Below are 72,089 nucleotides of genomic sequence, written 5' to 3'. Positions count from 1 at the left end.
ATATAGGTAATGCATAACGTATTTGTCATTTGCACCCCAATGACAATAAATCATCAATTTAATAAAAAATTAGATATTCAAAGAGACAAAAGATGTAAATTGATACAGTTTCAAAATTTCATGGTGCATTGTGAAAGAATTAGAATTTCGTGTAAAATGTAGTTAGTTTAAAAGTTAATATATATGCTTGTTCAATAAAATTTAATGGGATAGGATCAAGGGACAAATATATTTACACTCCTTTTTAGCCATTAGATTTTATAACATTCAATGGTCTTGATTAAGAGTAATGTTGAAAATTTTAAGCGTTAATGACATGGAGGATGACGTGGATTGTAATTAATAAATAAACAATTATATTTTATGAATAAGAATCAACTAATAGATTTAAATTCAAAAGGAAAAAAAAATCAAAACAACGTTGAAATCCAAAAATCAAAACAGCGTTGAAATCCAGGAATAGGGACTGGCCATGAACGTAAGAAGGAGAAGAGAAATCTATAGTCTTCACTCCATGTTGATTTGATTTGATTGATACAAAATTAAGAATCACACAAAGCGTATCAAGCTATCACTTGATCCTTTGAATCATTTTGTTTGGTAAACAAAACTAAACTCGAAAGCCTAATTCTTCATTTCTGATATCTTTGAGTGATAAATTAGATTGTGGAAAACAATTTTTTCGCCAAGCGTAAGAACAATTTGAACGGGAAAACATATCTCCTGATAAATGGTAATAACACATGGATTTCTAGAGTAAAGAAATCAGTAAGGGTTGTTTTTTTACCAAAGATCAGGAAAAAAAGACTAGGAGAAGATCCATATGCGGCAAAGCAATGGAGGTCTCTTACCCTCCCCCTAACTTTGAATTTCGAACACTTACAGTTCTTTCTTATTTTTTTCTTCCAGTTTTTTTTTTTATTTTTAGTTTTATTTATTATTTATATTATTAATTATAATCTACGTCATTTAATGTTCAAAACCCTTCACATCACTCTTAATCAAGACCTAAGAATGTTATAAAATTTAATGGTTAAAAAGAAGTGTAAAAATATTTGTCCCTTGATCCTATCCCAAATTTAATATATATATGTATATAAGGTCCTATGTTTTATAATGTCCTTTGTAGAATAAAAATAAAAATATCCTATGTTTTAAGGTTGACCCCTTTTTGATAAAATTTCTGCTATCTAGTACTACGGTCTAGTGGTTTTTTTCTTCACTTGTAAGTCAGAGGTCTTAGGTTCGATTCTCGTTAAATGTGAATTTGAACTACATTATTGCTAGTCCATTGTGAAGCTAAACCTTCCCTTCCTCTTAGAGCAACTCCACCATTGGAGCCCTCCCCCCAGGCAATCCACTATTCAATCCATCATGTGAACAGTAACTGCCTTTTGCATCTCCACCCATGCAATTGAATAGCCCTGGCAATAGGCAATAAAATATTATTAATTTTTTTTACAAAATAAATTTATATGTAATTTCGGATAAGATATTTTAAATCGTTCTCGTTGCGCCATGTGTCATTTACCCAAAACGACTATTATCAGTCATAGATTTCGACAAAGACTCGAACTTTCAAAACATGTAAAATCAAAATAACAAACTTTATTAACTGGAAATTCACACCCAAAAGCACACAGAAAAAATCCAAGCAAGATCCATAAGGCAGCATGAATTACTTACACAATGAATTGGGTAGAACTCAACTTATCATCAAAACCATTTCTTGTTTCATTTGTGCCATCATATAAAACCATTTCTTTAAATCAGCTTCAACATCCAAATCCCACAAATTTTTTAAACAGAAAGCAACAAAATTCACAATTTAACGCATATTCCAAATCCCAATCACAAAATGCATGAGAGAGAGAGAAAGAGAGAGAGAAGAAACTGACCTGTTGTGACAAAACCCAACTCTCAAACCTAGTGAAGTACTCATAGGAGGCTCGGAGAACACTAGAATGGAGATGGGATTTTCTCAGTCAGTGGATTTGAAGTGAAAAAAAATGGATATTTTAATGGCAGAAAATATGATCTGAGGGTGAAATATTGGAAACCCAGATCAAAAAGTTAAGAGATTTAAAGAGATTGGGGATTGGCATGTGAGACTGGGCAAGCTGCTGCAAACCCAAGAAACTGGTTCGACTGAAACGGGTTCGACTGGACCGACGCCAGGCATGGCATCAGCCTGACGTCACACCCCTTGGGCTGAAGGGCTGCCAATCCCTCACGAGCCTAGCCCTTGGGTTCCCACCCTCACTCGGGCTGCCCAATGCTGGAGCCGAACCCACCGGCCCTTGGTCTCTTTCCTCTCGCCTGTCCCCCGAGCAAGGTCCAACGGTGGACTTGCTCTTAGTGTAGATAATATCGTTTGTGGAAAAAAAAAAAAAAAAAAAAAAAAAAAAAAAAAAAAAAAAAAAAAACTTCCCTATAGATCGGTCAATAGTTTACCAAAATTGTCACTCTTACTAAAAGCACATAGCTTTGTAACTATACATACATAGATAGAACTCGGAAGTAAACTGTAAAAGTGAGTGATTGAGAGAACACGACACAACTATTGAATAGATTAGGAATAAAAAATGAATCTAGTCACATTTAAAAGCGGATAAAGCATCACACTGCTAGCTGTACTCGGATTTTGTATATAATATTGCGGAAGCCGAGAGGAAGTTCAACAATCCTCGTAAGAATTAAAAAAGTAGATTCCTTAATCATCTTTCTAGTGCCAAAAATATAAGGAAAACCAATGAAAAGGGCTTGAAAACTTTAAGTTTTAATGATAAGGACAAAATAAAGGGTAAAGTGAATAGTACCAGATTTGACTTTTTAGTGTAAAAATGTGGTTTTTCATTAAAGTGAACACTACCGTGGGGTTTTCGTTAAAACTCCCAAAAATATATGTACAAGGTATTTACCATTTCCTTTGCTGCAAATAATATGAGGAAAAGTCTTAATCTAAATAATACAATCATCTGATGTACAAAAATTTAGGGATGTATTGCATACTTTTATAGTTTTATTTGTAATTGTGGTCAGGTTATGAATTCAGACTACACAATAACATTTAGATAAGAAGATGAAATATTGCAAATAATCTCTTTACCGCTCATTTGCAGATTATCACTTCAATGAGATAGTCTTCTCACTGCTATGGGAGATAAGAACGTCAACGTTCATGAAGAACGGCATGAATTGGCGTGAATATTGCCTCTGTATCTCATCTCGATTCCAGTACCATACAAGTATGATGACCAAGTGCTATGTATTCTAGCCTTCAGAATGTTACTCCAAATGCATTTCTCTTATCTAGCTAAAGTGACAAGATTATCTACTAGTTGTAAACATGCCTGCAAGGATAGACATACCTAACGGATGTCAAGTTAACATCTCCAAAGGGTGTGCCGCTTCTATTGGACGACCCAGTACACCGCTAGCCAATCAATTTGTCCTTCACCTGAAGCATGACTGTAATACCTTGATTATTTTTAATATGTTATTTAGTTATGAAATTTCAAATTAATTGATTTAGTTATGAAATTCAGATGAAGGGAAATGTGAAACCCTGTTCCTGGACATTATTGTTAAATTACGTATTTTATAGTTGTATTCGGAGTTACCACGTATTTATATTGACAGCGTGTGTTTGTTTGATAAGTGAAAAAGATGAAAGTACCCTTAGTTGGCTAAACAGAATTATACGAGGACATATTTTATCCTTATTTGTTTCACCATATTTCCTGGCATATTTGGATAAAAGTCGATCCCATGAGCACGTAAGCGAAAACCGTTCGTGAATTTGAGTTATAATGAAAGAGATATAAACGAGCAAATGTAAGGGCAAAATGGTCATTTGACCATTAATCTGGAAGGCTCCAGCAAATCTGGGGTGCCACGTGTGTGGTTGTGATGGGGAGAGGAGAAGAGAAAATAGAGAAAATAGGGATTGGGGCTGCCCAATCAGGGAGAGAAGAAAGGAGGGAAACGTGAATCATAGTTATAACGAAGGAGATATAAACGAGTAAAGGTAAAGGCAAAATGGTCATTTGACCATTAATCTAGAAGGCTCTAGAAAATCTGGGGTGCCACGTGTGTGGCTGTGATGGGGAAGAGGAGAAGAGAAAGGAGAGAAATGAGAGAAATGAGGGATTGGGGCTGCCCAATCAGGGAGAAGAAGAAATGAGGGAAATGAGGGAACCAGATCCACCTCGACCCGTTTCCTGCGCGACTCGACCAGTCGGTAGTCATGAAATTCGATGATTTCTCTGGCCATTTTCTGACGAATTGGACCGAGCCACCACTTGGAACCAACTCCACGACCTTCCCTCTTCCATTTCCACCTAAACCCGACGAGTTTTGGCTTCCATTTCACAAAGAACGGCACCAGTGGGTACGATGGCTCCTCGGCTGTGATTCGCCATTCATGCAACCTTCAATGTTGATCACCACCACCAAATAAATCCCCTTGAACCTAGAAGCAAGGCCCAAACACTAGTTGGGGTGTTGGTGCATCAATGGAGACAAACCGACAACCACCCAATTCTATGGTTTTCGGTGATCCATGACTGATTTCAATCATTTCCCGGTTGAATTGGACTTCGGCCCAAATATGAAAATTACTCCCCTTGACTTGTTCTACAATCATGTGAAATTTGGTAATTTTTGGAGTTAGTCGAAAAATTGGGTATCCGTTCACCAAAAACCGCCACCTGCGGCGATGTGTGGCTAGTGGGTCGACATTGCATTTTTTTTTTGGTTAAATTTGATATCCTAATTTCATAGTTGATATTCGTTTTATGTGATTTGATTGTTTGAATTTAGTATCGTAAATGTCCGCCACTTGATTATTAAAGTAAAAGGTTTAAATAAGACGATGAACTACGAATGGCATAATCCCTTTTAAGGGTACGTAGGTAATCTAACGAAGAGGCTAGATGCAGCCAGAAAATAGCCAAAATTAAATTTTGTGAATAATTATCAAGTAAGGAAATTCATTATGGTTAATAGTGTAAGGGTTAACCATGACTTTATTTTGGCCTATCACCGTGATTAGCTTACGAATAATTTTTGGGTCGTTACAGCGACAGACCACTTAGGTCATTGGATTCATTTCCTTAGAATAGGAAGATAAGGCACAAAACCAATCCACATTCGATCGTTGTCTCACTCATTTCCAAATGATTAATCTTGATTACTCCTTACACTTAAAGTTCTTGATCCAATATACTAGTTTGGGTGAGATATGGAATTAGAATGAGATTATCATCGATGATCTTTCAATTAAATGGTAGTTACCGACATAAATGAAAAGCGACGATATTAAAGCATGTTCCGTTGGACAACTAAAATTAAATCCATGTTAAATTAGATTCAATATCAAAATGTGTTTGGACCTGTCGTCCCTATTTTGCCTAAGGTAACCTTGTTGTGTTACTACTGGAAAAAAAAGTGTAATCAGATGAATGAAATCGTGCAATGAAAAGCACACGCCTTAAGGTGCAAGGCTTCTCTCAAACATCATGTGATTGATGCAACGTTATGAATGTGATTACCTTTTCTCCATGGAGATAATGATACAAAGATTTACATGTACCTTCCCGAAGAAGCACATGTACTAGTTCAAATAGTTCTAAACCATGAGACACTCTCTCAACTCATTTACTATGCTTGTAGTTCTTATTTGAAAGTTTTGTCAAACTCTAGGAAAGTATCCAGAAGTATATTCGCTTGACCTTAATGTATTTTTTTGCTTACAATAGGAGATTTTTTTTCCACTGGGTTTCTGCTACATGACGAGGTTTTCACGAGGTACTCATTCTGGATCGGTCATACCACTAGTACAAAAAACACTTTGCGCGACACAAGTCCTTCATCGCGCAAAGTCAAAAAAACGTCGCGCAAAACTTAGCCCAACGAACCTTCGTCGTGCGTTAACCGTTGCGGCAAGGCAGTGATAGAAGACTTTGTGCGACGAAGAAGAAGCTACGTCGCGCAGAGCCTCTTTGCGCGACCCAGGGACATTCGTCGGGCAAAGCCTCTTTGCGCGACTTAGGCTGCGTCGCGCAAATCCACTTTGCATGACGTAGCTTGCGTCGCACAAAGAGTCTTTGCGCGACGCATGTCCCTTAGGTGCGCAAAGCCTCTTTACACGACGCAACCTACGTCGCGCAAAGTGGATTATATATATATATCCTTTTTTTGGTTGGTCAAAAATATTATTTTTTTTAATTTTTAATAATATTGTAATTAAATTCTAAACAATAATTAATTAACCAAAGAAAAGTATTTAATTATATAATATATAAAAATGTACATACAAGATATCCGAACAATAATTAATTATATAATATTTGAAAGTCTTCTAGGTGAAGTGGCTGCTGGGCATCGGCAAGGTGAAATGGTCAAAGGTGTAGCAAGATCAGGTACTGGTAACGAGATTTGGAGGTCAAACATCTGTATAGCTCATACAAGGTCTCTCATGTGCCCGGCATAGGCCTTCATCTCCTCGCCCTAGGCCCTCATCTGCTTGCTCTGGACTGCAAGCTGACCCTTTAGGCCGCCGTGCATTGAGTGGCTGAACCAACACTGATGACGTCAATGAGATGGGCACCTGGGACGTCGTAAGAGTATCCTCAGTAAGGGGTGTAGGCTCCCCAATCAATGGAGCACTCGCACCTGGAGCAGTAGATGCTAATAATGCGGGAGGCGAATTGGTCACACTCCGACGACGAGTGATCAACCGCAACATTTATACACTTTGAACCATAAAATTATAACATTAGAAACTAATCCTTTCTTGCATTTGAAACTAATCAATTATAGGGTGATATTACTTTCATAGCTTTTATTTATGTGGCTGTTGTAGATCTTTGTTAATTTACTTATGCTATGTTAAGACAAGGGACTTTCAATGTCTCGAAGAACTTCAGACTTTATTCTTAAAGAAGCACTACAAGAAGTGAAATACTCAAACACTACAATGCACTACAAAGAGACTAAACAAATGAATTTCAAAATGACACCTTCTCTCAAATGTTTAGCATTTAGTCATTTTCAATTCCCTTACACATAATTTTTTAGCACATTCTTAACTACTTTAGCCTAGGTTCAATGGAACTTCAAAGTCTCTCATCCAAATGCCCCCTTATTGTAACTGGATTCCGATGGACTTATTGTTCACTGGTTGCATTTTTTTTTTAATAATTGTTTCTTTTCCAAAGGAAGAAAAAAAAAAGTTGTAGTAAAAGATGATAGCATTCCAGTCAAAGAAAATAGCATGAAAAGACCAATCCCTTAACTCAGAGAAAACTGAAGCGAACTCATGTGCAAAAGCTCCACCTATAAACATTGTTCTATTGCTTTCCAGACAAACTACCATGACAATTTCTGAAACAGCATGCCCCAAGCACCAAACCCTTCCCCTACCTCCAAAAACCTTTTAACTTTTCACATAAGAGGCATGACAAAAGGTTGGAATCGGACAATCTGATGTTTCATGAATTATGATGCCATTATCGGACAATCTGAGTACATGCATATACACATGATAGTTCTGAGATCATTTGGTTTCACTAATAGCATAAACTGCTAAATTCCGAAGTCCAATATCTCTATTATTCACAAAGTTGCAGATGTTTCATGATTTATGATGCCATTATCGGACAATCTGAGTACATGCATATACACATGATAGTTCTGAGATCAGTTGGTTTCACTAATAGCATAAACTGCTAAATGCAATTGTAATTATGACAAACAACGGCTAATGTTATACTTTGAATTCTCAAGTGGCAACAGTTGATGGGTAGAGAGTAGAGAGCTAAACATTGAATGCTTTGAGAAGCAAAAGTTTGCTACTAATTGAGATAATTAGATACCTTCTTCAGTTGTTGAGTTGGTGCTCCCACACCAAATAGCCTGTCTAATCATTTAAGGAGCAAAGGCCGGCCTTTGAAGAAACGACGAGTTATGTCCAAGAGGAACTCCAATAAGAGATGTGGATGCCACAACTCCTAAAGCACGCACAAGCTATCCCTGCACAAAACCAAATAAAACCCAATTCACTAAAACCAATTCCAAAGTCCAAGAATCTACCTACACCATCCCATAAACTAAAAAAACCCAATTCCGGGGTAGAAGAGGGCCTCGACTGCAGTAACAGGAAGGATTTCATTTGCAATCAGCTGAGAAGATGTGACATGCAACAGTGTGGTACACATGCCAGATCTACATGGAACTCTGTAACAATAGAAAAGGAAGAGATAGAAAATTATTAAGAAGAACACAGAGAGTTTTAAATTTTCCTTTTTCTCACCAAATGCATACGAAAAGGTACTTAAAGGTCACCACCCATGCAAATGCAATGAGAGAAGAGATGCATGGAGGAGATAAATTCAAAACAAAGAAAAAACAACTTATAAGCAAGTGTATGTACTAAACAAGAAAGCAAAAAAAAGATGCATAATCCTTCAGTAAATAATGGAGGTTCAAAGAACAAAATAGATATCGTATTACATAAATACCAAAACTTAACAGCTTAATACCAATACAATACCTCAGTTCAAATAAATAAACTGCGGAACAAAAACCTGATAATGTGATACTACAGATGATACACATTGGCTAGTAATAGGTTCGAAAAATCGAAAACCCAAAAAAATCGAACCGAAGCCAAAGAAAAACGGAATACCAAACCCACCCTATTGGCTAGCAGCTAGTAATTTATCCCAAATTAAAACCCTAAATCGGATTTTAACAAAAATCAAGCAAAATAACATTCAAACACAAAATTAATTAAATATATACTCTCTTTTTTTCATTTTTTCACAGTTATTGAAGGGAAACGTTACCTTGGTCGGAGAGGGAATGGAATCGCCAAATTGAGTGGACTGAGAAGCCATGAAATTTCCACCAGAGAAGGCGTTCGTGGCATCGAATTGGGAGCCTGAGAACATCTTTTAAACCCTAAAATCCATCCCGTGCCCTAGTAATTTATCCCAAATTAAAACCCTAAATTCTAAAATTCATCTCAAATCACAATCAAAATCTTTAATTTCATAATTCCATAATTTGTAATTAGACTTACTTTCAAGGAGAGAGAAAAGCACGACGAAGGGGGTGGTGGATGCCCGTCGTTTAGAACGAGATAGAGAGAGACAATCGACAGTGGGGTTCGAGATTGGGGCGATTTGGGGTTCAAGATTTGGGATTCGAGAGTGATGAGCGAAAATGAGGAAGCCTACGGGAGACAGAGGGCGTGATGAGCGAAGAGGAGGAAGGCTATGGAAGAGAAAGACCGAGAGAGAGAGAGAGAGAGATAGCTAAGGGGTCTGGGAAGAGGAGGGCGTGATGAGCGAAGGGGTTTGTCCAAAATTATCAAAACTGGCGCTTATTTTTTACGCTTGCGCCAAAATTATCAAAACTTGCGCGATGTAGGTTTACAATTCGACGTCGCGCAAAGTATTTTGTTTTTTTTTTTAATTTATTTTAAAAATGATTAAAAATGTGATTTTACTCATTTTCAAATTTAATTTCTTTTACATAAAACCCACAATAATATATTTTTTTAACAAAAACCTGACTAATAAATTGGTAGCTACTTAATAAATATACATATCATTTAATTTCTTAAGTGTTATACGTAAAAAATAAATAAATTTAAATCTACTTAATAAATATATATACCATTGAACTTGATGCAATATGCATTGTACGAAACTAGTTTCAACGATCCAACCGTCAAACTTGTTTGTATATGCGTTGAGATCGCATACGCCAAAAATCGCAAAAAACAAATCTTCAGAGATCAAGTAACGGGACAAAAATTTTCGATGATTATAAACGAAAAAAATCACGATTTAACGGTTATTGTAACTCCGATTTTGATGATTTTTTACAGTTACACTCCTTAACCCTATATGAATACAATGAACTAATTTCATCATTCATTTAAAACATTTACACAAGTGGACACCACAAAATCTTATGTTATACTTAATGGAAGTATAAATAAACTCCAAGTGTTAGTGAATCTATTGTTTTGATGGGATATGCATTGTACGAAACTAGTTTTAATGATCCAACTGTCAAACTTGTTTGTATATGCTTCGAGATCGCATACACCAAAAATCACAAAAAAAACCCTTCAAAGATAAAGTAATGAGACAAAACTTTTCAACGGTTATAAACGAAAAAATCACGATTTAACGGTTATTTTAACTCCGATTTTGATGATTTTTTACAACTACACTCCTTGACCCTATATGAATACAATGAACTAATTCGATCTTCAATTTAATATATTTACACTAATCTTATGTTATACTTAATGAAAGTATAAATAAACTTTAAATGTTAGGGAATCTATCATTTTGATGGGATACGCATTCTACGAAACTAATTTCAACGATCCAACCGTCAAACTTGTTTGTATATGCTTCGAGATCGCATACGCCAAAAATTGAAACAAAACAAACCTTCAGAGATTAAGTACGGTACAAACCTTTTCGACGGCTATAAACGAAAAATAACGATTTAACGGTTATTTTAACTCCGATTTTGATGATGTTTTACAGCTACACTCTTTAAACCCGTATGAATACAATGAACTAATTCGATCATCAATTTAAAACATTTACACAAGTGGAGACCACAAAATCTTATGTTATACTTGATGAAAGTATTAATAAAGTCAAGTGTTGGGGAATAGACCGTTTTGATGGGATAGGCATTGTATGAAACTAATTTCAACGATCCAACCGTTAAACTTATTTATATATACTTTGAGATCACATAGGCCAAAAATCACAAAAAAACAAACATTCAGATATCAAGTAACATGACAAACCTTTTCGACGGCTAGAAATGAAAAATCACGCTTTAACGGTTATTTTAACTCTGATTTTGATGATTTTTTACGGCTACATTCTTTAACCCTATATGAATATAATGAACTAATTCGATCATCAATTTAAAACATTTACACAAGTGGATACCACAACAAACATTCATATATCAAGTAATGGGACAAACCTTTTTGATGACTACAAACGAAAAATCACGATTTAACGGTTATTTTAACTCTGATTTTGATGATTTTTTACAGCTACCCTCTTTAAAACTATATGAATACAATGAACTAATTCGATCATCAATTTAAAATATTTACAAAAGTGGATACCATAAAAGAAAAAGGCAATGCAAGAACACCAAAAGAAAAGTAAAAGGACAAAAAAAAAGACTTAGCGCGACGTAGGTATTAAAGAATGAACTTAGGCTAATTTTTTTCTTAAATCAATTTTTTTTTAAAAAATATGTAGATTATTGTAAATTAATTTTATGAACATTTTAATCTAAAAAAAATTAAATTCCGATAAATATTGAAAAATCATTAAATTTTTCACAAGGCAAGCTACTTTCACCAACCTTTCAACTTTCACCAACCGTTCATCTTTCATCAACCGTTCAACTCCAAACTTTCAACTTTCACCAACCGTTCAACCGTTCAACACCAAACTTTCAACTTTCACCAACCGTTCAACACCAAACTTTCAACTTTCACCAACCATTCATCAATCATCCTCTATATAAACACAGGTCCAATATTTGTGTGGATGTTTGAACAAATACATAGGTATTTATAGAGTTTTTGGGTAAATTTTGTGTTAAATAAATTTATTTAATTATTTTAGCCGTTGGATTTTAATTTGGGCCGTTAGATCTTTTTTTTTACCGTTAGATTTGAGTATATTCAATCTCAACCGTTGGATTCAATGTATTTTAAAATAACATATTTTTTAAAAATGAAATTTGAATATGGACCGTTGGTTAACGGTCCTTAAACGATGGCCATCAGATGCGGAAAAGAGCCGTTGGGCTCGGGCAAGTGGCCGACATGGCCCTGACGCTGGGTCCCATACTGTCGAGAAAGAAACTCAGGCGCTCCGCGTGGGCGCGCGTTGGAGCGTGAACGGGCCGAGAGTGGCCCAAAGGCCAACGAGTCCAGTCGCGCTTGGGAGGAAAGCTGGGGGGTATTTGGCCCAGAAATAACATTTGGCATTTAGCCCAAAATTTTAACATGGTTTGGAGAGTGTTTGTGGGGAGGGGGGGTAATTTGGCTTTTAGCCCAGGTTTGGAGTTGGTCTTATGGGTACAAAATAAATAAATTAAAATCTACTTAGTAAATACATATACCATTAAATTTGATGGGAAACACATTATACGCAATTAGTTTCAACGATCTAACCATCAAACTTATTTGTATATGCTTCGAGATCACATACGCCAAAAATCTTTAAAAAAAAAGATGCAGAGATCAAGTAACGGGATAAAACGTTTCAACGGATATAAACAAAAAAACATGATTTAACGGTTATTTTAACTCCGATTTTGATGATTTTATACAGTTACACTCCTTGATTCTATATGAATACAATAAACTCATTCGATCGTCAATTTAAAATATTTACACAAGTGGATACCACAAAATCTTATATTATACTTAATGAAAGTATAAATAAACTCCAAGTGTTAGTGAATCTAACGTTTTGATGGGATACGCATTGTACAAACCTAATTTCAAAGATCCAACCATCAAACTTGTTTGTATATACTTCGAGATCACATAAGCCAAAAATCGCAATAAACAAACATGCAAAGATCAAGTAACGGGACAAACCTTTTTTACGGCTATAAACGAAAAATCATGATTTAATGTATTTTAACTCCGATTTTGATGATTTTTTACAGCTATACTCTTTAACCCTATATGAATACAATGAATTAATTTGATCATCAATTTAAAACATTTACACAAGTGGATACCATAAAAGAAAAAGGCAATGCAAGAACCCCAACAGAAAAGCAAAAGAAAAAAAAAGGACTTTGTGATTTTTTACGGTTGGATTGTTGAAACTAATTTCGTACAATGCGTTTCCCATCAAATTCAATGGTATATGTATTTACTAAGTAGATTTAAATTTATTTATTTTGTACTTATAAGCAAAAGGGCAAAAAAAAAAGAAAAAAAAGAAAAAAGGGACTTTGCGCGACGTAGGTACAACTGCATTGCGCAAAACATCTTTGCGCGATGCAAGTGCACCTGCGTCATGCAAAATTGGAACAAAAGTGGTAAAGTATTCTCTGTTTGGCGCCAAGATCTTGCGTGACGCACAAAACATCGCGCAAACAACTTTTGCGCGACGTAGGCTGGCTTCGCGTGAAAAATCTTTGCGTGATGCAGAAACTGCGGCGTCGTGCAAAGCTATTTTGCGCGACGCCAGCCTACATCGCGCAAACAACTTTTGCGCGACGTAGGCTGGCGTCGCGTAAAAAATCTTTGCGTGATGCAAAAATTGCGGCGTCATGCAAAGCTATTTTGCGCGACGCCAGCCTACGTTGCGCAAAGGCCGTTTGCGCGATGTTTTGTGTTTTGGGTCACGCAAACATACTTTGAGTGACGAAATTTGCTCCGTCGCGCAAACATGTTTTTCTACTAGTGTACACTTATGGGCGTTCTACTTGCATCCTAAAGACGTTTAGTTTTTACTAAATGAAACTTCTCACTTTTCTCCTTAGACTATGAGATTTTATCCCATCTTGGGTTTTACTATAGCGAGGTTTTGTGAGTTTTACTACTTATGCATTCTTTCGTATGTTTTGAGACTCGCATTCACTCATTGTGCTGACAAGACAAGATGACTTAAAAGGTGAACTTATCTCATTGCTAAAGACTTGATGCGTCATTTACTTGAGTATTGACACACTCAAGGGGGAGTTTTGCAATCCTAGTTTAGTTAGAAATGTGATTGTGTAAATCCTAGTAAATTCTTATACGATTCTACAATATCTTTTACATAGTTTCCTAATTGTATTAGATTACTTAAAGGGTAAGGATATTCCTTCTTTGCTACTATAAATAAAGACACAATTGGTTGAGAAAACACCACAAAATTCACCTAATTCTCTTTTTTTTTTCTCTACTTGCCGCATCTGTCATTCTTTCTATAATTCTTCAATTAAATAGGTTTACAACAAGAATAACTATATTTTTTTTACTTCTTGTGCTTGAGATATTGGAGAAAGTACATGGGAGAAGGAAGGTGTGGGACCATGGCTTTTTAGGGTTGGAGTAAGGCCAATTGAAATACGAATACCTCAAAAGTCAGGTTAAGGACTCAACAACCTTCGATATGGAGTTGAAAAAAAAGAGCAGTGAAGCCACCATCATCCTGTTCTGGAGCAATGGGCGAAGTCTGACGACTTTGTTGAGGTTGGCCATGATTGTTACGTAAGATATAGAAACCTAATCTAGCAAGAAATCAACATGTTTTCTATAATCTTGGAGTCATTACAATCTAAGGATTAGCGTGCGCCTTAAGTAATCATATTCCTAAAGGTCTTATTTTCAATTGGTATAAATACACTATTCTAAGGTCCATCCTTGGTAACACAAAAATCACATACTTATTATCTTTCCTACTTCTTAAGTCTTATACTGCTCATTAACTTGACTGTCAGATAGCCTTTGATTAGCACACACTCCCCTTCCCCCATCTGCGGTCTTTGGCCACTTATAGTTTTTTTTTTTTTTCCTTCTGTTTTGAAGGTAAACGAATTTGTGCATCTCCACCCACTTATTGCGTTACGTGAATTTGATTCCAACAATTGATCATTTCATTCAAAGTGAACTTATATTCCTCCTAACCAGATCACTATACCGTAGACATAACTGCAGGAGAAAGCTTTGTTAACGTCAATGTTAACAGGATGGCGGGAGACAGTTCAACTCCAAGCGCCTCTGCCGCACCCATCGGGGATAGCTTTATTCCCAACACCTCCACCATTCTAGGGCGAGCAACCAAATTCCTAATGTTGCAACCACTATAAGGAATGATGAAGCTTCAATCATCGAATTATCTCACACCATGGAACAAGTTTGGGAGACTTTTCTAAAGATCAACACCTTTATTAATAAGTTGCAGAAAGCCTACACTGCTTCTTAGCCAGAGAATCATACAAACTTCGTGGACATTTAAAGAAGAATGAAGGCTTTGAAAAACTCAAGTGAGACCACTCTGCATGCCCAAATCACTGTCTTCAATTATGGTAGCATGAATACCATAATTCCAGAAGGATAACCCATTGTGCCGACTTCTAATCTGACCCAGCAAACATCACTGATCTGAGTACAAACCTTTTACGAGGTGGACAGGCCAATCACCACACCACTGCAGGCAGGATGCAGGTCCGACACGACCTTGATTCCTTGGACATTGTACGGGTGCCCTAGATGGAACCCTGTCATCTGAGCTTCAATAATCCAAAGATGAATAAGAAGAAGTATGACTAAGAAAGCCTTTTCATCAAAATTACAAATGGTTTGATTCTTTGATGACTTGAGAAGATATGTAAATCATCCTTTTAGGATCCAACCACAAATAATTTCAATGTCGTAGTTTGTGCGAAGACAAGTCCACCTCAACACGGGCTATTTATAAAGATGATCCCCAATGTAAAACTTCTGTTGTATCATCTTTTAATTAAAACTACATATCTGATTTAATTCTCTTTTCCGAAGACGTATAGGCAATCCTATCTGGATTCAATCACCTCTTATCAAATTCATCGTTCTTCTATAAATAATAATTTTAAACGCTTGATTAAGCAACAACTTTCGTCTCGTTTGTTTGTTCTTTTCTTTTTATGGTAATGGGGATACCCTAAAATCTCAAATAACACAGAACTTTGAACCTTCGCATAATTGCAAGTCAAAAAACTCAAAGTGATATTGCCAAAGGAGTCTCACTTAGCCTAGTCCATAGTGTTTAATTAGCAGCTTGGGAGGTTCGAACCGTATTAAGTGCGATTACGATAGGCGGGCTACGGATACGTGGACATGGCCCCCTGACCCAGAAGTCTAATGCACTATCAAGCCTCTGGAAAGTTTACGCAATCCAAAGATTTTAGAATATAACGTTCAAACTTGGGCTTTGCATCATTCAAGGGAATAATCGAAAGGGCGGTTTGAAAATTGTTCGAGGGGTAGCTCTGAATTCTGACCTTAAGTACGATTACTTTTATCCCAGACTAGCATACTAAGTCAAGTACGTTTTGCAACACTAAATGTCTAAGCAAGTCCTGAAGAGGCATCCAAGCTAGGAAATCCTCAAGAGGAATTTAATTCGAAAGGGGATATGATACATGGAAGTGACTTAGCCAAGTCAGCTAAGTGTAGTTTGATCGGAAACGCTCAGATCCAACACATAGTTTGACAAAAGGATTCCAAAGGTGTTTCCAACCCCACATCTAAGCAACCAAGTTTTTGACGAACTTTTCTCTAAGATTCACTAGAGACAAACATGTAATTCAAACTAGAAAAGAAGCCCCTTCTTGGTAGCACATTGCAATCTCTAAAATCCTCATACCCAAAATGGGGCAAGGTGAATGAACATATAGACATAAGGTCATGATTTAACAAATCTAACGGAAGAATCAAGAAATCTGGAAGACATTCCAGGTATGATTAGATGATTTCTCATTCTTAGTCTGATCAATGCAACATTAAAAGCATGGGGCAAAAGATTTTTCATGGGCTTAATACCTGGTGTTGGAGTAAGGTCGTACTAAGACTATTGCACTGAAAATCTTTATAGACACTAAGAATGGGAGGTGATGTCTTTTCAAATCAACATCACCTAGGAGTACTCGAGCTCTATCCCGAGCCTGAAAACTTATCCATGTTTTGCTTCAGTACTCATCACTCCGAAGTTAGCTTACTTCAAAAAGATTGACGGACTAAAGTATATTCCAAAACGTGAAGCAAATGATGAAAAATCCTAAGTAGTACCCTAACAAGCTTAAAGATCTGAGTAGAACTAGTTCATCAGAAGCACACTCAACATGTAAAAGTATTAATTCGTTCTGAAGGAAAAACCAAGAAAACCCAAGTCCACAACCGGGGCAAATTGTTCAGAGTATAGAAGTAACAAGTCCCCTTCCTGGCCAAATGGATCAAAAAAGTAAATCTACAATTACATCAGAAGTGGTTATGACATCAGCAAACTTACCTTCTTCTGCAGCGCACGAACCTTCACGGGGAGCCTCAGAGTCCACAAGAGCAATCTCTTCCCGTGTCGCTTCCTCAGACACTTCCATCTCTGCAGCTTGCCCTGCCAACTAAGAAGGAACTAACAAGTTTACCTTCTGAATCTCCACTAATTTGCGATAGGCATCCCATCCGTTACGATGATCATGTCTAGCAAAACCCACGATGTAGCCCCGATTATGGCCTTCATAATACCTCAACGCCGATTCGACCTCGAACATTGCGCAGATCTCGACCAACTCCACCTCATTATCGTCCATAGCTTGCTAAATGGCTTCAATGTGAAATCCTTCCCTCAGGTCTGCCTCCTGCCGGATTCTATCCAGCTCAAACTGAAGAATGGCTCGATAGGCGTCCCATGTGTTCCGCTTTACCGCTAGCGTTTGGTCTGCATCTTCCTTAGCCTTTAGCACCTACACAGACTCCGCTTGGAGTTTAGACATCCTTCCTTTTCTCCTCATTGTGCATATGCTCGACCTTTTGGTTTCTTACAACACCCCATGAGTGTTCCGTCTCTCTCTTCTTAGCCAAAAGCTTCTCCAACTGTGTACTTTTCTCATGGAACTGTCTATCTAGCTTGATTTTGCTGCCTAGCTCATTCTTATAAGCTGCCTCCAACTTATAGATATTTTTTGTCTGGCTCTAGAATGCAGCCTCCGTCCAATCATTTGTCTGATTGGACATGTTCGTGAAAAATTAAGACCAAACAAAGGAATGCCAAATCGTTGAAACAATGAGAATGACTTACCGCATATCGACCCTGGTAATAATTCCACACCAAGTGGTTAGAATCTACAATCACCTCCTCAAAATTAGTGGGAGAAATAGTCAACGAATCAAAGCCCGAGCATGATTCACACTGTGGCGACCACGTGCATTAAAAGGAAGCACTTCACAATTGTAGACATGCTTGATTACCAGTGGAGAATGAGTTCCCCTCGCGGCTATGTCAGAAGAGCCCGACGCTCCGACAGACGATGGTAGTATAATATAAAGTTGCCCTTTGGTCTTCTCATCAAATACCCTCTACATACATGTAAATTAAGAGTCCGACCTTTTAATTTCCTTCGTTGTACTGTAACCATAATTATAATTATGTGAACATAATTCCACTAATTAGACATGATAATAGAGTGTTAAATTATCAAAGACGTGAGATATGAAAGAGCATAAACCTCTTCATATTCCTTCAGTTTATTTCATTAAAATAATTTTCTTTCTAGTGAAATAATCAAGTATGCAACTATAAATATAAACCATTGTGCACCAAACAATAATACGGAAAAATTCAAGCACTTGGTTGCTCTTCTCTTACAGGTTAATTAATCTTTCTTGTTATACCTTAGTTATTCGATTTGCATGGCATATATCCCACATGAAAAAATGAGTCCATGTTTAACAAATGCTCTTCAATTCATGCTGCTTATACTAGTTGTTCTAACAACATCAGTTGAGGCTGGTCTACTTTCTAAAGTAACTATTCAAATCACAAACGCATTGGGACCGAACACAGACCTCACACTTCATTGCAAGTCCAAGGACGATGATCTCGGCTATCACAGACTTCATCCCGGAGATAGTTTTGCGTTTAAGTTTAAGCCAAACATTTGGGGGACTACACTGTTTTTTTGCAGCTTTGAGTGGCCAGGAGAATTTCATTACTATGATGTCTTCAGAGCAGATAGGGATGGTTGTGGAAAATGTTATTGGACTGTCTATTTTCTTGGCATTTGTTCTCATGATCACAAGTGTCTTCAATGGCAGGATCGGGCCGGTTCTAACCCTAGGCCGTTAATGCCATAGCTTGCTTATAAATGTGTGTTTTTTTTTTTTTTTTATTTATAAATTCTTATTTTTGCCATATAATGAATTTGGTTTTGATGTAAAAGCAATTAAATTGTGAGATGGCTTCTATTTTCTGTATTGCATGTAACTCCTTAAACCCCCAACAATTGGCGGAGCCAAGAAAGTTAACATGATAAAGAAGCGTTTGTGTGTCGAGGTTCGAATTTACAGGAATGGAGTTGTGAAATTTGATGCCAAGAGGCGGACTCACTACTTTTGTCAACTGGTATAACCGCACAGTTGCAATAGATCAGTTCAATTTACTCGAGTTCAGATTTTGATTTCAATTCACATTGAGATGCTGGATGGTTGACTGCATATTACAAATTTTACATAACTTGTGCTTTTTCTTTTATTTCTCCACAAGCAATATTTGGACAAGCAACACGACCTTCACTTAAACAGTTAAGTTATAAGTCCCTTATAGATTTCCGATCAAAAACATGTAAAATGTATACTCATTGCTAAAACCAAAATTATCGTGTCAATTATTTTTCCTTTCTATATAGAGAATAAATCTTCCCTCCTACTTCACATTTTCGAACAACTCTAAAGTTGGTGCAGATTAAAGTTAAATTATTTGAGTTACTAAATTCTAAGAATGTGTCACATACTTTCATATCTAGGCGTGAATAGATTATAAACTCAAATTACACACTTAGATAAGAAAATGAAGGATTAATTTCATGCGTTTACTACTTTTCGATATCCGTAAGTAAGGCATTCCGCAGTGGTTTACATGACTTGCATTCTCATCTATAAGAATCAGGTTTCATAATTGTATTCATAAAAGTGTTGTTGTATTGATGTGAATTTAATAGTTGTAGCTCAATATTATAGTCATACAATTGGACTCATAGTCCATTGTCCATACATTACGCTCTACAATCGGACTTCTCTTATTTAAGCTCAAATTTTTTGGCTTACTATGTGGGTTTGCTACTATTTTATAAGGGTTAAACTCAAAATTTCGTTCACAAAAAAAAAAAATATATATATATATATATATATATATATATATATATATATATATATCAAAATCAAAATTTCTGGTCAAATGTGGATGGCCTAATAAAATATGGATAATACTTGTATCCTCTGTGTAATGTTCATACCCCACTTTTTGTAAATAAGGTATCTTCACCCTATAAACTTCATAATCGAAATAGTTCAATTTCTTAATCTTCATTTGGTAATTATCCTTTACTGTCACACCTCAATCTGGAATGTCCACCTGGACTCCGAATCGAGCTATGTTGGCCTACACTAGGAGAGTGACGAAGCCATAAAGTGTAGTGATGTGGAAAATGTGGGTGAGTTTAAACCTTAAAGAGCCTAAATACAAGAGTGCGCATGTGAGCGGGAATGAACCAATTTCACACGTGATGTCAAAGCATAAGTAAAGTATAGTAAAAGTAGAATGAGAATTATACCATCGAAGGTACACTCCTATACCAACATTTGCCAAGAATCCTCATCAATACGAAAGCTCTGCTACTAAAACCTAGAGGGGCGAAAAATAAAGGTGAGTGGACCTAAAAATAAAGCTTTGTAAATAATCTTTTCGAAAATGTAATAACCCCTCGCTGTAAAATAAGTATAGTTTCCACATATAACATATTACATATAGTATGAAAATCTCAATAATGCAATATGTCACGACATTTTGTAAATAAACACATAACGTATGGTAATCACATAATTTCACATAAACAAACATATCACATCGAGTGCTCATTGACATATGTTGACACACGAGTTCATGCAGAGATATTCTGACATGAACATGACTTGATGCAATAATGATTTACGCTCTAGTACTACAATCACGTGAAGACTGGCAGTATGTGCATCACATATGAGTCCTAACTGCCTATAGCAATCTAGGACATGACTGTCACATACAATTGATCCAAAGTGAGCGTACAATGTGATGTGAATATACACGTGAAAGACTGGCCCTGGCCCCAGGCGAGTACTAACACCATTGCAACACACGATGAGTAGATAACGTAAATACGATCATGCAACGGTAAATCGATAATTCTAGTGAACATAACACTATTCATGGCCTCAAGTATAATTAAGGCATCCCATAATAGTACGCATACCTATGTATCCTGCAGGATTCAGAAAAATTTCATAATTCTTAACATTACGACATTTCTTATAAACGTTAATTTAATTATGGTAATCACGTAGGAAATTTATTATTAAATACATATGTAAAAACTAAGCAAATATATATACTATATAAAAGAAAAGACCCACTCATAGATACTTGTGAGGTCGTAGCCATTCGAACTAGGAAAGCCAGAGTCTCCGATAGTAATCACACCTAAGGATAATATTGGGACCCATTAGTAAAACTCCACTAAAACAATTAAATTTGGAAAAGCGGAATGCGGATTTGGAATTTGGGTGTCGAAATGCGCTAAGGAGGGTCCCAGATAAATTTTGTAAAAGTCAACGAAAAGTCAACCGAGCCTTCGAGTTGGCCAACTACGTTAAAACTTTGGAATTTCACTAAATAGATGCCAAAAATGGACTCGGGGAGTCAAAATTAGCCTAAGAGAGTTTCCGAGAAAAATTTGAAAGAGTCAACGCAAGGAATATTCCAGATCCATTTTGGAATTGGGCCGGGCCGGGCCAAATCATAGGTTCAAATCTGGATCCGGGTTTATTAGATTTTTTTTTAAATCTGGGTCGGGTTGACCCCTTGGGCTCGCAAGTTGCACCCGCCGAACCCAGCAAAGAAGAACGCCAATTTATGGAAATTTTGTCGGGAAACTTCCCCGGCTATGATTTGGGTTCAAATCTTAACCAAAACTAGCATATAATACATGGAATTGAAGCTTAGAACATGAGGAATAAGAATATATCGTAAAGAGGTCAAGCCGTGATAGGAGACAGCCCAAAAAAACCTACAAAGCTCGTGTTCTTGCCAAAAAAACTGAAGAGTGTTTCCCCCGAGTTGATTTCTGTGTAAAAGCTACCAAAAACTCGCGAGTAAGCTAGAAATCAGAAACTAAGAGAAAATGGAAGGATGCAAGTACTTACCAAGGTCGAGAAGTAAAGGGGATCACTAGTTCCTCGTCACCGTTCTTGTGTAGAGAGCATCGAGAAAGGGAAAGAGTGTGTCCAAGTTTAAGACAAGGAGTAAAAGGGAAGGTGCACGGCGAGTTGGTGGCGGTGGAGCTCATCGGAGTGGCGAGGGTGTGTCGGTCTTGGTGCCACTGTTTGCAGAGGAAGAAAGCTGAGGGATATGAGAGGGAGAAGAGATGAGGTGGTAGCATAAGAGAGAGAGGTTCGGGGGTGAGGGGAAAAAGAAGACACATGGCAACAATGGAGGCCCCACGGGCCAAAATAAATTATTAAAATAACAAAAATATCCCACCAAAAATTATTAAAATAATAAAATAATAATTATAAGAAATATATAAAATATAAAATAGTAATTTTTACAAAAGTATTTTTCAGATTCGTAGTTCCGTAAAGTCTTCGTTGTAACTCCGATTTCGATTTTGTTTACGCCTATGCGTTCGTACCGATGAGTACTTCGAAAATACAGTAAAATAATAGCTCACATGCATCAAGAAATAACGGTCAATGAAAGTCAATATCCTCCCCTCTATGGGCATTTTCATCAATTCACTCCTTTAAAATTAATAAAATTGTAAAATTAAGGATGTGTTGTTACATTTACAAAAAATAAAAAATAAATCATTGAAATCAGAGATGGTTTAGTTATCCAAATATATGAAATAAATGGACAGTTCATAACTTCAAATGAATATGTTACTTGGTGGTTACACCATTGAGTTATAGGAAAACTAATGAAAATGAATTTAAAACTTTAAATTTTAACAAAAAATCATCTAATAATTTTATTTAATGGTTAGAACAAACCAACATCAAACCAGCCCACCCTTTTCTCTCTGTTATTTTCTCGTCGACGATGAGGACGCCACGCTAATTATCCACAAGGAAGTCGAGGAAGCGTTCAAGAAAGTTCGGGACGATCCCGACCAATGTTACATTGATAAGCAGAAGTTCCAGCTGGCTCTGACCATCATCTGAGATGGCTTGAATTGAAGATAGACTCAAAGTAACCCATATTTGTATAAAGGACTGTGTTCTTGTTTGGGGTTAATAGGAGACCAAGATGCTGCTAATTGCTGATTTCCTTAAAAATCTCAATTTCGCCTTTTGCTACTTCGTCAGTGTGTTGGTACCGAATATGATCTCTGCATCCTTTGAAATAATCAAAAACTTATTTTCTCGATGGACTTCGGATTCTTTGCTTTGATTGCTTCATTCACTAGCTATTGGACAAGGATTGTCTGCCCTCTCGTGCCCTCCTGTTTGTGTGATCACGGTTAAGCCACGTCAACATTTTATATTACTATTCATTTTTGTCTTATTATCTCTATAAAAAAATAATATAAAATGTTGACGTAGCTTAACTGTGACCACACAAAATAGGAGGGCACGGAATGGCACCGGAAGTGGGAGGGCAGACAATCCTTGTCCCTAGCTATTGAGATCCATAATTATATACTGCTTTTATGTGCAAGTCTTAATTTTGCTGATTTACTTCTTTGTTTTTGTTGTTCTTTTTTATTAAGATTTAAGCTCGATTTTTTAGTTCGGTATGTGAATCGAATTAAGAAATTTAAGAATTTGTATCCTATCCTCCTTTTCTTTCATTTTTTGTTATTTTATTTATTTTTTATCAACTTTATCACTTGATTTGTAGGATATCAGGTGTTAGGTCCCAATCCTTCAATTTAATTTATTTTAATCTCGACTCTTAGTGGAAGCTATTCGGAATTATTAATATATTTGTGTTGTTTCTTGCAGAACTTAGCCCTGTAATGCTCTAACTTATGTAGCTTTTCAATTTAGTTTATACAAAATCATGGCTGTTGTTTTTGTAGCTGCTTCTGCTGTGGTTGAACCAACGCAGCCTCACTATGACGTGAAGCTGTTCATCCTCTGTAGCTTTGATGATGTTCAAGTTTCTGGATTTTTATTGTGGTGGATAGAGGTGACTCAAACCGTGTTGCTCTTGTGTTTGAACTGCTACTGCCTGTGAGACCAGATTTCTCTCTTGGGTTCACCTTCAACAACCGATTTTGCGCAGCTTATTTGGTGTAAATAAGGTGTTGTTTAATTTATTTAATTCTACTATTTTAAGTGTGGTAAAATCAATTACCTTGAAGTCAAGTTTGTCATGAAAACCGGAGTGGTAGGAACACTTTCTTTGCTTATAGTATTCAGATAAGATGACAGTGCTTGAAGTTCATAGCTCTTAAAGAAGCTGAGTTTGAGCAACTTGAGGAGGCTGAGATTCAGCCGATTCTTCAGTTGGAGGAGATGAAATTCGACTAGGTAGCTCATCATATGGAGCATGCACTACCTCAGCAGGTGGTAGATCTTCTAGCTTAGGAGTACTGTCACTTAGGTAATGTGTTGCATAATCACCAAATTGTTGTCTTTTTTATAGAGGACGACTCATGTTTTTTTTTTTATAGATGGCTTCCTTAGCCCAAGAGTGCGATTATAGGATTCCAAAATTGGCATTTTGATTGTTTATAAGAAACTCTTAGGTTTTCTGCTTAGGAAACTCACTACACTAGTATAAGAATCGATCAAGATAAGTATTTATGAAATTAAGTGCAAGTGCTAAGATCAAGTGTTGGGATTAATAGCGGAATAGGGGATAAGTAGTCGAAGATTTGTAGTTTCACTGGCTATTTCTTAAACTGACTATTTCGTAAACTAATTATTTCTGAAACTGAACACGGATGCTACACTATTTCTTACATTGAACACTAACTATTTATGAAAACTGAACATGGCACTATAACTATTTATTAATCTGAACATTGGTACTACTCCTGCTATTAGGTAGCTTTTGGTTAAAATCCGTAGTTTTGGAGTATTTTTTTATTAGTTTTTCCTTTTTGTAATGGGGATTGAAGAAATCATCAGTGTTTTTTTAAGAAATAATCAGTGCTCAGTTTAATAAAGAGTCAGTATTTAATTTAAAAAATAGTTTAGTTCTAGAAATAGTCAGTGTTCAATTTAAGATATAGTATTTAATGCCAACGCATGCATATATGATTAATATTATTATTAGTGCTAGGGATTGGTTTGTGTTCGTATAAAGTTACTTGGGAATTTGAGAGTTGTGAGAGAAAGTAGCTTCCAAAAATTAATGAGAAAATGAAGAAATAACAATTAATAATGAATGAGTGAATGTATAGCATGTCGAACACGAAGGCACAACCCAAGTGAAACAAAAAAACTTGAAACAAAATCCAAGTGAAAAACGGGTCTTCCAATAAAATAATAATAATAATAATAATAATAATAAAACAATTCACTGTTTTTAGCTTGCCACGATTCATATTTTACACTCTTTTTACCCTATAAATTTGAATCAACATTTCTTTAACAATGTGAAATTGACGTAAGATATTGTTACAATGATATTCCTGTTGTATGAAACTCTTTTTGTTTGGTTTAGGTTTTGAAACTCGAGCCAAATGATTTATTTGCAATGCCATTGGTTTTCTCATAGTAGGAGTAGTAGTAGTGCTAGCAATTCATTTATTTGGAAGCATGGCGCTTTCAGGAATTTGGACTGGAGAGACTTGTTCATAGCCAACAATTGGTATGAAATTCCGTTCCTGAATTTCATTATTGCAAACTACATAATTGTATTAAGGAGATTCTATATTATTTTTGGGAATTTATATTAATTTTAGATTTTAATTACTTAATTACAAAGTTTGAATTTTTGAAAATAATTATTTAAATTTGTAGACCTTCGGAGGTCACTTTTAATGTTTTCGAATTGAGCTCAACTCCACGAGCACATAGGTGAAAGCCATTGTGAATTGGGACGAGAAAATAGAAGTTAGGGTCGTTAGAAGTTTCTTAAATAAAATAGAGATTTAATATTTTTGTGGGGTTCCTATTAAAAACAAAAAAAAAAAAAATAGAAGCCGGATGGCAGCAAGTGAGAGGGGAAGAAGGAAAGGTGCGGGAGAGAAAGGAGAGGGAAGAGAAGGAGGGGAACTCCGCCGGATCCCCTTGACCCAATTTCCCCTATGACTTGGCCATGTCTCTGCAAGGTAATTCCAACGCCTTTTACAACAATTTTCCTGTAAATTGAAGCTACCCACCCTCTAGAATCAACCTAGCTACCTCTCCTATTCCAATTCCACTAAAAAACCAAGAGAAATTGGCTTGTGAAAAACCGACTGTGGGTGCGACGGGTTTGTGGCTGCGATTCCTCAAATCTTGAAGCTAAAATATTCTACTACCCAAAACACTCCTCTAGAGACCAGGAACAAAGCTCAAACAAGTTTGGGGGAGGTGGAGCACCGGAGGTGACGGATCGAGGCACACATTTTTTAGGGTTTCCAGCGAGTTCAAGGAAAATTGGAGCTTTTCCTAGCCAAATTGGCCTTAGCCACAGGTATCAAAATTACTCCATTCATTGAGATCTACATGCCTGTAAAATGTGTTAATTTTTGGAAATAATTGAATTTTCCAACGATTTGTGGCAACCAACCGCTACATGTGGCAGCTCGTGGGCTGAGACCCCACTTGACCATCCTAGGCAAATTTTGATGCCCCAATTCCATATTTGACATCCATTTAATGAAATTCCGAGGTTTTAATATACTTTGGTAGTTGACCACCTAGTTGGCCGCCACGAGGTCATTATATGAATTGACGAACTAACCGTTGGATCGGCACCAAACTTAAATACGTAATAGTATATAATATTTGAGGACATTAGGAACTTATGGATTGGGAATCTGACGTAAAGATCTTCCCGAATTGGATTTCTAAGTTTACAAAATCAAACGTTGACCGCCACTTGAATTTGTGATTGGCGGAGATCCAACTGATAGATCGTAATGAAATTTTAGTATGTTGTTCTAGAAGAGTAATGAGACTTTTGGGAAATTACGGATCAAAAATCTGATAAACGAATCTTCAATTTAGATTACTAGGGTTGTGGACCCCACCGTTAACAGAGACTTAACTTTTGGTCAATATGTTACAAATTGATCTTAAATATTAAAATCAATATTACTAGGGCTTAGTAGGCCTATATTGGTTAGTGAGTTATCCTAGTTAATATATATACCTCGGTTCATGTATATGGGATGTCTTATTGTTATATATATGTGTAGTTATTTTCTTAATAACAAGAATGATATGTATGATAACTGTTTTGACAATGTGAGATAGAAGTATCATGTAGAACTTATATGCTTGTGTGACAAGTTAGTTAATGACTATGAGAAGTTGATACCACAAGTGCCTATGTTGTAACTTATAGGGGTTAAGGTATGGGTAGGTTGTGTGTTGAATTTACTGCACCATGTAGTAGTGGTACATGGATGGTCCTGCTTGGTATATCTGTGATGGGGGACCATACGTATTTCAGGGGTGATCATACTTGGTATATTCGCAATGGGTGATCCATTTGCATGATTAGAATGTGCTTATGTTTCTGCTTGGTATATCCGCAATGGGGGACCATACGCATTCTAGGAGTGATTATGCTTGGTATATCCATGATGGGTAATCACTACTTAGAGCTATAGGATACAGTCCTGCTATGTATATCCGCGATGAGGGACTGTTAGGGGTGATCATGCTTGGTATATCCGCGATGGGTGATCACTACCTACATTATTAGACTATGCATATGGTTCTACTTGGTATATCCACGATGAGGGACCATACGCATTCTAGGAGTGATCATGCTTGGTATATCCGCGATGAGTGATAACTACCTAGAGTTAGGATATGGTATTGCTTAGTATATCCACGATAGGGGACCATACGTATTTCAGGAGTGATCATGCTTGGTATATCCGCGATGGGTGATCACTGCCTACACGATGAGATTATGCCTATGATTCTGCTTGGTATGTCCGCGATGAGTGATCACTGCCTACACGATGAGATTGTATATCTGCAATGGGGGACCATACACAGTCTATGGGTGATGAGGATTAGTTGTACTTGGTACATTTTGATAAGTGATCATATTTTGGTTGGATTCCGTTGAGTGGTCCGAAATCCCTACTCTTGCTCATTTCCATAAGGTTAGCCTGACCCTAGATTTGAGTGAGTAAGAATTGCTCACAGTAGACGTTATGTTTATAAATTAGAATTGTCATGTTATTACTTGGAATCTAGGTAGGGAATTATGTAGAATTCCTTTATTAAAATTTGTGCATTGAAATGCGATCTTACTGACGGATTTATGTAGTTAAATGTTAATATGGTGCATCTTTGATTCTTAGGATTGATTAATTGGAGTGATTGTGGAATGATGTTATATATGATTGTTATTATTATAATTAGACTTGTTGACCAATGTGGCTAGAGAATAACGTTGTGCTTCGTTGACTGTTCTTTGAGATGTTGCATACTATGAATTGCGGTATTATGTGAAACAAAGTGATTTATATGATGGGTGAATTGGAAATCTTGATGGTCATGTGGGTTTGTTATGTAGCCCTGAGTCTAGTGATTTATAAACTTAACTCAGTTCCTTTTCATTAAACCTCTCTAATAAAAATTGGGTTAAGAAGTTCGAGTGGTATATTTGCAAAAGATAGACTAGTGTAGGACATGGTTTCCTTATCCAACATGGTTTCCTTTTCCCTTTTTCTTTTCTCATTTATATTTTGTTTTCCCCATATAAAATCAAATTTTGCTTAATTCTTTTTTTCTTGGATAAAATGGGAAACCCCCAATGCCCACTTCCTCTCTCTCTTACCACTTGAAATATAAAAATTCTCCATCCATTTGCATAATTACATGTAGTGTATCATCTTGTATTCCAGACACACTGAAAAACCTCTTATCACTCCTTATTTAGGAGAAATTTTTTGAGCAACTCGACACACAAGACAGCTGGAGTTCCGCGTCTATTGCAATATGACGCTTAAAATATCATCTTTTTAAATGACACCATCCTTAAACTTACTTTTTAAAAATATTAAAAATTATGTAACTAAATTTCAACAAAAAAAAAGATAAATAATATAAATTACCTTGCCAGGATCTTGAATCCTTCGCCCCACCCCTACCTATTCCTCTCTTACATCACGTCTATGTTGCCCTTTCTCTTTCTTTCTTATATTTTCCTTTTTTATACTCCTCTCTTCGCTGGAGAAGAACACAAGAATCTGACCACTTGACCAGCAATTACATCTGCGGTTGGCGACACCCTCTGAGGGAGTTGTCGATGAACATCCATCGGCTTCCATGTCGAAGAAATAATGGAGAAATAGAAGGAAGGTGAGAAAGAAAAATAGGTGGAGAAAGAAGAGATTATTTGACAAAATTGTCAGTCGGCAATGGAGGTGGGCTGTGGTATGTACTCGGTGTTGACAATTAGTGTGATAGGAGTAATTTAGAAATTTTGTTTGGTAAAATATTTTAATTGACATTTTTCTTATTAGAAAACGAAAGATATAGGTGTCAACCCTTGATTCGTTCCGAACTCCATCTGTCTTGTGTGATCGACTCCTCGAAAAATTTCTCCCTATTTAGGACTAATTGTGGATCCAATGATACGCCAAATTTATGGAGAAATTTGAGGAGTCCCTCCATGTCTAACGTCGGAAGCCAACGTTTGACGCCTATCGCAGAAAATAGGTGATTTTATTGAACTTGAAAATCTAAATAAATCTCGTGGCTTTCTCAGAGTGAGGATAATGGAAGATACCTCTAAACCATTAGTCACTGGATGTTGGTTGCCACAGGAGGATAATATGGAGACATGGGTGGAGTTTAGATATGAAAGACTTCAGGATTTTTGCTATAAATGTGGCCGAATATGCCATGTTCTGAATGAATGCTTCTTTGCACAAGCACCAGGCAGTGTGGCTGGCTATAGGGAATGGACTAAGGTTGCACCAATCCGTGACATGTCGAATACTTCCAGACCTATAACCTTAGGTATGGGAGAGCGAAGACATGCTGGTATGGCTAGAAGAGGTACGTAGTCAACTAATTTCCCTTTTGCAATAGAGGAAGGTCAGGGGAATTATAGTAGTCACAATACTAGGCGAGAGGAAAGGAAGCCTCAAGAATTCGTGCAGAATGCCATAAGAGGGTGGTGGCGAAGACAAAGGGCCAATTGGCAGCAAGAGAGCACTGAGCTTTCAGGTCAAGTTCAAGAAGGTCCGAGTTTTGGTTCTCCTTATGCTCTGCTGGAAAATAGTCATATTAGTCCTTCATAGTCACATTCAATATTCATGTCAATGCCTTAAGGTGGACCTTCCTCTGTAGTTATTGAGGAGATTCAAGTAGAGCATGGACAACACAATGATGAGCTTGCAACAATTCATATGAGGACTTATGTAGGTCCCTTGAAGATGGGTGTGCTGACCTTAGATATAGAGAATGGGCCCTTTATTCTTAAGCGGAGCAAAAATGTTGACAGTCGTGCAGAACACCAACTGCGAATGACTCGAAAGTGGCAGGGTATGAGTATAAAAGAAAGATGTTTGTTGATGGAGAAAGCTTTATCTGCAGAAGATGAATTGATAGAGTTATCGAAAGAATATCACGACATGTGGGATGTTTTGGAGGATGAATCAATGGCTGAGAGGGCAAAGTTGTTAGAGAGACAACGGGGGAAAAATATTCCAAGGGGCAGCAGCTGGCCTCAATCAGCTGCACGATTGCCATGATGCACTTATTTTGGAACTGTCGTGGTCTTGGGTCGGACACGGTGGTTCGGGCTCTACATGAGCTCATTAGAAAATATTGACCCTCTATGATCTTTTTGTCGGAAACTAAGATGAAAGATCATAGGATAGATGGTGTTCGTAGAAGAATGGGTTTTTCTAGTGGGTTTAATGTTCCTCCTATAGGTAGGGCTGGTGGTCTTAGCCTTTGGTGGACTGATTCTCTACAAGTTAATATCTTGTTTTCTTCTAAACATGTCATTGATGCCACTATTCAGGGTTTTAGAGATGATAGATGGGTAATGGTGATTGGTATATATGGTACCTCTTATAGAGAGTAGAAGGCATGTCTTTGGGAATGGATGAAATCTCAGTTTCAGCCTACGGATATTTTGTGGCTGTGTGGTGGTGATTTCAATGAATTTATATAAGAGTTAACAAATCAAGAGAGGTAGTGTTTCTTTATAATAGGCCCTGATGCTTGGCCAACTTTATGGAAGCAGCGGCGCTCATGGATTTAGATTTTAGTGGACCACCATGTACATGGCGGGGCATTCGTAATGAGGAGTTGGTGGAAGAACAAATTAACAAGGGGCTTTGTAATCTTCCATGGTTGGATCGGTGGCCTATTACTGCTATTATTCATGCTTCGGTTATGGCATTAGATCATTCCCCCTTTTTTTATTCGGTGTCAGCTGCATTCATAAAAAGGTAAGAAAAGATTTCGATTTGAAGCGTTTTGGGCTAAAGAAGAAGATTGTCGGTGTCTTATTGAAACTTGCTGGTATAGTGCATACCATGGTGATCCAATGCAGCTTTGGCAAGCAAGGCTTAATGATTGTAGATCTCGACTTCTGAAGTGGAGTAAAGGAAAATTTAATAGGCGTATTGAAGAGATTAATGACTTGTTGATCAACCTCCAAGAATTGCAAATGAATTGGGGGAAAATGCTGAGGAAATCAAAGACAAGACTATTCTTCTTGACAGACTTCGGCAACAGGATGAGTTTTTTTTGGCAACAACGATCTAAGGTTAAATGGCTTCGGGAAGGTGATGCTAACATTACTTTTTTTCATCAATCTACATTGCAACGCAAACGGAGTTGAGATGATCAAGCAAGATGATGGAGAGTGGGAGCAACATTCAAAATGTGTGCAACAATTGTTTAATGAGTATTTTATTAAGTTATTTACTTCATTTGGCTAGCGGGATTGGGTGCATGTTTTGGAGTGTGTTACTCCGATAGTCACTAAAGGGATGAATTAGGCGTTGATGATGCCTATTATGGATGATGAAATTAAAGATGCTGCTCGGCAACTGGGAGGTTTAAAGGCCCCGGGTCCAGATGGCTTTTCAGGTGTTTTTTATCATTCTTTTTGGGATAAAATTTGCACTGAGGTTACTGAGCTTGTTCGTTTTTTTATGACTGGTGAGGTATATCCTACGCAACTTAATGAGACACATATTGTCTTAATTCTGAAAGTTCAGAACCCAGAGATGGTTTCTCAATTCAGGCCTATTAGTCTGTGTAATTTTTCCTCCAAAGTTCTTTCTAAAGTTTTGACTAATAAACTGAAGCCTTTCCTTCCTAGTCTTATTTCTCTTATGTAGAATGCGTTTGTTAGGGGAAGGCAAATCCAAGACAACCTTGGGATTGTGCATGAGCTTTTCCATTTCCTTAAGCTGCAGAAAGCCAAATGTAAGTTCGAACTTGGTCTCAAGCTCAATATGCAGAAAGCTTATAATCTGGTTGAATGTGACTTTTTGGATGCGGTGATTGCCAAGATAGGGTTTCATTTAGGTTAACAAAAGCTTATTATGGGATGTGTGAGCACTGTTAATTTTGATGTGGTCCTTAATGGACAACCTGGGTCTAAGTTTGCTCCTTCCCGAGGTTTAAGGCAAGGTGACCCGCTTTCCCCGCTTTCCCCATATTTATTTCTTTTTGTTAGTGATGTTATCTCCAAGATGATTTTTCGAGCTACTGATTCTAAACAATTGCAGGGGTAATGATGAGCGCCCATGGCCCGTCCATATCCCATCTTTTCTTTGCTGATGACACCTTGATTTTTTTTAAAGCGGATATGGTAAATTGTAGAAATTTGGGTAGTTAAGTTTAGTCTTATTGCTTCACCTCGAGCTAGGCAATGAATATTCAGAAATTGTGTGTCTTTTTTAGTGCCAATACCCCACGAGCTCTTGCCACGGAGTTGGGTAATGTTCTTGATATTCCGCTGGTTTCTGATCCTAGGAGTTATTTGGGGATTCTAGCTTTATGGGGCCAGTCTAAATGTAGTGGTCTTGCCTATGTGAAAGGTCGGTTGTTGGGCAAACTTCAAGGGTGGAAGCGGTGTACACTATCTCCGACTGGCAGAGAGGTTCTGATTAAGGCTGTTGCTCAAGCTCTCCCCCAGTACTCGATGCATCTTTTTAAGTTCCCGAATACCATTTGTCATGAACTCGACTCTCTGATTGCTACATTCTAGTGGGGTTAAAAACATGGTGAATAGAAAATTCATTGGGTTTCAAAGCAGGTATTGGGACTTCCAAAAAAGGACGGTGGTATAGGTTTTCGGAACTTCAGAACCTTTAATGATGCTCTTCTTGCTAAGCAATGTAGGAGATTGATTTCTGAACCTCATTCACTTTGGGCTTCGATTCTTAAGGCCCGATATTTCCCACATTGTTCTTTTCTTGATGTTCAGCATGGTAGCCGTGCTTCTTGGGCTTGGACAAACTTATTAGTGGGTCGTGATGTTCTCTTGAAAGGGGCACATTGGCAAATCAAGGATAGGAAGATTGTTAGGCTTTGGGTTGATAGATGGCTTCCGTCTCTCCCTTCCGGCCATTCTATTCATGTTGGTACGACGTTAGTTACTCGACATACCCGCGTAGCCACCATTATTAGTTCTTCCTCTCGTACTTGGGATCTTCATTCCCTCCAGCCTTTTTTTTATCCGAGGAGGCTATTCTTGCTATTTGTGCCACATATATTGGTGAGCTAGGGAGAGATGATCAGCATATTTGGCCGGCAACTAAGAATGGTCGGTACTCGGTGAAAGCTGAATACAACTGGCTGCAATCTCGTTATCGCCACCAGTCTTTATTTCCTTCTACTTCATCCATTGGTCCTACTAGCCAAATTTGGAAATTAATCTGGCAGCTGCATACCAAAGATTCGACTTTTTCTTTGGCGGACTCTTCATGGCGCTTTGGCTACGATTGAGGCTTTGTTTAAGCGTCGTTCCGTTATTTTCTTTTTCCAATCTGCCTGTTGGTTCTCGTGATGACCGTATGTATTTGTTATCATATGTTGCTTTCACCTGTTGGCACATTTGGAAAGTTAGGTGTAAATTCTTGTATGAAAAAAGTTCTATTAATCCTTCCAAGGTGCTATGTGATATAAATACATCAATTGGAGCTTTCTTTGCAGTTGTTTGGAGGCCTTCACGTGGCCCTGAAACTACGTTGCTCTGTGATAGACTATCCTCTTGGTTCCCTCATTCCGAGCCTTATTTAAAAGTAAATGTTGATGCTAGTTGGTCGGCTTGGACTTGCTCCGGTTTTGTGGGGATTGTGATTCGGGATATGGCAGGTTCTTTTGTGGCCACCAGAAGGCATGCCATTCGCGCTCATTCGGTGGGCGCTGCTGAAGCCGTGGCAATTCTCAAAAGATGCGAATTTGGGTTAGCAATGGGACTTACGTAGGTTGTTATTGAATCTAATTCTCACGACTCTATTACTTCTCTGTCGACTTCGATTGAGTATGGCAGCTGGGAGGCTTACCATGCTTTATTGCATACTAGACGGTTATGGGAGTCTTTTCAGGACTGTCGCTAGTCTTGGATTCCACGATCAGCCAACATGGCGGTGGACTTCTTGGCGTCACAGTGGTGTGTAGAGATGTGCAAGGTTTCTTGGTTAATAAACCCCGATCTTCATTAGTTTTTGTACTTTACAATGATGGTTTACCATGTCCTCCTTGATGGATTAGGGGCAGTGAAGGGAGTGACGGAGTAGTGTGGCTATGATGTCTTCCTTATGTCTTCCTCTGTTATCTGGGTTATCTTTTGATGTGCTGTTTGCTTGCCTCGCGGTAGGCTTTCTTTGTATGTATGGCTTCTTAGCCTGGGTAATTTATTCCCATTTTCAAAAAAAAAAAAAAAACCGAAAAAAAAAATAAACAAAATGTTACTATAATTCAAGAAAAGAAGAAACTAGTTAAAGCTAGTTTCACATGATTTTTCATAAGTTTTCCATTTCTAGCTTGTTCATTGTGTAAGTTTTGGGAAAATGGGTCACTAATTGACATCCACAATGAAAACCCTCAGCGACATTATAATTAGCATTTTAACTCCACTTTTGTATGCATAAGAGAACTAAAATCAAAGTCACGCATGGCTACGTAACACGTATAGGAAATGGGATGGCTTCTTTTGAATTGCACATCCATCACATCAAATTAATGCCCTGGTATCAAAATCGAGTGAAAATCCTGAAGTGTCCCAAATCACGTCACCTACGCTCGATCGAATCCGAATTGAATAAATTGCCATAAATTTTCCTCTTGGGGCAATGTGCACCAGATTGTGCAACAATAAATGACCCCCTAGTACCTTATTATAAATAGATCCTATAATTTCCTGCATAATCTCATCTCATACATCTTTCTCAAAAGCGGATCCCCAGCTCATCTCATACATCTTTCTCAAAAGCGGATCCCCAGCCTGAGCCTGAGCCTCAGCCTTTACATCCTATGGAATTTGATCTCATACAATCTCTATAGTTTTTACCTCATCAAACAATCTCTCAATTTCGGGCCTCAGCTAGCCTCACCAACTCCCCAAGTAGTAATAATGAAGTGCTGCTACAAATCTGTTGTAATATTGCTGTTTCTTTTCCTTTCATTTCTCAAACTTGCTTCCAGCCTTTTCCCCTTATTACCCATGTATGGTTATATGATCACGGCTTCCTGGCTACTCAAATGACCACATGAAATCATGAAATCATCTCAACTGGCCACAGAGGACCCTAATCGACAGTCAACGTCATCATCTCAACGTTTTCCTCTTCCTCCTCCAGCAAACCTCACCCAACTACCCTCTGTTACTGCTAGAACATCAAACCCAAACAACCCTGCGCCAGGTTTGACTCAAAGCTAGACACCACCATTTTTGTTTAATCCCAACCTCCAGGTTGCTGGTCATTCTCATTCATCTATCATCATACCCCCAAGGCAACAAGACCAAGTGATCATAAATAATAATAATGGGAGTGCACCACCACAAAATCCACCTCCTCTAATCCAGTACGTGTGGCGACGTCGAAGAGAAAATGCACAACCCAACAATTATCAAAATCCATGGCTCATTCGTACTAACCAATCTGGCCAAGATGTCATTGATATGGGTAGCGACTTTGAAGACGGTAGTAGCGATGGCGAGGACATCGATTTCAGTTTCGGCCTGCAATAAGATGAAGGGAAGTATCACATATGGTTATGGTGATGTACTTGTTGGAATATGATTACGATAATAAGTTAATTAATTAATAAAGAAAATAATATAATATAATTAATTAAAGTATATAAACAGTTATATTCCAAATTATATTCCAACTTGAGAAGTTATAACTTCTCCTGAAGAACACAACTTCTTCAGAAAGGTTACTTGCATATCTATATATTTGTCAATCCCTTCCTGTCAGAAAAGACATTCAATTCTATATTCACTCTTCATATCCTTCACACCATATTGTGATCGATAGTCCAACGACATCCGTTTCCGATCCTGTTAATAAACAATTACCAACAGTGGTATCAGAGCTAGGTTTTCATGAATCAAGACAATTTGCCCAGTTTTCATCCGAGGACGTCTCGAACAAAATCTGAGACTTCCTCTCCATTAATGAATCCAACAACATTCTTTCTAAGTTTCAACTTGAGAAGCATTTAGGGAAGAGGACGTTGGTGACCAAGGAGAATATTGAACCGATTTTGATCGAAAGTTCGAAATCGTCATCGGAGTATTTTCCTGTAGAATCAAAAACTCACAAAAATACCCAATCGTTCGAAATCCCATCCTATAACCTGTTTGAACCCAGGCCTAAATTAACCCAACAGTTCGAACTATATTCTCCTACACCATCCAACAATTATCATAATTCAGAAAGTTTTTACAGTCCAATTAGGCCCTCAGACAACCCATTTCAATCAAGATTTCTGGTTGCAAAAACTGAATCTACACAAGAAATTGAAACTACAAGTGCTGATCCATTTCCTACATTTTGGTCATCAAGTCCAAGGGATTTACCTGCAGCATCAAGTTTGTTTCGAAGTTGCTCTCAGATTATTGCAAATCTGAATTCGAACTCGCAACTTTCGGCTTGAAAAATAAACCCTTCACGCCCTAGCCTTCCACCGTGGACTTGCCGCAGAATCTCATCGACTCATAATACTCAGCAGTGTGGTCGTGTTCTTCCCCCGTGGTCTCGTCGTTTATCCGTGGTCTCGTCCTCTCGTGATAATATACAACACCAACCGCATCGATATCCTCCAAGAAAAATAATCTCTGTTGTTCGAGATTATCCGTCGGGTTACGGAACGAAGAAGAAAGAAGAAACTGGTTTTTCCCAGAGAAAGTGTTTTGGAAATAAAGAAGAAGAAGACTACTTTAAAAATAAAAAAGAATTTGTTTTTGGGGAGGCTTCACGTGGGGATCAGGCTAAAGTTAAAAACATTTTTTATTCATTGCACTTTGATAGTGCATGTGACAAGGCATCACGTGTGGACAAGACAAAAGCCAACATTTGTTTTGGTTCATTGCACTCTGACAGTGCATGTGAAAAATCAGGGGTTTCACGTGGAGAAGCAACCAAAGATAGCAGATTTTTTGGTTTTAAGCAAAGTCAAATCGACAGAAACTTTGAAATGGGCTCCTCCTCTAGGCAAAATACGGGATAACTGCAATTGGAGCCATTTCCTACTCATTTGGGTGTTACGATTGAACCAAATTCAGGTTTTATTAATCCCGTTTACCCTAATAATTTCACTCATAGAGTTGATTTGTGGAATAATTTGAATAATAGTGACAAAGATCAAAAGTGGAAGCAAGGGTTTAATTTTTGGAATTCTAGAGTCAAGGTGCTTAATTTTTTGGATCAACATAATACCCATTACGGTTTTGTATATCCTGATTTGGCACAAAGAGAAATTTCGACTGCAAGAAATATAAGGGGGCCAAGATCACTGAGAATTGAAAGAGAATCTAGTAGTTTAGAAGAGACTGCTTTTGTGTACGAAAATAGAGGAAGAATTGATCATACTTGGCCAAGTAGACAAGTAAGAAATCCACGAGCCTCTTATCAACGTGATCGCCTGAACAAGTACTCGTCTTTCACTAATTGGACAAAGCCTCATTGAGTCTGTGCGATATCTGCTGCTAAGAATAAATAAGTCTCTATTCTATTTTATTTTATTTTGTATTTTATTTTGGTCTTTAATTTATTAAGAACATATAGTATTTGTGGCTTGTAATAATTAAAAGTACACTAGTAGTATTTGTATTTGTATTTAAGTTTGTATTAAGTATTGTGTTTGTTTTGTAATTTTCTGAGCTATGGCAACTAAATCTTCGAAATCCAAAGTTTTTAAAATAGAGAGGTTGAATAACGTTAATTATCGAATATGGAAGAGAATGATTACTTATCTTTTAACCCATGACAAGACTTTGTATACTATCAAGGACGGGAGACCCTTTGGGCCCTCTCGAGTTTATAATAAATGGGTGGAAGATAATGAATTGGCTAAGGCCACAATCCTCAATTACATGGAAGATAAATTAATACCTCTCTATGAAGAATATGATTCGGCCAAAGAAATCATGGATGTACTTGAAAAGAAGTATGGCCCTAAATCTCAAGCATACATTCAGTTATTGCTTGAGAAATACAATGGGACAAAAATGGAAGAAACTGATTCTATGGTTGATCATATTACTAAAATGGAAGTAATGGCAAAAGACTTAGCCAATGTTGGCCATCCAGTTTCTGATAAAATACAAGTTAGTATTCTTCTTGGTAGCCTCCCAAATTCTTGGGAAAATGTAGTTACTTCCTTGACTTATGGTCAAGTTGAATTAACGATGGATACATTGCCTGCAATGTTGGCTATTGAAGATGTTCGTAAAAATTATAGGAAAAAGGAAACTGGACAAGGCAGAGCCAACCTCCTCAGAGTAGAAGATTCTCAGAAAAACAAGCAACACATGCACAAGCCACATAGTAGTAACAAGCGCCCGAACTTTAAAAAGTTTGGACACCGTAAGCAAAACAAGTTTAAAGGAAAGGAGAGTACATGTTACAATTGTGGAGAGACTGGTCATTATAGGTATAAGTGCCCAAAACGATGCAAAAACAACAAAAATCCTAAAGAACTAATTTTGACTGTCTCTGAAGCACTCATTGCTGAAGATCAAGGACAATGGTGGATAGATTCAGGAGCAACTCGTCATGTAAGTAAGGATAAAAGTTGTTTCATCAATTTCAAGGAGAAAGTACTAGGAGAACATCGTCTCTACATGGGCAACAATACTTATGTCGATGTTTTGGGTGAAGGAGATTGCAAAATCAACAATAGTAAATCTACCATTGTACTTAAAAATGTTCTGTTTGCACCAAATATAAGAAGGAATCTTGTCTCTGTTTCTGTCCTAGAAAAGAAAGGTTTTGAGACAAGGTTCATGAATGATGCTGTCACTATTGGGAAAAAAGGTTATATTTATGTAAGGGGAATAAGAGTCGATGATATGTACTCAGTTTGTATTAATAAAAGTATTTCTTCTGAGTATGCCTTTATCTCTACTGTTCAAAACTTGTCATATTTATGGCATTTACGTTTAGGTCACATAAATAAAAATAAAATAATACGCATGAGTAAAAATGGAATGTTGCCTCAAATAAATGCACATGATTTTGATACATGCAAATCATGTATTAAAGGAAAAATGACTAGACAATCATTTTCTCAGCATTGGATTTCTACAAATTTACTTGAAATAGTGCATACAGATTTATGTGGACCTATGAGAACAAAAACCCATAGAGGAATGAAATATTTTGTGACTTTCATCGATGATTATTCCCGTTATGGATATGTCTACTTCGTGCAGCATAAAAATGAAGCCTTAGAAAAATTTAAAGAGTTTAAGGCCGAAGTAGAGAACCAATTGGGAAGATCCATAAAGACCCTTAATAGTGATAGAGGTGGAGAATTTGAAGCCTTTGATGATTTCTGCAAAGAGAATGGTATAAGGCATAATTATACTATGCCTTATACAACGCAACAAAATGGTATTGTAGAAAGAAGAAATCGAACTCTAATGGATATGATGCGATCTATGATGTCTTATGCTGACTTACCTCTACATTTTTTGGGTAAAGCTTTGGCTACTGCAGCATATATATTGAATAAAGTTCATACAAAGGCCAAGCCACTAACTCCATATGAATTATGGCAAGGGCGCAAACCCGATTTATCAAACTTAAAAGTTTGGGGTTGTAAAGCGCATGTCCTCATTCCAAAGTCATTAAGAAATAAATTACAAGCAAAGACTTTGGAATGTAAATTCATAGGATATCCTGATAATAGTATCGGATATAGGTTTTATCATCCTGAGAAAGGATTGATCGAAAGTAGAGATGCTACTTTTATTGAAACTACTGATTTGTTTAAACCAATACACGAATTGGAATCTTTGGAAGAAGAAAATTCTCCTACGGATGATCAAGATTTCCATCTTGATTTAGACTTGTCTCATGATGCTGACATTGACAATGATCAAGTGGGAGACGTTAACATGGGTGATCATATCAATGTCGATCATGACATACACATGGATGATCATGATATTATCATGGAAGATATAAATAGTGGGAGAAATGATCAAATCAGTGGGAGTAAAAGAAAAAGGGAACCATCTAGAAGATTGAAATATCACTTTGTTTTCAATCTTGAAGAGGTAGATCATTCAATGGGAGATCCAGACCCACGGAATTATAAAGAAGCAATGGATAGTTTTGAGTCTGAACAATGGCAATAAGCAATGAATGAAGAATTAGATTCCATAAAGAAAAATCAAGTTTGGGAATTGGTTGATCTACCTAATGAAAGAAAGCCCATCGGTTGTAAGTGGGTACTTCGTAAGAAGTACAAATCAGATGGTACCCTGGATAAGTTTAAGGCTCAACTTGTAGCTAAGGGTTGTACTCAGAAACCTAGTGTAGATTTTGTGGATACTTACTCTCCAGTTGCGAAGTTTACATCCATTCGTATTCTTATGGCAATTGTTGCTAGAATGGATTTAGAACTTCATCAGTTAGATGTCAAAACAACATTCTTGAATGGAGATTTAAAGGAAGACATCTATATGATTCAACCCGAAGGATATCATGTCAAAGGACATGAAAACAAAGTCTATAAATTAAGAAAGTCGTTGTACGGCCTTAAACAATCATCAAGACAATGGTATTTAAAGTTCCACCAAGCCATTATGGAAATGGGTTACAAAATAAATCCATTGGATCACTGTGTTTACTCTTGGAAGTGCCAAGATAATTTCTGTATGTTGTCATTATAGGTAGATGACATCTTACTTGCAGGAAACTCTATAGATATGATTGAAAAGATTAAGTCATATTTGGGATCCAAATTTGAAATGAAAGATATGGGAGAAGCATCTTATGTTCTAGGAATTAAAATTACTAGGGATAGAGATGCCAAAACACTCTATTTGGATCAACAAAATTATCTGGATAAAATATTTAAAAGATTTAATATGCAAGATTGCAAGCTAGTTAGTACACCTGTTTGTAAAGGAATGATGCTTACCAAAAATATGTGTCCGGTACAGAAGCAAGACATCATTGATATGCAAAATGTTCCGTATGCCCAAGCAGTTGGAAGTTTGATGTATGCTATGACGAGCACAAGACCTGACATATGTCATGCAGTTGGATTGGTAAGTAGATATCAATCCAACCATGGAAAGCAACATTGGATGGCAGTAAAGAGAATTATTAGATATCTAAAGGGCACCCAAGGTATGAAACTTTGTTTCGGATTAAATGATCTGGATTTAGTTTGTTATTGTAATGTAGATTTCGCAGGTGACTTGGATGATAGAAAGTCAACAAGTGGTAACATTGTCTTGTTTAGTGGAACGGCTGTTTCTTGGTTAAGTAAGAAACAAGGCTATGTTGCAAAGTCAACCATGGAAGCAGAATATAGATCTTGTAGCACAACAGTTAGTACTGCAGTATGGGCTAAACGATTTATCGATAATTTAAATATAGGTATACCTAAGGGGCACGTCAATGTGTTTTGTGATAACAAGTCTGCCATTTTTCTGATAAAGAGTGGAGCAAATAGTTCCAAAGGAAAACACATTGATGTTAAATATCACTATGTACAAGATATAGTGGAGAAAGGAGAGGTAGAGGTCGACTACATACCCTCCGAAGAGATGGTGGCCGATCCGATGACCAAGGGATTGTCTCTGGAAAAATTCAGAGAGCATGTGACTACAATGGGTTTGCAAAACATCTAGATGTGTTGTAGTGTGAGACGTGCGGCGGGCATCGTTATATGGTTTTAGGGACGCCTAAAACATGGACAAGTAGATGCGACTCTATCTAGTTCTTTAGTACTTGGTCAGTTAAAGATAGAGGGCACTAGCGAGGTAACCAGGTTATAATAAATCGTCTTGAAAGTAAAATCCGTAATAAGCTTCAAGAAATAATTTATGTAACACAGTGGCGTATAGTGCAGGGCTAAGTCATCATTTGTAACCGGGTATGGATTGTTTTTCCTAGTTACTTTGATGCCATTTTACTAAAGAGTAAAATGTTATCAGATTAAGTGGAATGGTGCGCACCAGGTAAAGAAACCACATATCTGATGTTACATTCAATTTGTTTATGAGTAATACTCTTGAGAAACAAATCAGAATAGGAAACCATATATGTCATCATAATCAAGTGGGAGATGTTGGAATATGATTATGATAACATGGTTTTCACAATATGTGTAATCATATGTGAAGGTATACCATAACATTGGTGTACTAATATACATATGATTGTAATGAAATAAGTTAATTAATTAATAAAGAAAATTATATAATATAATATAATATAATATAATTAATTAATTAATTAATTAAAGGATATGAACAGTTATATTCCAACTTGAAAAGTTATAACTTGTCCTGAAGAACACAACTTCTCCAGAAAGGTTACTTGCATATCTATATATTTGTAAATCCCTTTCTGTCAGAAAAGACATTCAATTCTATATTCACTCTGTTCATATCCTTCACACTATATTGTGATCGATAGTCCAACGACATCCGTTTCCGATCCTGTTAATAAACAATTACCAACAGTACTAGCTTAAGTTGTAGTGCAAAAAGTTCTTGTTATGACCCATATTGATAGTTGTGATATGTATTTTCTTCTATATAAAGGTTTAATCTTTCATCATGCGGGTTAGCCGGATCGGTCAGTGCGGCTGTCCCTTCGTAAGTTTAGAATAAAATGTCACCTTATCAAAAGAGTTTAAACTTTCCCATCTTGCAAATTAATTCTTGCTTGTGTACTAGTGAATTTACTAGGACTTTTTTTTTAGGCAACAATATATTTATACTAATGGGTGAGAAAATAAATTAGTATTGAACTCGTTATCCATAAGATTTGACTTGAGATCTCTCACTTATAAGGAATACTATTAGACTATAGTATCAAGTGGCAATTTACACAACTTAAAGACTTAAAGTATGAACAATGTACATTGTGGTTTATAAAAGAAATTCAAATTTATAAATTTTGCAAGTAAATGTGTATCATAAAGATACTTAAAATATGAGCATAAAATAAGGTAAAATGTATTGTGAAAATTGCCCACGCCCCCAACGTCTTGAATAAATATGGTAGTAAAAATCCACAAATGGTGGATTACTATAGTGGGTATGGCAAATTTTTTGATGCACTGTGTTCCAGATTCAAACTCTTCCTTCTCCCTTAGTCTAGTTCATAGTAGTAATATTAATCGTAATAACAAAAATAGAAGTAAAAATTCAAAGTGTTATAAATAACATGTAGAGCAAGAGAGACTAGAGAGAGGCCAGAGAGAGATTAGGAGGATAAAATAAGAGTGTCTATTTTTCTAGAGTGCCTATCAATTTATAGACTTAGGATTTACACAAAAAAAGTTAAACTAATTACATAATATATATTGGTCTAAAAGGGAATAGCCACATAAGACCATCTCCAAAGGAGATGTCAAATCCTAAGTAGAATGTTATGTAATCAAATTTGAAGGTAGAAGCAAGCTCCAACTAATATGTCAATCTTATGTGCATTGACATATGAGTTTTTATATGTCAAATTTGACATATAAGAGCATCTTCAAATGAGATATCAAAAGATAAACATCAAATGTTAATTTGATGGCTGACATGGTAATGTCAAATTTTCTCTTTTTTCCAACCAATATGTTTTTTTTCTTATAAATGATATTTGTAAGACCAATTTTAAAAAGAAATCAATTAAAATAAATTTTCAAGTTTTGTAATTGGTGCATTAATGACACCCACACAATAAAATAATTAAAAATGATTTAACATCACCTTTTCTCATATTTCAAATTTGACATATGAAAACTCATATGTCAATCCACGTAGGATTGATATATCAGTTGGAACTTGCTTCTACCTTCAAATTTGATTATGTTGATGCATAAAACCGGAGGTCTTGGAACAACGTAAATCCAACCGTGAATCTGCATGAAATGTAAATAACACAAGATGTATCGTGGTTCACCCTAAGGTTTGGGCTACTTCCATACTGATTGTATTTCTCAGAGAGTATTTGTGAGGGAGAGAGTGTGAGAGCTTTGCTCTAGAAAGACCTAAGGTTGTGAGGGTGAGGAGGCCCTTTTATAGAATAAGAGCTCCTTCCCTAATTACATATTTGCCCCTTCCTTTATTACATAATTACATTTAAGTCCCCCGAGTATTTATACGAGGTATAAATACGAGACCCTAAATATGGTACAAACAGTAGTCCCCCAAGTCTTCAGTCAAGAGAGTCTTTTGGCTGGAGACTTGAAATTCAGTCCATGTGTGGGCCGAAGTAACTAGATGCTGTCTTGAATTTATGCTCGATATGAGGCAATGTTCAATCTGAAATGACGCTCAACTAGAAGTAGCACACGTTGCGAGGCTGCTCGGCTCGTGGCTTATGTTGCCTTGGTTGGCTCGGCTTGCGGTGTTTGAAGGTGAGGGAGTCCTTTTTATAGAATAAGGGTTCACTTCTTAATACATGAATGATGGGTTAGGAATGATGCTCGCGGTGAGGCGGTTGCTCAGCTGGCGGCAATGCTCTCTAATAAAGGTGAGGGAGTCCCTTTTATAATGGGCTAAGTCCCCCAAGTATTTTTCATGAGGCCCAATATATGGTACATAATGTAGTCCCCCAAGTCTTTGGTCAATAAAGGCTATTGGCTGGAGACTTCAAATTGAATCCATGTATAGGCCGAAGTGGCGGTTGTTCGGAGGCGGTATTTGTATACGCTGCACTGAAGCTTTGTGGGTGAAGCTTTGCAAGTGAAGCTTTGAAGTTAGAGCTCTGTAAATGAAGTTTTTGAAGCTGGAGCTTTTGTAAATGAAGCTTTTGAAGCTAGAGCTCTGTAAATGAAGCTTTTGAAGCTACAGCTCTGTAAATGAAGCTTTTGAAGCTTATTGACATGAGTGATGCTCATGAATGTTTGATTGACATGAGTGATTCTCATGGATGTTGTCATGAGTGATGCTCGTGAATGTTAACATGAGTGATGCTCATGAATGTTGACATGAATGATGGTTATGAATGTTGATGTATGATTGTCATAAGTGATGCTCATGAATGTTTATGTATGAATGACATGAGTAATGCTCATGTATAATTTGGAGTACTAGGCGTACTTTTGATCACCTGGTTGGTGGCATGAAGGGGAGTACAGGTTGTACATTTCATCACCTGGTTGGTGGCATGAATGGCTAGTTGCCAAATTAAAGTACGGGTTGTACATCTCATCACCTGGTCAGTGGCATGAATGGCTAGTTGCCAAATGATATTAGAGTACGAGTTGTACATGTCATCATCTGGTTGGTGGTAATAGCGGCGGGTTGCCGAATAATTTTGGAGTACTGGCATACTTTTGGTCACCTGGTTGGTGGTAATAGCGGCGGATTGCCGAATAATTGTGGAGTACTGGGCGTACTTTTGATGACATGATTGATGCTATTTTAGGCTTATGGGCCTTCGCTCTCCATAACATGCCAACCTATTTATTTTGGGCTTTGCCTTTTTTTTTTTTTTTTTTTTACCCTCTGATTGGGTTTATACATATTACACTCTAATGGAGTTTATACAGATGTCTCCGAAAGATAAAAATAAATTATATCATTCTAAAATAAAGGTTTCGACAGTTACAGATCGTTGGTGCGTATTGTACCTACTGCGTACTGGGTTGCTTCTGTTGGTAGCTTTCGTTGGCTTGGACGGTTTTTGAGAGACTGGGAGTAACAGCTGCCGTCAGATCTGAATTCGAATAAGTTGGCTTGTTGGCCCATCATCATCACGGTTGTAGACTGCACCACCCCACTATGCACCCCATTAATATTATCTGCTTTTGCTTTTGTTTACTTTCTGCTTTGCTTTTTTCTTTTTCTGCTTTACTTGATCTTTCTGCTTTGTTGTTGCTGTCTTTTAGAAAATGGCAGACAATAATAACATGGTTAATGATAGAAAATCCTTGTAGATCTTCCCTAAGAGCAAAAGCAGAGTCTTCCCTAGCAAAGACAATAATAAAAGTGGCAACGAATTCAGCTAAAGTGGCTCTGATGGAGTTAGAGTGGGTGGTCGACAGAATAAAAAATCCAATCCTGACTTTTTCTTTTCTGTACTTTTTTTTTTCTTCAATCTTTGTTTTAGTTGGTTGGGTTGTTGCGGAAGGATCCCAACACCTTGAGTGCCGCTGCCCTCAGAATGTACTGGTGGTACACCACCGCAGCCAGTGCTCCCACAAATGGTCTGACCCAGAAGATCCAGTGGTCAGCCCAGATTTTATCGTTGTTGTAGATCATAACGGCGCCGAAGCTCCTTGCTGGGTTGATTCCAGTTCTAATAATGGGGATTGTTGCGAGGTGCACAATAAACACAGCAAAATCGAATGGGCAATAGAACCAAAACAGGCACGTGAGAGTCGCGTGCGCTCCTCTTGGGGTCGGTGGCTTTCGCATCTCTGTCCCTTGCTGGAAAGTTTAAAGAAATCATGAGCAGTGATGTCCATGAAAGCCTCGGCAAACACATCACCTTCTCCATGGCAGTCAACCTCGAGCTTCTGGTCTCGATTTTTTACTCGCAGATGTCGTAATCACAGACGAAATGCATCGTTTTAACCGAATTGAATTCAAATCAATGAAAAACAAGACATAGAAAAGAGGATTGCGATCAGTGATTGAACAAATAGATCGGCGACCAACTTGCCCTGTTAGATGAGAACTGGGTTGTCTCACAGAGCGAGGTAATGCTCATTCTTGATTTTGGAAACGGAGGAATAAGCCACATGCGGCGGCTGTACGGGCATGGAGGGTGACGAGGATGACAGGATAGTGTGGAGATCGGTGGCTGCTGCATTAGACATGTTGGCATTTTCTGATCGATATCCACCGCTCCCTAGAAGCTGGAGATGAGCCTCACGAAGATCACGTCCAAGGAGAGACAGCGCCTGACTATTAGGAACATCAACTCTACACAATCTGCGATGTCTCTGCAACTTGAACAAGTGTCTGTGCTGCATTGTGATATGACCTAACATGCCTCGTGCAACTTTAACGGAGCAAATGAGACAAACGGTGGTTTTAGATTCGCAGGAGTGCTTGTCTTCGAGATAGGAGCACAAGGACACGAGTTGAAGTCCTCGTAGCAATACGGGCACGGGAAGTCGTGTCGGACCTCGTTTTCTACCTCAAAATCATCGATGCTTAATCGATCGAAGTGGGAGCTCTGGTGGGTACACATACAGAGAGACAGAGAGATAGAAAGAGACTGAGTGAGAGGAGGTGGGTCCATGGGTTTTTTGGAAAAGTTTCTATGTGTTTTCCAGAGAGAGAGAGGAGTGATAGTGTTTAAGGGATGAGTTTTGGAGCTTAGTGAATGTTTTTTTTGGAAAAATCCAGTGAGGTTTGTGGGTTTTTGTAAATTCACGACGGAGGTGAAAAAATGAAAGAGAACCGACATAACTTTTCGTATCGATTCCCACAGACGGCGCCAAATGTTGATGCACAAAACCGGAGGTCTTGGAACAATGTAAATCCGACCGTGAATCTGCATGAAATGTAAATAACACAAGATGTATCGTGGTTCACCCCAAGGTTTGGGCTACGTCCACACTGATTGTATTTCTCTGAGAGTATTTATGAGGGAGAGAGTGTGAGAGCTTTGCTCTAGAGAGGAAAGACCTAAGGTTGTGAGGGTGAGGAGACCCTTTTATAGAATAAGGGCTCCTCCCCTAATTACATATTTGCCCCTTCCTTTATTACACAATTACATTTAAGTTCCCCGAGTATTTATACGATGTCTAAATACGAGGCCCTAAATATGGTATAAACAGATTACATTGCATTCCACTTAGGATTTGACATCTCATTTGGAGATGGTCAAAGAAAAAGGTGATGTTAAATATTTTAGTGTGTGGGTCCCATTATTGTACTAATTATAGATTTTTGAAAATTTATTTTAATTGATTTCTTTTTAAAATAAGTCCTACAAATATCATTTATAACAAAAAGATATATCGATTGGAAAAAGAAAATTCTGACATTGCCATGTCAGCCGTCAAATTAACATTTGACATTTATTTTTTGACATAATTGTAGAGTCCCCCGATGAATAAGTCCGCTAGATAAGTGACTGCCCGTAATGATAGTAAGCCATCATTCGACAGGTTATTTGTCAAGTTTGAAGTAATGTTACTTCAGTTTTCAAAAACATTATTTGAGCAAAACTTGATCTTTGAACGTGCGGAGTTTATCGGGAGTTGATAATAGTTTTTTGTATTCATGTAAAGGTTAGAGAAAATACCAAAAGAAAAATATTCTTCAAATGTACAAGCTGAAAAGACACCACGAAGAAAGGCCACTTGCCAAACAAACTTTATTCGTCATGTAAAACAGGGTTTCGTCGCCTAAGTTTGGGCAACGGAAACCGTCGGGCAAAGTTTGTCGCACAAAAGCTGTTACTTGAAGGTTTACTCGGAGAAATTTTGATTCTATCGGGCAACCATACTTTACTTGATGACAATGTTGACGAACTTTCGTCAAGCAAACCTACATTAACCAACGAGACCCAACAAACAAATTCTTGCGCAAAAATTAAACTTAAAAAAAATAAAGTTCAAACTTAGAATGTAGACACAACCCGGCGATAACTTTCATTGGCATAGATTATTTAGTATTAAAATATATTAAATTATGTTTAAACTTAATTAATTAATTTTAATTATATTAATATCATAATATTTAAAAAAAAAAAAAAACTTTTTTTTAACAAACGGGGGAAGGGTGGGCTTAACCTCACAATGTGCTAACAATAATATGGTTCAAATTCACCTTTGGTGAGAATAGAATTTAAGACCTCTCACTTACAAGTGAGGAATACCACTATACTGTAGTACTAAATGGAAATATTTTAAACAAATAAAAAAAAACATTAAAAAAAAAAACTTTAGGTGATCATTAATAAAACCACAATGTTCGTACAATTACGTTGAAATTGTAAAACAAATTTATTCCCATGGGAAACTGCTTCCCTCATCCAACTGCTTCACCCCGGAAGACATCCATTCTAGAATTGATAAATTCTTGAAATAGCCACAAAGACAGTGCCACTCGTCCATCCTATGCCCAAATTTGCACACTGCCGTAGATGGTGGACATACTCAAATTCAAGTACTTGTAATAGAACAAACAGTTGTGGGCAAGCCAAAGGTTGGGGTGAGTGTGCCGATCAAAGGCTTTTTGATGGTCAAGTTAGTAAGTAATATTAAGACCCAAGCAGTAAGCAAGAGAATAAGTATGCAATAATTGTGTTCAAGAGTGTATTTATACCATTCAAGAAAAGGACATTTTAGGACAGTATAATCCTTATGAAACCGGAGAATCTCAGAGGATATCTAGGAAGTAGATATTGCATCCTCTTAAGAGTGTGATTACTTGTGGCGCACACCAATCCTTAGATTGTAAGGACTTCAAGATTATAGGAAACCCATTGATTTCTTGCTGGATTTTCCGCTAATGGAACAAGCATTCGGTTGCAGAGAAGTCGTCAAACTTCACCCATTAATTCCAAACAGAATGATGGTGGCATTGCTGCTCTGTTTATTTAGCATCGCCCATTGAGTTCATGACCAAACTTCTAAGGTATGTGTATTCCGATCCGCCTCTCTCCGGCCATAGAAAATCATAGTCCCACAATTGCCCCTAACTATGTATCTAAAAGGACTTGTTCCCCTTGAGGATGGATAGTTATCCAAAGACCATTTCTTTCAGAGTAAGTCGAAATACGTACCGTTTTAATTCTTTTGACGCGTGGTGTTTTGACTTTGAACCTTGAGACCTTTGGACATTTTGGATTCAGACGTGCGGCCTTGAGAATTGTAGAGAGTATGCAGCAATGATGAGGGATGTCATTTATTTTGTGCACATTTAATAAAGGATGGTTATTTGCATCACAGAGCAACTTCAACCTTTGGGCACACGAATCTATATGTAAGACTCTTCGAATTCAACAGTTTCTAGTACTGCCTCTTTAAATAGCTAGTCTTGGCTTAGCCTTTTCAAATCTCTGAGTTTCCAACTTCGCCATGGAACTTTTCTATCCCTTTCATGCTTCGGTTCCCAAACTCAATTTCTACTTTGAACCTTCGGTGATTAGGATTTGTAGTCAAGAAACTTACCATATCCATATATATTGTTACCAAGCAAAATCAAATGAAGTATAGATCATCCATAACCTTTTAATGGCTAGCCTTGCTCCCCTTAATGAGTGTCGTAGTTACCATCCTTTTCTTTACTATTGGCAACATCCTTTTCGCAGTCTTAGCATACAAATTCAATTTCAAGAGGGTGTTGAGATTCTTTATTGGGTTCTTCTTCTTGGAGCCCTTTGGTTCTTCTTTGAGTAGAGCTTTCTGATTCGCTTGACGGCATATTGGTCATCGTCATGGTTGATGATCCTTGTTAAGTCAGTCCAGTACCATCCTTAGGAAAATTTGCATGCTAGGGGTGAGGGTTTGTCTCCCCCAAAGAATTGTACTCCTCTTGCCCTATTCATGAGACTTTGATAATAAACATGTATCCATACGTCTTATTGGAATTTATAACTTTATTCAAGTCATAAAGTGTTTAAAACTTTTCATCATTTGCTTCCTAAGCATGGAATAATATTTTAATCCAATAAATCTTTCTGAAATTTAACTCTGGAGCAATGAGTAATAGAGTAAAACATGAACAAGTTTGCAGGCTCGGGAGAAAGATCAAAGCTCCCCTAGGTAACATTGATTTGGAAAAATATTACCTCATAAACTTGGTGTTCATAAGGATTTTCACTGCAATAATCAGAATACCACCTTACATCCCAAACTAATGGGAGATGACTCAATCGTTAATTACATGCTAAGCTCAAGGTGGGAGATAAACCTCAACCACTAATAATGGAATAAAATTGTTTTCCATATGTTTTAGAGAACAAGTCTCAAATCTCAAATTGGGAGAAATCCATCGAATTCAAATTCATGTGAGAATTGTTAGTTTGTATCAACCATTTTTCATTTGTTTTTAATCGAGACTTGGTAAAATTACAAGAGAATTTATCTTAAATAGCAAAAGTTAGCCCTTAATTTCAAATATGTCAATTTTTATAAAAACTTTCAAATATATCCAAAAATCTCACTAAAATAGACACGAATACCCTCAAATTTAAAAACCAAAAAAACTAAAATACCAAAACCCTATTAGATGAGAAATTAGAGAATATGATGGCAAAACCCTAGACGTAAGAAACGGTGGAGACCTATGCATAAGAGAGTGAAGGCATCGCCTGCTAGTAGGAAATGATGGAGAATTGTGCAGCCCTAAAAGACGGTGAGTGTAGATGATCACAACTTAATATCTATACATTGTGGGTCTATCTTCTTCTCATAAACTTGTTACAAGGACATAGAATTTAGTTTGAAGTTGAACACATATAGTGATGATGACAATTCGTTGTTAACAAGTCCATGTTTATGAATTTTATTAGTGCAAGCTAAGCTTGATCAGGACAGTTTTTCAATGACGTATTTGTCAGCAGAATCAATCACCACCATAGTCCTCAATTTCATGGTCAACAACACTTGATTATAGCACAAGAATTCTTTTAGTTAACAACTAGTTATTCAAACAAATTGAGGGGTATTTTGTCTATTTAAGTGAGATTTTAGATATATTTGAAAGTTTTTATAAAAATTGACATATTTGAAGTTAAGGGTTAATTTTTTTACTATATTTGATAAATTCTCTTATAAATCTCTATTCAGAGCACCAATTTACAGATCACCAAGTTTGATCATCAATCCACAAGATTATGTAACAAAACTTATGTTTAGAGGGCATTTGAGATATTCAAGGGACATTTTTGCTATATATGAAATTCTTTATAAAAATTAACATTTTTTAAATGATGGGTTAAATTTTGGCTATTAAGGATAAAAACTTGTCCCACGGTCGTGCTCTATTCCTAATTGCAATAGCATAAGTACATCCACAAAAAAATATTTTCTTGTTTGATTATGTAATTAATACTCGAGGAACTTTAACCCTCAATTATTTCAAATCAACGACCACTAGATTCTGATTCAATCAAATAATTTGGGCACTAGGATGCGCAATTAAATTTCTAAGAAAAGGCCAATGCAAATTTCTCATCAATGTCGGAGAAAAAAATACTCACGGTAGGTTGTATTTACCGAGTCCTACACATTCGTATTCTCATTTGGGTTATATAGAGGCTATAAACTATAGGCTTTATCAATTATATGTTAGAGTATGAGTATGATTCTTACATGTTTTGGGATAGTTAACATTATCATAAAAGAAGTCTTAGTCATGTTGGCTGGAGTAATCCTATTGTGGGTAGGATATTGAGAACTCCTGTATTTGCACATGTATAGAACTCATATTCCTTATTGGATTGTAATAGGGCAATCGATATGCTTAGTATATATACATAAGCCATTGCTCTCACAAAGGTAACGCTCTCATCTTTGCACCAATAACCTATTTTTGGGAGAGCATTGATATTTGCAGAGAGGAGAAGGGTTGTGTAAGTGCTGCGATGGCCTCTTCATCAAGCAGCATGTCTGCAGGTTAGTATTCTTTTATGTTCTGTCGATATTTTGTTTTCATCCTTGTTAATGTTGTGATTTGATCACTTGATTCAATGCGGTTCATAGGAAGAGACTGATCTAGGTTTTGATGTCTCTAAGTTATTCTAACATGTGGTATCAGAGCCAAAATAAATCTTGTGATTAAATTCAATTGGACAGAACACGAACTGCAATTGAGGAACTAATTTGCGTTGGCTTTTCTATATAATAAACGATGTCGTTTTTCTATATAATAAGCATTTTGACCGTTGGTATTCTGCAAAGAAAGGAATTCTTCACACAACACTTGTGTTTGCATTCGACTTATCAGTTTTTCGAATTAGATCCAAGTGATAATCTAGGAAACACATCTCTTTTGGATTTATGTTTCAATTTTTACATTCCGCTGCGTGATCTCTTGGATCGTGAATTTAAGGTAATTCTTGACAAGAGGTATTCGATCCTTGAGATTGATTAGTGAAGAATATAGTGTTCTCTAATTTATTCAATAGTAGTTCAAAATTGAAATTTTGAATTTATGCATGATTATTCTGCAGAGATTAACTGATTTATTTTGTTTATTGTTTTGATCTGTTGGAATTAGAAAACACCATGGGTTGTGAATCTGCAGAATACAACGTGTTCATCACTGTAGGGTTGTTTGATCTATATATGCTTTTCGAATTCATTGAAAAGTCTGTATATATGACTAAATTGATTCATTATAGTGATGTGCTTAGTAATTGTAGACTGAAATCAGGAACTTAAAGTTCTTTTTTGTGATTTCATTTTGACATGTCTGCAGTGCCTCTAAAGACTCTCAACCTTGCTAGTGTTCCCATTCTCACTGGGGGTAGTAACTACAAAAGATGGAGGCGTGAAATTGGCCTATTGCTTACTCTTAATGAGTTTGATATAGCATTAGATACGCCTAGACCATCACCATTGACCGACAAAAGTACCAAGACAGAGAAGGCTGAGTTTGAAAGGTGGACTAGGGCCAACAAAATTGCTTTATCCATCCTTGAAAGTGGGATGACAGATACTGTGAGAGGGGGAATCAAGAAGCATGATCTTGCTATTGATTATCTTCAGGCCATTGAGAATAAGTTTAAAGAATCTGAGAAGGCAGAGATCAGTCAATATATGTCTATCTTGACAACCTACAAGATTGAAGGTAATGCATCCATTAGAGATCACATCATGAAGATGTCGGATGCAACAGAGAAACTCAATTCCATGGAAGTCAACATCGGTGAGAAACAACTGGTTTTTATGATACTGCAAGCTCTTCCAGTGAAGTATAGCCAATTGAAAGTGTCATACAACACTCAAGACAAGACTTGGACTGTGGATGAGTTAATTGCTCAATGTGTGCAAGAGGAAACTCGACAGAGGCAAGAGAAAAGGAGAGAAACAGAAGATGTGAACCTAGTGCATGCTGGAAATCAGGAGACCACTATTGCTTATGGTAAGGCATCTAAATTCTTGAATCATGCCAATAAGTCTGCTAAATCTGCAAAATACTCAAAACCCTCTAAACCTAACAAACTTAATGTGAAAGATGTGACGAAAGTTAGATGTCATCACTGCAAACTCAAGGGTCATTATAGAAAAGATTGTAAAACATTCAAGGATTGGCTAAGGAGTAAAGGAAGAACTAATGTCTATGTTTGTGTAGAATCAAATTTGATTGAAATTCCTGCTAATTCTTGGTGGTTTGACACATGATGTTCAGTTCACATTACAAACACATTGCATGGATTTGAAAAACAAAAACAAACTTATAAAGACTCCTATAATGTTTTTGTGGGGAATGGGACAAAAGTAGGTGTTGAAGCAATTGGGGTTGTGAAACTTAAAATGAAATCAGGTTTTGTTCTTCATTTGAAAGATGTTCTTTATGTTCCAGATATGAGAAGAAGTTTGATTTCTGCATCAAAATTGGTCAAACAAGGTTTCGGTTTTCTTTGTGATGATTCATGCATAAATTTTTTTCAGAAAAACAAAATAAATTCCTTACTTTGGACATCTATTTTGCATGATGAATTGTGGGAGATAAACTACATATTTGAAAAACCATCACTTGTTTTGAGTACTACTGCTAAACGAATGCATGAATCAGAGTCTTCATATAGTTTATGGCATAAAAGACTAGGTCACATTTCAAAAGAAAGAATTTTACAATTAGCTAAGGCAAACTTGATTCCTGCACTTGATTTCAAAAATGCAAAAGAGTGTGTTGATTGTATGAAAGGAAAGTTAACAAATATCAGAAATTTTGAAGCCAAAATGAGTCAAAACCTTCTTGAGATTGTGCATACTGATGTTTGTGGTCCTTTTCCTGTTAAAACCATATGTGGGAATAGCTATTTTGTGAATTTCATTGATGATTTCTCTAGATATGGTTCTACTTTTCTCATTAGTGAAAAATCAGCCGTACTTGACTGTTTTAAAATCTTTAAGACTGAAGTTGAGATGCAGTTGAATAGACAAATGAAAATCGTTAGATCAGATAAAGGAGGAGAGTATTTTGGCAGGTACACTGAAGCTGGACAACAGAAGGGCCATTTTGCAATATATCTCCAGCAACAAGGCATTGTGGTGCAGTATACTACACCAGGGACACCACAGCAAAATGGTGTTTCAGAAAGAAGAAATAGAACTTTAATTGGGATGGTCCGAAGTATGATTTCAAGATCAAAACTGCCTAGTTTTCTCTAGGGTGAAGCACTCAAGACTGCCAACTATATTTTGAATCGAGTGCCCACTAAATCTGTGAAAGGAACACCTTTTGAAGTTTGGACAGGTAGAAGGCCTAGCTTTGGGCATTTCCATGTATGGGGATGCAAGTCAGAGGGCCGATTTTATAATCCGAATGAAAGGAAGTTAGATGCCAGAACCACAACTTGTTACTTTATTGGATATTCTAAGAAATCCAAGGGCTATAAATTCTATTGTCCACAGGCTAATTCACGGATTCAAAAGACTCATAATGCTGTGTTCATTGAAGACCAAGATGTTGCAGATATGGTAGCTGAAACTTTTGTATTTGAAGAAATTGACCAAACAATTAATGATGCTGCAATAAATGACTGTCTGCAGATTCCCATTTTCTCAAACGCACCATCTGCAATTAGAAATGAAGACATTGAGATGACTGAAAATGAGTTACAGCCTGTTTCTGAGGATAATCTTGAATTTGTGACTGAAGAAATTCAAGAACTCAATCATCAACCTGTGCAGTAACCTGTGAGACACTCAACAAGAGTGAAAAAACTGGCTTTTTCAAATGACTATGTATACCTCCAGGAGAATGAATTCAATCTAGGAGATATTGATGATCCACTGACCTATTCTCAGGCAATGACAAGTCCACAAGCTGTATTATGAAAGAAGGCTATGGAAGAAGAATTAGAATCCATGTCCAAGAACAATGTTTGGACTTTGGTGGAATCTGATTCTAAAACTAAACCAATAGGTTGCAAGTGGGTTTACAAAACCAAGAGAGATGCTCAAGGTAGAATTGAAAGGTACAAGGCTCGGCTGGTAGCAAAGGGCTTTACACAGAAGGAAGGGGTTGATTTTAGTGACACTTTTTCCCCAGTTTCTTCAAAGGACTCTATGCGGATTATCATGGCATTAACAGCCTATTTTGATCTTGAATTACATCAAATGGATGTAAAAACAGCTTTCCTCAATGGTGAATTAGAAGAAACTATTCATATGAAGCAGCCACCTGGATTCATTGAAAGGGGGAAGGATAGTTTGGTCTGCAAGTTTAATAAGTCAATCTATGGACTTAAACAAGCTTCTAGACAATGGTATATTAAATTTGATAAAGTTGTGACTGCACACGGGTTTACTGAGAACAAGCTTGATGACTGCATATACTCCAAGTTCAAAGGTACCAAATTCATTTTTCTGGTACTATATGTGGATGACATTTTGATAGCTAGTTCTAATTTGCAATTGCTGCATGAAACCAAGACTATGCTCAGTTCTAACTTCGAGATGAAAGACTTGGGAGAGGCTCATTATGTCCTAGGGATTGAGATAATCAGAGACAGAGCAAAGAAGTTTCTGGGGCTATCACAAAAGGGATATATTGAGAGAGTTTTGATTCGGTTCAATATGGAAGATTGTAACGGTACTGATGTACCTGTGAATAAAGGAGACAAATTCACTCAAGATCAATGTCCTAAATCCGAGTTGGAGAAGAGAAAAATGAGTTCAAAACCATATGCTTCTCTGGTGGGCAGTTTAATGTATGCCAACATATGTACTAGGCCGGATCTTGCTTTCATTGTTGGCTTGCTAGGCAGATTTCAATCTAATCCAGGTGAAGCACATTGGATGGCTGCTAAGAAGGCATTAAGGTATTTACATAGAACAAAAGGCTTCATGTTAGTTTATGGTGGAGCAAATGAACTGGAAGTAGTTGGTTATACCGATTCTGATTTGGCTGGTGATCTGGATGAAAGAAAATCAATTGGTGGCTATGTTTTCATGTTTAATGAAGGTGCTATTTCATGGAAAAGTGACAAGCAAACTATGATCTCTACCTCTACTATGGAAGCAGAGTTTGTGGCATGCTTTGAAGGCATGAAACAGGCAGTCTGGATTAAGAATTTTGTCAGTGAGTTGAAGATTGTAGACTCAATACAGAGACCAGTGAAGATGTTCTGTGACAATAATTCTGCAGTGTTCTTCTCCAAGAACAACAAAAGGACTTCAGCCTCGAGGTTAATGGATGTGAAATTCTTGAAAGTCAGAAAGAAAGTTAAGCTAGGTGCAATAGTGGTGGAACATTTAACTACTGATTTGATGATTGCCAATCCTTTAACAAAGGCATTGCCAAATAGAATTTTCAAGACTCATGTAACTCGGATGGGAGTATTGGAAGCTTTTGAAAAGTGGGAGTAATTGTTGCTGTATTCAACTGTATGTTAGAACTATTGAAAGATGACAGTAAAATGCTTTTCAAATGGGAGGTTTTCTGCAAAAGTTTTCTAGAAGCTAAGTGTTTTAGTTAGTTTTCTTGTTTGTTTTGTTTGCAGTTTGTTATGGTTTTTATTCAGTGCAATTTTTCCAGATATTTCTGTGATTGATTGTTCTAGAGAATAGTTTTTCGATTCAATAAAAGCTTGTGAATCATTTTTAGTACTGATAAAGCTGTTGAATGTGTCATAACTGTGTTGTTCACTCTTTAGTGAGTGATTTTGAGTTAACAGTTCACTGATGGATATTTTGATATTGATTTTGGGCTATGTGAGTGGGAGTATACGTTTTTGGGTTTACTCCTGTATTGAGATGCATTGCTATAAGCATAAATTGGACATTGTGATTTGTAAGATGATTTTGTATTTTGTGTTACAAAGGAGATTACAAATTCATTGTTTTGGTTTGTGTAAGCTGGATGTATCTGTGCACTAGTGTAATGATAAAAGACTTGTGTGATCACCTTTTTGATACATTTGAGATAATTATCTGTTGTGATGAATCATACTCAAGTGGGAGAATGTTAGAGTATGAGTATGATTCTTACATGTTTTGGGATAGTTAACATTATCATAAAAGAAGTCTTAGTCATGTTGGCTGGAGTAATCCTATTGTGGGTAGGATATTGAGAACTCCTGTATTTGCACATGTATAGAACTCATATTCCTTATTGGATTGTAATAGGGCAATCGATATGCTTAGTATATATACATAAGCCACTGCTCTCACAAAGGTAACACTCTCATCTTTGCACCAATAACCTATTTTTGGGAGAGCATTGAGATTTGCAGAGAGGAGAAGGGTTGTGTAAGTGCTGCGATGGCCTCTTCATCAAGCAGCATGTCTGCAGGTTAGTATTCTTTTATGTTCTGTCGATATTTTGTTTTCATCCTTGTTAATGTTGTGATTTGATCACTTGATTCAATGCGGTTCATAGGAAGAGACTGATCTAGGTTTTGATGTCTTTGAGTTATTCTAACATTATATACCTTTGAACTTTGTATTCATGTATGGGCTATAGGTCATTCAATCATCATGTGAAGAGAACTGAGGATCAACGGATTAAGTTCCATATCTAATTATTGGTTGAGAGCTGGAAGAACTGCAGGTCCTGGACTCTTATAAATTAATTAAAACTAGCATCAGCATGAAAAAACCATCTAACTTCTCTTGGTGCGATAAGATATGTAATTCATAGTACAAGACGCAAAGACATTGATCCCATTCTTTTTGTTTCATATATATGCTATATATTGGAGAAGCACACATATCCTTGTAATGATGGATCCATAAGAAGAAACAAAATCATATATGTTAGAGAAAACATTCGGTAGTTAAGTTTATTAAAATAAACTAGTTGGACTTTGTAGTTCAAGCATAATGATTCTCCTCTTGTATAAAATGCTAATGATGATGCATAATTCATATCATTCTTTTGCCTCGCTATTTTGATGTTGAAATCAAGAGTGATATCGTGTCCATAACGTGTTAGAAATAACAGAGAGATTAGGAGGAAAAAATAAGAGCGTCTTCTTTCTCATTAGAGTGCCAATTTATAGACTTAGGGTTTACGTAAAAAGATGTCTTAACGAATTCATATTATATATTGATCTATAAGTGAACAACCACATAATAAATTTTATTTCCAACACAAAGTAATAAACAAGGGCTTAAAATTCAAATAACTAATTTCACCACAACCAGGTCTAGAATTTCACTAGAGCGTAATACCCGCACGTTGCCGCGGGAATTTGGAAAAGCGTTAACTGGAAAAGGAGGATTACATTCAGTTACAAAACATAGAAATTCCTGGTACAAAGATACAAAAAACATAAGAATAACTGAATTTCTTCTAATAACCCCATCTAATATACTTTGTGTTCCAGCTTTTGCATACAAAAAATGAGGAGATGCTGTTGTATGGGGATGCAAAAAATATTGTTGAGTTTTGGGCAAAAAAAGATATGTACAGGTTTTTAAACATGTTAAACATGATTTAATATATATAAACAAAACACGGTAAACATTCTTGATCGGAGTAGTGAAAGGTGTCTTCAGCCCTTGTTGTCATTGATAAGGCAACCTGAACAAAGAGGAATAGAACAGAACATATTTAGATAGGAATGCAGAAATGGATAATTATTTGAGATGTTTTATTTTAAATAAATGAAAAGCCAATTAAAACTGAATTAACATGTGGTTTTCAGACGGAATAAATGATGGCCTTTGTGTGATGCTTGCAAAGAATCTCTTTTTCATCCTGCATATACAAAAAGAAGATAGTGACTATGTTTAGCACTAATCAGAAAATTATAGATAAATAGCATTGTACATGTTTTTCAATCATAGCTTGAGATCAATGTCATTCGATTATTCTATTGCTGACTAAACAAATTAGAACACCACAGAGAATAAGCACGTGTCCTCACGTACAAAACACCACTGCTATCGATAAAAGAAAAGTCGATTCACCAACAAAACTCAACAATAAACAAAGCTGTTAAAACATTAGGAATAATGGAATTAAAACATGCATTAATCAATTAGTTCCCTGCTTTATTTAAATAGGAAATCCATATACAATTAGGAAGGAATGAAAGCAGGGAATACATACCCAAACCAACAGTAGCCTTCGAACTCTTGTTAAATCTCAGATTTATCAGCGGAGTAAACCAAACGCAAAATCCACTCTTAGCCGACAAAGCCTCGACAAACTGCCATAACTCAGCATAAAATCAAACTGTTACGGTTTCGTTCAAATCAATGCAAATTCGAAATAACAACTCTCATATAAGGGTTGCTGAACTTACCTGAGTTAAATAAAAAAAAAAATACGATGATCTGAACAAAGATCGCACCCAGACTGCACCAAAAATTGGTCGGAAAGCCGATGACAATTGGGGAGAAACGATTTACAGAGATGCAAAACTTGTCTCAAAACAGAGAACCCAAACAAACTCTAAAGAAGCAGAAAAAGCAAAGGAAAATTTGAGGAAAGAAAGAGATAAAAATGAAAGAAAAAGAGAGAGATCCTCTCAGCAGAAAGTTCCTGAATGATCAACACGTGGAAGACAGAAAGCAAAGCAAAACAAAAAAATAAAGGCCTAATTGGATAAATGGTCCTCGTGGTCATAAGGTATTCGGATGATAGCTCCTGTGGTAAAAAAATTCGGATTTAAACTTCTGTGGTCTAAGTCTGTTAGGATTTAAACCCCTGTGGTCTAAGTCTGTTAGGATTTATGCCCATCTGTTAAATAATGTTGACGTGGCTGACACATGCTGCCAAATGTCTGCCATGTGGCAAAAATAATAATTTTTAATTTTTTTTAAAAAACCTGAATTTTTACAAAAAAAAAAACGTAGATCTGCAAGAAGAAGAAGAAGGAAGAGGGAGAGGGAGGAGGGCGCGGGGAAAGGGCTCCAACGGGGGGGGGAGCTGGTCTCCGGCGGGAAGAAGAAGAAGAAGAAGAAGAAGGAAGAGGGAGAGGGAGGAGTCGCGCGGGGAGACCGGCAAGAAGAAGAAGAAGAAGAAGGAGTCGCGCGGGGAGACCGGCGGGAAGAAGAAGAAGGAAGAAGGAGAAGAACGGCGGGGGGGGGGGGGGGAACGGGCGGAGGGCGGGGGGGGAGGTTCTGGTTTTTTTTATTTTTTGTGAAAATTCAGGTTTTTTTAAAAAAAATAAAAAATTATTATTTTGCCACGTGGCAGCCACGTGAGCATTATTTAACAGATGGGCATAAATCCTAACAGACTTAGACCACAGGGGTTTAAATCCAAATTTTTTTACCACAGGGACTATCATCCGAATACCTTATAACCACGTGACCATTTATCCGATTAGGCCTAAAAATATAACCAAAGGCAACTTAGGCAAGGCGGAAGACAGCAGGGCTTCTCACAACTTTTAAGCTTTGTTTTTCATGCATTCAAAAAAAATTATAATTTTTTATTGTGTTATGTGCCACAAACTTGGATTAACTAATTTTTTAAAATATTTGTTGTCAGTTTTGTTATCATCATTTTATCTTTCTTTGTGCCCACACTCTACAAGAGACTTTGCATGCAGATTTTTTTAGAATATTTTATTGTGTTGTGTGCCATAAACAGTATTCCATGCCACCTATTGAGATGTGCCGATTAACTCTTTTTTTTTTCAATATTTGTTGTCATCATCATTTTATCTTTCTTTGTGTCTACACTCTGCAGAAGACATTGCATTCAAATTTTTTTTAGGAAAAATTAGTATTCGGTCCCTAGTTCTTACTGTTCATTGACTAAGACCTTATTAGTTCTCAAATTTTGATTCAAGTCCCTATCATTAATGTGATAATGAATTTACATGTTTATTATATAATTTTTAATATAAAAATTAGTAATTAATTTAGGATTTAATACTCACACCTCTATTAAACTTCTAATTAATTTTCAATTCAAACATTTCTAAAATAATAAAAAATTAAATTAAATTAAGTTTTTAAATCTTAAATGTACCCATTCATATAAAAAGATTCTCAATTTTTAAATCTTAAATGTACCCATTCATATAATTTTTCAATTTTTTAAATCTTAAATGTACCCATTCTCAAATATATCAATTTGTTATATGTAAAATGTACCCTTTTTTTAATATAAAATCCATTCAATTTTTTTAATCCATGTTTAAACTTATATGGGTACATTCTTTTTCGTTGATTTGAGAATGTATCCATGTTTTGGTACAATACCTTTTTTTGTTAATTTTGGTTAATGTACCCATACATATATGTATACACACACAATATAATAGAGAGTATAATTTATATTTTATTATTTTTAATCCCATAAATTAAGGGTTTTATTTAAAATCTCATTAATATAAACAATTACAAATTTCAATTTTTAATTTTTAATTTAAAAATATAGTAACTTACATTATTATATTAATATCAGGGACCTCAATCAAAAACAAAAAACTAACAAGATTTCAATCAAAGAATATTATTAGTTAGGGACCGCATCAAAGTGTCCATTTTTTTATAATATTTTATCGCCTTGTGTGCCACAAACAGTGTTCCATGCGAGCTACTGCAGGAGACTCGGCGTGGAATGGAAACAGGTGGGTTTCTCACAATTTTTAATAACTCCATGCATTCAATGTTTTTAGAATTTTTTATTGTGTTGAGCGCCACAAACCATGTGGCCTGGGTGAAGTCATATTTTTAAAATAAATTCTTGTCAGTTTTATAATTAATTATTTTATGTTTCTTTGTGCCATAACTCGAGAATTATAGACATGTAACCTGAAAAGGGAAAGGATGATCAACATGTAGCAATCATGGGCAAAATTGAGATTAGAGTAAACCTGGGAGGGTAGATTCGGAATGACACTGTTACTTTCACTGTTCATGAACAGTGTTTCACCCGTTTGGGTTTTAATATATATATTTCATATGTTGTATGAATTTAAATGAGTAATTCGATCGCCAACTAATTATTGTTGCACTGGTACTTCCTCTCTACGTTAGAAGAGATCCAAAGTTCGAGAGTTGTCACTCTCATTGATTTAAAAATGAAACTTAACATGTGATAACGTTAGTCAAAACGTTTGAGCAAAATATTAGAAAAGAGAAAGACTCATCAACTACAAAAGTTAATTTATCTACAAAACAAAAACAATATACAATTGATTGCTACGAAAAATGACCAGAAAAAGAGCTCCGCTCGAGGAAAAGTAGAAACTCGACACTTCTTATTTATGAATATTCTTATTAGCCAAAAAAATCCAGTACAATTACGGAAATGTTTATCCGTAAAATATTTAACTGAAAAATAACATTTTGATACTATAAAAGCCGGTACATATCTAACATACCCTGTAAAATATGTGCAAATGAAGAAAATATTTTTACACAACTGGAAACGGCGGTCCAGTCCCACCTGTTTTATCTGCGTCGGTGATGCTGGAGTAGCAACAGAGGTCGTTGGACATTTCCCAGCTCCAGTCCAGCTTTCTGGACACAAACATTCGGGGCCATCGGTTTATCCTTACATAATGTTCCCTGATTTGTCCATTTTCAAAAATACTAGTAACAGTACAATAACAACACTCATGTCCGCCCCACACTTGATCACCATCATCTGCAGTTAGACTCCCATCAGGATGGAAGTACCGGCGCATAGGAGGGCCTGTGCCGTTCCAATAAGGATCGAGATTTTGCCAGTATGTCGGAGCAGCCTGAGTGAAAGACAATAGTTTGATCAGATTTTGAGCTTAAATATGTCCCTCGGTCATTGTAAGAATTTACAAGCAAGAAAAAGATTAATCACACTAGTAAAATGTATTGTGAACGAACCTGCACGAAAGTTATCCATACCATAAAAAAGAAATACGCCTATTTCTCTTCAAAATTGTTGATACTTCTGTAACATATGCACTAACAGCAGGTGGCATCAAAGGAGATTGAGAAAACATTGCGCATTACATCTTTCAGTAATTTCCATGATCGACATAATAACACGAGAATCAATTTCAGCTATTAGTTAAATAAATGATGATTGGTGACATTACTTATAGTCGATGCACTAAAAATAGAGAGAGGGGGTGGGGGTGGGGGACATACCTTGTTAAAATGGAAATCCCAAACATGGTCACACAAATCATCCTTCATTATGCGTGCCTGACGAACAAAACCAGGTCAGTCGGAAACTCGACAGACATATCTTTGTGTGTACATCACTATTGGTGTACGTGTGTAAGCAAAAGAGAGAGGGAAAGAGAGAAATTGCAGGTAACTCACACGCTTGCCATCCACATAAGATAATGAATAAGCGGCCAACTTTGACAAGCCCTGAATTTGCAACAACCTAGGCATGTGTGCTTTTCCCAGCCACAATTCATCACACTATAACACATCATTTTAAAAGAAAAAAGAATCAGCATTCCTCATCACAGTTTCAAGTATCTCGAGTATCAATTGAAGCATCCTTTTAAATGGTGAAAGAAAATTATGCAACAAGACTATGCTAGTTTGAATAACTGAAATCATAAAGTGGAATTCACTAAGAAAAAGTTTCGCTCAAATCGTATAATCCAGGACCGAATTTTGCTTCTGCTGTCTAGCTTTAGCATGTTTACCATGTGTTCTACTTCTAGGTATCCTCACTTTGCTATTATACGTAAACTTGCAGTGTTCACATATTTTTCATATCGAATCACAGATACCTGATTTTTGTTCAAGAATCAGAAAGCCGAGAGGGTGATTTCAAGGAGCTTTTAATTCCACAATAAAGAGCAGAAGCCATAAAAAACCTAAACCTGGAAACCCCTTATCCCCTCAAGTACTTAGGGGTGGTTTGGGAGTGAGGTGCTTAAAAAAAAAGCACTCATGAAAAAAAGTTGTGAGGGTTTTAGGTGTTTGGTAAACTGAAAAAAAAAAAAAAAGCTTATTTTGGAAACTGCTATGAGAATAAGCTGAAATCAAAGAAAAAAGTTGAAGCTGCTATTTGCTGCTTTGGAAAATTGGTTTTTTTTCAAAGCACACGGAGCGGAGCTACAGTGCTCCTTTAATGAAAAGACCCACTATCATACTGCTTTTTTTTTCCAAAAGCACTTTTACAAAAAAGTTTACCAAATACTCTGCTGATTTATTTCACAGCCGCTTATTCTCACAGCAGTTTTTTTTCAAAGCACAGCAATACTAAACCAATCCTTAATGTAGTTGGATCAATGTGGTCCTTTATTTAACAAATTCAGATTAGCTTCTACTTACTCCTCTCCAAATATGCATCATAAAGATATTTTTATATAGAATCGTACATTTCAGCCTCAGCCACCATATATAGAACCTTATGACGGTAGCATGCATGTTTTGAACACTTCCATAGTACGCGGGACTTTTATCACACACTGTATATATGTGTTAGGTTTATACTTCTATGCAGCAACACAATAATAGGAATAGGAATGTCAATTTGTAAACAGTGGATTATCATAATTCACAATACTCAGTAATCTGGCATAGCCTTATAGGTAGATGCAACTTTACTCTTCATTTTCGTTTAAACAGAAGTGAAGAGGATGCATAATCGAAGCCAAGCCACCTTTTTTTGAAATATCAGTTGAATGATAAAATTACAAATCTCAATTGCTGATTGCTGAATTGAGAGTTACAAAATAGCCAAATTCCCAACTTTTCCCTAAGAAGTCATAGTTTACAGTTTTAAACTCATACAAAAATCCAGCAGGAATTAAAACTTAAAATCAGAAAATAAAATAAAAAATAAGGGCATGAATATCGAATTTCGAAACCGGACAACAAAATCAAATTGCAATCCAAATTCAAAGGAATAATAGGAAGAAGGTAATATATATATTATGAAGATAGATGGAGAGAGAAATTATGAATGGACGGAGGACCTTGGAACTCCAAAGGCGGTCACTGGAAGCGACGCCGTGCCATTCATGCGAGACGAGGAGAGAGAGCACTCCACTGCGCGCGTCGAGGTTGTCCAGAATCATGGACATGATGTCCCTGCCAAACACCTTCAGTGGGTCCTTCAGTACAATTACCTCTTTCTTTTCTTCCTTTCCTTCTCTTTTAGCTGCCGTTGCTGCTTCATCTTCTGGGTCTCTTTCTCTCTTTCTATTGTTGTACTTGTTTTTTTGCTTTTCTTGCAACCTTTTCACATCGACCATTGAACTAGTGTGCCTGTCGGACTGTGTTCTGTGTTCGTGAGAGAGAGAGAGAGAGAGAGATAGAGATAGAGAGAGAGAGTGAGCGGAGTCTGGAGAGACTTCTAGCAGAGTACTTGGGTTTTTGTAGAGAAACTTACAGGAAACCATTTCTCGGTAAGTGTGATTTTTGTTTTTTTTTGTAACTCGTAGATTCGGTCGAACACGTACAAGGATTTAGACAGGCAGTGGCAGTCCCCTGGAGCGTCAACTTCTGCCCAAGTTGAAGGCGGCAAGTTTCTACTACCGCCTTTCCTAGCAAAAAGCTAACCCAACCGAAGAAAACTCTGCGTCGAACTTTAGTCCCTTTGAGCGGAGAAACAGCCTCTGACGCCCCCACACCATTGCGGCATCTTTCACGTGCATATGCTTGTGTTCTTATCTACTGTTTTGTCAGTTATGCATGGGAACTTGGGTCATTTTGTTTTCAGTTACTTTTTTTTGCCCTTCTTCTTGTTGTTTGTTATTTATTAATTTGGCTTTGTCCTACAACCAATGCAAACAGAAAAGCGAGAAACTTTGTGTTGGAAGTTCAAATCAAATACATTAGCCGAAAGTAGTGGAACACTTTTTAAAAATTGTTGGAACATTTTTCAGAAAGTGATGAAACTATTTTTAGAAAAACTGCATGTGTGTGTGCATTAAAAGGTGATGCATGGGTGAAAAGGTGTAAAGATGGTAAACACCACCATTGATTGCATGTGTGTGTGCCTTTTTTTATTAAAAAGCACTTGAGTGGTTTGTAACTTTTGCATGTATTATTAAGCCTCTTGTAAGGCTTTAAAAAAAATCCATCCGAATTCCCATTCCATCAGAATCTCATTTCCGTTTCAGCTTGTAAGCAATTGAGTTTGTAAACTCTTATTAAATATATCAAAGTGTTTGCTTGTATGCCGTGCAGTTTATCTAACACAAAAAGTTTGCTTCTTCATTTATTTATTTTTCTTTGTCCAATTGTATTGAGAGTGATAGTGAGAGGTGTGATAAAATTAGAAAACTTATCACCCAAATATTTTTGGTATTGAGTTAGTAAACTTTGAAATACCAACAATTGGTATCAGAGCTAGATTACCTTTCTGGCAAGTGTAGTAGCTATGGCATTTAACTTAGTGCAGCTCCAGGTTCCCACATTGAAGAAAGAAAATTATGAAAGATGGTGCATCCAGTCAAAGCATTGTTTGGATCACAAGACCTATGGGAAGTTGTCAGTAATGGGTATGGTGAACCCACTACTGACCAAGAAGCTGCCTACACTGCAGATCAAAGAAATACTCTCAAGGACTTACGAAAGAAGGACAATAAAGCGTTGTATGTTCTATATCAAGGATTAGAAGATTCAACGTTCGAGAAGATTGCAGAAGCAACAACCAACAAGCAAGTTTGGGACACTTTGAGCACAATTTACCAAGGAGTAGATCGTGTAAAAAGAGTTCGGCTTCAATCATAAGAGCAAATTTTGAGGCTGCTTATATGAAAAAAGGAGAAAACATTTCAGATTACTACTCTCGACTACTTGTAATTGTGAATCAAATGAAAAGGAATGGCAAAAGGCTTGATGATGTTCGTGTCATGGAGAAAATCCTTCGATCACTCACATCCAACTTTGAGCATGTGGTGACTGCCATTGAGGAATCCAAGAATTTGGAGACCATGAGTGCAGAGGAACTGCTAGGATCCCTCGTAGTTCATGAACAATGCATTCAGAAGAATGCAAGCCCCATAACGCTAGAGCAAGCTTTGGAGTCAAAGTTAAATATTGACAAACCAAATGGAGGTCGTGGACAGTGGAATTCACGTCGTGGAAGCTCATCCAACCATAGCCGAGGACGAGGCCAAGGAAGAGGTCGAGGCTATACACAAAACCGAGGTTAATCTCAAGAGTGGAGATATACTCGAGGAAATGCGCATATCAGTGTCACAGTTGCAAGCAATATGGACATTATGCCAATGAATGTTCATATAAAAATGGTGAGCATGTCAACATGGCAGAATCAAGTGGAAATACTGGTGAGGAATTTACAGTCATACTAGCACACCATGATATCAGTAGCCAACAAGATGTTTAGTATTTGGACTCTGGTGCAAGCAACCACATGTGTGGAAAGAAAGAGTTTTTTGCCAAACTCAAAGATGGGCCTTATGGATCTGTGAGTCTTGGTGACTCTTCGAAGTTGCCAGTTGAAGGCAAAGGAAAGATCAAAATCATCCAGAAGGATGGTAGAGAAGAATACATCTCCAATACCTACTACATACCAGGTATAAAGAGCAACATTCTAAGCATTGGTCAACTGCTCCAGAAAGGGTATGTTATACATATAGAGAATATGCTTCTCACTCACAGGAATGCAAGGAGAAAGCTTATTGCACGTGTTCAAATGTCAAAGAACCGAATGTTCCTGTTGAAGTTGAACACAAAGATTGGAAGCTGCAACATTGGTGTGATGGAAGATGAGTCATGGAAATGGCATCTTCGGTTTGGCCATCTTCATTTCAATGGCCTAAAGTTATTGTCAAGTGGAGGAATGGTTCGTGGTTTACCCCAGATTGAAGCCACACACCAAGTATGTGAAGGTTGTGTGCTTGGCAAACAAGCATGACTATCGTTCCCTATTGGTGATACATAGGGAGCAAAGGCACCACTGCAGTTAGTGCACACAGATATATGTGGTCCGTTGGATCCTAAGTCCTATGGAGGTAATAGGTATTTTATTACCTTCATTGATGATTTTAATAGGAAGACTTGAGTTTATTTTTTCAAGGAGAAGTCGGCTGCCTTAAGAGTCTTTAAGAAGATTAAGGCACTCACAGAAGCTGAAAACAACCATAAGCTTGTGGCTGTGAGATCAGATAGAGGTCGAGAGTACACCTCCAATGCTTTCCAAGCATATTGCAAGGAGCAAGGAACTAGACATCAATTGACTACTGCCTATACCCCACAACAAAATGGGATAGCCGAAAGAAAGAATCGAACCATCCTTGACATGATAAGGTCAATGCTTAAAGAGAAGAATTTGCCAAAAGAATTGTGGGCAGAAGTTGTAGCTTGTTCGATTTATTTGTTGAATTGATGTCCAACAAAAAGTGTCAAGAAGATGACACCACAAGAGGCTTGGAGTGGATACAAGCCGAATGTTGCACACCTAAGAGTTTTTGGGTCTGTTGCATATGTTCAAGTTCCAGAAAAGAGAAGGAAGCTTGATGATCGAGGTGAAAAATGTGTGTTTGTGGGCTATAGTGAAGAGTCCAAGGCATATAAGCTTTACAACCCACTAACTGGCAAATTAGTGGTTAGTAGAGATGTCATTTTCAGTGAGGAAGAGGCATGGAAGTGGAACAACAAAGAAGTCAATAAAGAGAAAATTGTTTCCACTAATTTTGAAGAACCAGAAGTTGTACCACTTGTTGAGCAACAACATACTCAATCAATCACAATAACTCCATTGCACAGAACTGCAAGGAGTGGTCCTACCTCCAGTGAAGAAAGCAGTTCCTCAACTTCAGTGAGGCTAAGAAGTCTCACCAAGATATATGGACAAGAAGAAGAAGAAGAAACCAACCTTTTCTACTTGTATGCAGACCATGAGCCTCTCTTATTCAATGAAGCTGTGGAAGAAAATCATTGGAGAATAGCCATGGAGGAAGAAATCCATGCCATCGAGAAGAATGACACTTGGGAGTTGACACAGCTCCCACCAAATCAAAAGGCTATTGGTGTCAAGTGGGTGTATAAGATCAAACGCATTGCAGATGGGAGTGTGGATTGGTACAAATCAAGGCTTGTAGTGAAGGGCTACAAACAGAAGTATGGAATGGACTATGATGAAGTCTATGCTCCAGTTGCAAGACTTGACACGGTAAGATTGCTAATCTCTCTTGCCGCTCATCATAAATGGAAAGTTTATCAACTAGATGTCAAGTCAGCCATCCTTAATGGAGTACTTGAGGAAGAAGTGTACGTGGAACAACCAGAAGGCTTCCAAGTACAAGGAGAAAAAGAAAAGGTGTATCGTTTGAAGAAGGCTTTGTATGGCCTCAAGTAAGCACCACGAGCTTGGAACTCAAGGATTGATAACTACCTTCACCAAAATGGATTTCAGAAATGTCCATATGAGCATTCAGTTTACATGAAGAATGGTACAAAATGGAAGTTCTTAATTATTTGTCTCTATGTAGATGACTTGTTGTTTACAGGAAACAATGAAGCAATTTTCGTGAGTTCAAGCAATCCATGTTCAGTGAATTTGAGATGACTGACAATGGATTAATGTCATACTTTCTTGGCATAGAGGTGAAGCAAGAAAGTGATGGTATCTACATCTCTCAACAAAAGTACATGAGAGATATATTGGAGAAATTCAATATGGACAAGTGCAATATTGTCAACACTCCAGTTGCAACTGGATTGAAGCTGTGCAATGAAGGAGAAGGTGAGTTTGTAAACTCAACCGTGTACAAAAGCTTGGTTGGAAGCCTAAGGTACCTTACAATCACAAAACCTGATATAGTTTATGGCGTTGGACTCGTGAGTCGGTACATGGAAACACCAAGGGAGTCTCATTGGCTGGCGGCCAAGAGAATTTTGAGGTACATAAGAGGTACTCTAAACTATGGTCTGTTTTATAATTTTGGTCAAGATGCAAAATTATTTGGTTATTCAGATAGTGATTGGGGAGGTGACCAAGATGAAAGGAAAAGCACAACTGGCTATGTGTTTTTTCTAGGATCAACAGCTTTCTCATGGACTTCAAAGAAGCAATCAATTATTGCTTTGTCATCGTGTGAAGCCGAATATGTTGTTGTAGCCTCAACTGTATGTGAGGCAATTTGGTTAAGAAATCTGTTGAAGTCAGTGTGTCATCCACAAGTGGAATCGACTGTGATTCATGTGGATACCATCTCAGCTATCAAGCTTGCTAGGAATCCAGTCCAACATGGACAGAGCAAGCATATTGATACCAGGTTCCATTTTCTAAGGGACCACATGAAGCAAAAGACAATTGAACTTGTCTATTGTCACACGAAGGAACAAGTAGCTGACATCTTCATAAAGCCACTGCCAATTGAATCATATTGGTGGCTACGTGAAATGCTAGGCATGAAGGTATTTTGATTTGAGAGGGCATGTTGGAAGTTCAAATCAAATACAATAGCCAAAAGTAGTGGACCACTTTTCAGAAATTGTT

General features: G+C 36.9%; 3 protein-coding genes and 2 long non-coding RNA genes across 9 annotated transcripts; 2 read left to right on the top strand and 3 right to left on the bottom strand.

Annotated features, from left to right (window-relative positions):
- Nucleotides 1-6,271: 6,271 nt before the first annotated feature.
- LOC126597666 (uncharacterized) lies at nucleotides 6,272-9,404 on the bottom strand. The gene is made up of 4 exons (XR_007614295.1): nucleotides 9,089-9,404; nucleotides 8,853-8,986; nucleotides 7,881-8,241; nucleotides 6,272-6,758 (listed from the first exon to the last, which is right to left on the bottom strand). It is a non-coding gene; the product is annotated as an uncharacterized LOC126597666 (long non-coding RNA).
- A 25,824-nt stretch (nucleotides 9,405-35,228) lies between these two features.
- On the bottom strand, nucleotides 35,229-37,596 carry LOC126597222 (uncharacterized). The gene is made up of 2 exons (XR_007614176.1): nucleotides 37,008-37,596; nucleotides 35,229-36,161 (listed from the first exon to the last, which is right to left on the bottom strand). It is a non-coding gene; the product is annotated as an uncharacterized LOC126597222 (long non-coding RNA).
- Nucleotides 37,597-53,650: 16,054 nt separating this feature from the next.
- On the top strand, nucleotides 53,651-59,146 carry LOC126595355 (uncharacterized). The gene is made up of 4 exons (XM_050261676.1): nucleotides 53,651-54,668; nucleotides 58,883-58,931; nucleotides 58,990-59,048; nucleotides 59,136-59,146. The coding sequence occupies exons 1-4, from the start codon at nucleotides 53,993-53,995 to the stop codon at nucleotides 59,144-59,146; spliced, it is 795 nt and encodes a 264-aa protein (XP_050117633.1). The 5' UTR covers nucleotides 53,651-53,992.
- Nucleotides 59,147-59,960: 814 nt separating this feature from the next.
- On the bottom strand, nucleotides 59,961-67,205 carry LOC126595645 (uncharacterized). 5 transcript variants are annotated; one of them, XM_050261945.1, is made up of 6 exons: nucleotides 66,592-67,189; nucleotides 64,973-65,077; nucleotides 64,796-64,852; nucleotides 60,813-60,912; nucleotides 60,408-60,458; nucleotides 59,961-60,281 (listed from the first exon to the last, which is right to left on the bottom strand). In XM_050261945.1, the coding sequence occupies exons 1-5, from the start codon at nucleotides 67,015-67,017 to the stop codon at nucleotides 60,454-60,456; spliced, it is 693 nt and encodes a 230-aa protein (XP_050117902.1). In that variant the 5' UTR covers nucleotides 67,018-67,189; the 3' UTR covers nucleotides 59,961-60,281; nucleotides 60,408-60,453. The 5 variants fall into 5 exon arrangements, 3 of the variants coding, with proteins under 3 accessions (XP_050117902.1, XP_050117901.1, XP_050117900.1); XM_050261944.1 differs by lacking the exons at nucleotides 59,961-60,281; nucleotides 60,408-60,458; nucleotides 60,813-60,912 and adding an exon at nucleotides 63,906-64,410 and having other exon boundaries at nucleotides 66,592-66,898; nucleotides 67,008-67,205; XR_007613639.1 differs by lacking the exons at nucleotides 64,796-64,852; nucleotides 64,973-65,077; nucleotides 66,592-67,189 and adding an exon at nucleotides 61,034-61,293 and having other exon boundaries at nucleotides 60,813-60,938.
- A 1,794-nt stretch (nucleotides 67,206-68,999) lies between these two features.
- On the top strand, nucleotides 69,000-69,974 carry LOC126595354 (uncharacterized). Its single transcript, XM_050261675.1, has 2 exons — nucleotides 69,000-69,467; nucleotides 69,666-69,974. The coding sequence occupies exons 1-2, from the start codon at nucleotides 69,000-69,002 to the stop codon at nucleotides 69,972-69,974; spliced, it is 777 nt and encodes a 258-aa protein (XP_050117632.1).
- The last annotated feature ends 2,115 nt before the right edge of the window (nucleotides 69,975-72,089 follow it).

The sequence above is a fragment of the Malus sylvestris genome, chromosome 13 (genome assembly GCF_916048215.2).
Source record: "Malus sylvestris chromosome 13, drMalSylv7.2, whole genome shotgun sequence".
Classification (NCBI taxonomy): Eukaryota; Viridiplantae; Streptophyta; class Magnoliopsida; order Rosales; family Rosaceae; genus Malus; species Malus sylvestris.
The sequence above is the reverse complement of the archived record's forward strand: the minus strand, read 5'-3'. Positions and strand labels throughout refer to the sequence as shown.

Coding starts and splice junctions, on each gene's coding strand:
- LOC126595354 (XM_050261675.1), top strand. CDS start 69,000: ATGTGTGGAAAGAAAGAGTTTTTTGCCAAACTCAAAGATGGGCCTTAT. Junction 69,468..69,665: donor AGATTGAAGCCACACACCAA/GTATGTGAAGGT, acceptor TATTTTTTCAAG/GAGAAGTCGGCTGCCTTAAG.
- LOC126595645 (XM_050261943.1), bottom strand. CDS start 67,017: ATGGTTTCCTGTAAGTTTCTCTACAAAAACCCAAGTACTCTGCTAGAA. Junction 65,078..66,591: donor ACCGCCTTTGGAGTTCCAAG/GTCCTCCGTCCA, acceptor GATGTGTTATAG/TGTGATGAATTGTGGCTGGG. Junction 64,411..64,795: donor GGGATTTCCATTTTAACAAG/GTATGTCCCCCA, acceptor TCTTTCACTCAG/GCTGCTCCGACATACTGGCA.
- LOC126595355 (XM_050261676.1), top strand. CDS start 53,993: ATGTCTGCAGTGCCTCTAAAGACTCTCAACCTTGCTAGTGTTCCCATT. Junction 54,669..58,882: donor GGAGACCACTATTGCTTATG/GTAAGGCATCTA, acceptor GGATTGTAATAG/GGCAATCGATATGCTTAGTA. Junction 58,932..58,989: donor AAGCCACTGCTCTCACAAAG/GTAACACTCTCA, acceptor TGAGATTTGCAG/AGAGGAGAAGGGTTGTGTAA.